Here is a 72,089-nt window from a genome sequence, read left to right as displayed (position 1 = left end):
TTGCTCATCAATTTCTCTTGCCTTTGCCTAAGTATGGTGTAAGGGATGGAAATGATGAAACCATTCTAGTTGCTGTTTGGTTTTTGAGCTGCAATTTTGTTCTGTCTACAGTTACCAAGCCACACAAACTCTCATCCAGCCTGCTGCAAATATCAAAAATAGCCTAAATAGCCCCGGTGCTCCCTTTTGCACCACTGAAAATAGCGGGAGGGAACAAAGAAATAGCATCAAGGAAGGCCATACTTGCAGCACTTGCTCCCTGTTTGTGCTGTCTCCATGGGTGCACACAGGGGTGTGAGGGACCACTTCACAGCTGAGCCATATGCTGGAGGCAAGTGGTGGGAAATGCAAGATGAATGACTTTTCTGACACCTCCTGCACTCAGACAGGCTCTGTGAATCTCACCTTGCTCATCACTGCTGTTGCTCTCTCATTAGGAGCAATCACCAGACTGTTAATACCCCAGGGGAGTGCGATGGCCTCTGCTCTGCATGGCCAGGTTGTCCTCTAGCTGGGCTGCTCTCCTCCTGCTCACCTCCCTTTAAATCTACAGAGTTACATATATTTATAATTTTTTTCCCCACACACATCAAAGGGGTAAAGGAAGAGAAATGTCAACAATTAGTCTCAAGATTGGTGCTGAAGATCTGCTTTTCCATGCTAAATGTCAGGATCCGTGTCCACCCCTTCAAGAGATGAAGTAAAACTAATGAGCCTGCGGTGCAGGAGACGTGGTTCTGCACTTGACCCTAGAGGGACAGAGAAACAGGCACTAGAGGAAATATTATAACTAAACACTTATTTGCTGAGTGTCTCTGTTCTCTGCCCACTCTTTGATGACGGTGTGTCTCGTTATTCTGCGCTGAGCAAGCACAGAGCCAGTTCAGGACGGTGCTAAAGTGTGTGTTTAATTTTAAACTTGTGCCTCTGTTTCTGCAGGAGTTCAAATGCACACAGAAACGCCGTCCTGAATAATGACGTGCTGCAGGGTGGGTAGGAGAAAGACAAAAGCAGTTATGTTATGTGACTCAGAACCTCATTAAAGAGTATCTCCGTCCAGGTTTTTACTTCTTTGTTGACTTTGATTACCCCATTTGGTATCCAAATGCCACCCATCTAAACTACCAGGTACTGCAGGTGATGAACGCCTGCAGGCTTTCACAGAGAGGGGCTTTCCAAGTGAGCAGGAGGGACACATGGTGTCAGGCAGTGATCCCAACCCAGGACACAGGGACGTGCTCCCAGTGAGACCCTCCAGCCTTGGTTGTGAGCAGAGGATATTTCTTTTCTGCATGGGATCCGGAGGCACCTTCCCTCCCATTACTCACACCTGGCTACACGCACAGAGCACCCGTGTTTCCCCCTCAGACAGCAAGTCACCATAAAGCCCTGTATGTATAAATGCTACACAACATAGCATTTTGCTGTATGTGCGAGGGACTTACTCTGCTGCACACTGCGCATCAGGCTGCGGGAGTGACCCCAAGCAAAAGCTCGAGGTACCACTCCATGGAGGCGACAGCGAGATCGGGACCGTCACGGGCCTGAGTATGGGAAATGGGAGTCAATATTTGTACAGTATTTTGAAGAGGTGAGGTAGGACTGCCTGAATTATTCATTCCAATTATATTCTTTGCAAATGTTTCCCTTTCTCTCTCATCTTAATTCATTTGTGAATGAGTTTGAATTTCATTTGATGCATTTCTTATAATTGACCAGATGCTGTTTGGGCACACAGTTTCCAAACAGCCCGGGCTGTCTCTCAGGCAGCGCTGTCTGACTCTTTTTTTTCTCCCCCCTGCTGTTCTTGATTATTATTTCAGCTATATGGCTGGCCATATGTATTCTTTCTCCTTCCTAATTACTCTGAAATTTTTCCGGGGGAAAACTGAAGAAGCATACTCCTGTTTGATTGTTTTTTTTGGTAGAAGATCTGAGAATTATTCTGAATAGGAAAAAAAAAATAAATCCATTCACTCAAGGAGCTGTGAGTAATGAACAGCAAGGGGCCAAAAAATAGACTGGGCTGCTTTATTGGGCAGAGCAATTCATCTCTCCCCCTCTCTCATGTCTCCTCTCCTCGTCCTCTACTCTTGATTTTCACATGTTCAGCCTTGTAAAAGTGAGATCATCACCAAGCTCTGGAAAGCGGAAGATCCCGGGTTTTCCACATAGTTTTGGATTCGCACTGAAGTTTGTTGGTGTTGCTGGTGAGAAACTCATGGCACCAGCCGCAAAGCAAGGTCAGGGAAGGCGAGTCATCGCTTGCATAAGCTGCGGTGTCCTTGTTGCAAAGTTTAACCTTCTTAATAAGCACCGGCGGTTTGATTTAACTAATACTAAGTGATGCCGGCTGGATCTCACCCGGGGTCCCTGCTGTAGGTATTCTGAAGCTTTGATGGGAATATTGCTATTAATCTACAATGAGGGCAGGTTTTTGCTTGATGCTAATGATGCCAACGTTGCAAAGATTTGCTTGGGACTAGAGAACTTTTAACTGCTGACTGCGTCTGTTCTTATTTTCCTCTCCAGCAGTACGAAATAATGATCCATCAACTCCAATGGAGCACTGCTGATTTACACCTGCTGAGCATCCAGCCTAAGGTGTTTCATTGATGCCCTTGTTGAAAAACAAAAACAAAACAAACAAAAAAAAAGTGGATTATTCCGGTTTAGATTATGAAAATGTATTACTTCTGATGGAGCATCTGGGCAGCGCATTTAGAAGAGTCTCTCCTCTCCTGCACAGTACCAAGTACTGGCATTATTTTGTATCATGTGATGATTTTTTAAAAATATATTCAGCTTTCGCCTTCTATTATCTTGGATCATTAGCCAGCATTCTGTTATGCAATGTGATCAGCGAAGCTTGGTGCAGTATCTCACAATGTGATATCATTTCTCAAACAGAGCATGCAGTGGGGAAGAAATTAATTTCTCAAAGCTGCGGCATCATTACTGACACAGTAAAATCAGATGGCTTCCCTAGTTGTTTTAAAAGCTTTAAATGCTTGGGCTGAACACTGAACTGAGAGCATTGGAGAGTTATTTAATGTATCCATTTCCAGGACAAGAGGGTTATTTTCTTTTAGAACGTGATTACATCGGTGAATGAAACCTTCCTGTGCTCTCCTAGGTTTCCCTTTTATTTGGAGCTGTCAGAGCAAACTCTAGTTTGCGGGCATAGCCCACATACAAGGGGGACGAAGGCACGGGGAAGAGCGGATCTCCATCCACAGGCTCTCCCCTATCCTCCTGCAGAGCAATCATTTAATCCATGCCTTCAAGGCAGCTCCACTGTCCCTGGGTAGGGGGCAAGATGGCAATCTGACTAGCCATAGATTCATCAGACAGGACAACGTGCTGCGTGTGCGCTACGCAGTCTCAGAGCATCCCTCCCCGCAGCAGAGATGAGAGGTGCAGCCCCCCAGCCTGCCCCTCCTGCAGGGCACAGCAGTGGGCAGGCTGAGATGATTCACGAGGTCTTTGCCCCAGGGGAGGATGAAAGCTGTTGTGTGATTTTCTCCTGAACAAATGACACACTGACCTTCCCTGGATAAGCCACTAGAAACAGAAGAAAAATGCTATACTTTCTTGTTCAAATGCCTGGATCCCTTTCGTACATCCAAAGTTTGGAAGTATGAATCACTCACGCAGAGGCATTCATGCGGATAAAGTGCTGTGCACCACTTTGAAAAATTACCTCTAGAAATATGGTTCAAATGATGCAAATCCAAGGGATGCGATATGGTGTTGAGAACTCATTAAAACCTTTGCTTCAAGAAGTTTCTTTAAAAATTGTTGTCTGTGCTGGAAACAGGGGGGAAAAAAACCAACAGTCTCAGCCTGAAAGCAAAATTATTTTGTTACTTCCGTGGGAAATAAATAGCCAAAGTTCATTTCAGGTACTTCCTTGCGCTTTTTCATCCCTAAACCCTTATCCACAAATAAATAAAGTAAATAAGATGTTTGTCCTTCTTGCCCACCAAGTCCAAAAGGTGTGAGAGGACATCAGCTTTCCTGCTCAAGCTGTGACCTGCTGTGCATGTCAGTGGCTGGTCTCTCCGAGGCAAGGAGGACACGTCCCCATCTGCTTTGTGTTTATTATTCTCTACTTAAAAAAAAAAAAAAAACAACAAAACAAACATATATTTCAAACACATATTTTGAAGCAGTGCAGCTGGAAAACTTTTTTTTTTTGCCAAGAAGGATGTCAAGCAGACTACAGGAATCCAGATAAGTGCCCCAATGTCACAACAGCCTCAGAATCTGAGCACAGAACGAATGCACTGAACCAGCCCAGTGGAGATGTTCCTCAGCCCTTACCGACTAAAGCAGAGACAAGCAGCTCCCCCCGAGACAATCACAGCAAAATACCTAATTCTTCTTCATCCAGCCAGGATCACAACAATCTCCTCTCCCTGCTCTGGGGACAGCAGAGTCATAGGATTTCCGAGGAGCACTCATGGGCAGAAGGTGATGATGACACCTAAGGCTCCCCGTGTCACTGCTGGGCTAAGCCTGGGTGACCTGGTCCTGGTGGGTTTGTTTCCTCAGGCAGCTTGGGCTCCAGATCACACAGCAACCAGCAAAGATACCCAGCAGGTAGCAAAGCCCCACTGCTGACCACAGCTCCATCCTCCAGTGGCCCAAAGAGGCTGCCCTACAACCATCCCACCCTCAAACTCTGTTAGCTTTGCAACATCCTTGAAACTTTCCCCCAAAGGCTCTGGAAACTATTTTCTCCCCTTATTTGTTCTCTTCTCCTTTAGGAATTTGTGAGAGCGCGCGCTTGCATCGGGCAGCCCTGCGCGCTCTGAACGCCAGCTTCCGCAAAGAATTCTGCCTTTCTAATGCACTTCTTAGGAATGCAAATTTTTGCAAATGAGAAATGTTCTCAAACATTATGGATACAGTTTATGTTTTTGCAAAGATCAGAGAATCTGGCAATGTTACACTGTGATGACATTATTCCAACTCTGAAAATTAAAAAAAAAAAAGAAAAACCTCATTGAAATGCTGTCAGTGATGTATATAGCTTTTCTTTGTGGACTGCTGCTCCTTTCAGCTGCCTGTGACTACCAGTTGGTGAGAGGAAGGGCACAGATTACAGGCACATTCCAAATGTTTGCCTTTTCCATGCATTTTTTAGGGGGAAGCAGCATGGTTCAAAGGGAAGCAGGAGATTTCTCTCTTTTTCCCCCAATATGCAAGGCCAGCTAGACCTTCAGCTGCTTCAAATGCAAAGAAAGCAGCAAAGCACGAATTACAGATATACCAACTTTTTGCCTTTCTTCCTCTCTCTTTCTGTTAATATTGGGCAAACAAATGGTACAGTTATCAGGTATCTAAGCAATATGACACTGCTACTTTATTCACCTTGTTGCCCAAAGCTACGCTTGATGGGACACATAACTCAGTGCTAAAAGGAGAGCGATACTGCCTGGGTCTTTAACTCATTTTTCTAAAAAATTGAACTCATTTCTATTATTCTGTAGAAAAACCCTGGCAGCACAGAGTGGCAGGGAAAGCAGGTATTCATCCTGCAGCTTTACAAAAGAAGAAACCAGGATGGGAAGGTTAAATGACATGCCCAAGGCTACACAGCACAGGAGTATCAAAATGTAGGTGGAAACCCACTGCCAGTGGTCCCCTCTCTTCACTTGAGCAATAAGGAAGCTGTCGCCCAGTTGAAAGAAGCATTTCTTCCCCCAGCCAGGAAGGCTGGCATTCCATCGTGTGCAGCCGCTGTCAGAAATACTAATTTAAGTTTCAGTTATTCTGTTTACAAAGAGAAACACTAAAGAGAATGTTTGCAAGTGATTTCCTGAAGCAAGCACGTACAGCAGCACAGATTTTACACTGGCATATTTCAAGTCTGCACGAAGGACCTGGGGAGTGGCCTAATGAAGGATGGCAATTCATTTCCATTCATTTTGCTTATTTTTGCCTGCTTACCCATAAATCTATTCTTTGACATAAAAAAATAGAAAGACTTTGGATGGCAGCCTTAGATAGATGGGATTGATGAGCTGATTGGGAGGTATCTGAACATGCACTCCTGCATCACCAGGGAGTAACTCACTAAGGAACTCGCATCTCTTCTGCTTCTAATTCAGAAGGGTTTGCAGTTTGTGTTAAGGACTTTGGAGCACGATGTTGTGCGTGCATCAAGCCTACAAATACCCTATTATATGTAGTTCAGTCTGGTTTTGCAGTAGTCGGGAGGCTTCTGGTAGGAACAGGGACGCTGGCTTAGAGGGGAGATGCACGAGTATGAAGATACACAGTTGCCACCACAATAAAAAGGAGGCTTTTCATATTCACCCTGCAGGGAAGTCTCCAGTGGCTCAATTTACCCAGAAGCATCAACATTTCCTCTGCAGGTATTGCAGTGCATGCGATGAGTGTTTAATGGTCAGAGATCCGAATGATGAAACCTGCCTTGGAAACACATGGGAGCATTCCGAGAATTTCTTTGTCCCTGAGTAGCCCTTAGTCATGCCTGTTGTCCCTCTGAAGGAAAAGGGATAACTCGGTGACTATAACCGGCTTGGCTGATAGAAAGTTTGCAGAACCTGTTTCAGAGCCAGGTAGAGGTTAGTAGATGAAGTCCTACTGATACCATCAGCAAAAATCCCATTGATCTCAGGGGTGTTTTGTTCAAGGCCTGGACAAGAAACCTAAGTCCCACAAAATCCATTGAAAATCTGACACTGTTTTTGATGCTGTTGCACTTTGTTTACATGCAGGCTTCACAAATGAAATGCCTGTCCGGTTCCTGGCATTCATAACGGAATTCCTACGACCCGATCGGGACATTTGCATCAACCATACCCAGTGCTACTCTTTTTCTCTTTAATGACTTGCTTGTCCTCCTAGGGAGCTTGTGAACAACGTTGCTTTAGGAAAGAAACAGTGAAAGGAAAGTTTGCCAAGAGCCTTATTTCTGTGCCCGACGCTCACAGATGGTCAAAGAAATAACCTCTGCCAGAAGGATGCACTAGAACAGCTTTAAAAACCACAGCCTGTGTATCCAGTCTTCTGAGTTCATGAGCTTATTAAGTTTTTAAAACCAATTCTGTAATTCCCTTTAATTCCAATAACCTTTGCATGGGTTGTTGACACTTCTATTGAAACTGCCAGCTGCTGTTAACTGGAATTGCCAGTCAGTTTTACACATGCAGGTGCTGCTGGTTTGAGCAGCTTTGTGCAATTAATTCAGCTGTCACAGAGACCTTGGAAGCCTGTTGTGGGTCAGATTGCATCAGTCAGTTTTAGGGCTGATCAAGAATCCTTCCCATCCTAAAGGTAATCCCTAGATGGACCGCATAGGCACTAAATCCCAGCCCAATTCCAAGCACGGGGACTGCTCCTTGTCTTCCCCAAGCACCATGGCCCAAACAACCAGTTTGAGGGAAAGAAAGCAGCTGAACCAAGGCCTGTAGTCAATAATTTCCTTTCCTAATTAGAGGTTGAAATAATACTGCCCCAGGGCAGTAAAACTCTGCCTGACTTGCGAGGTTACTCAAAGCGTACAACACATCGCCATTAAGCATTTTGGTTGAGATTCATCTCACCTAATGTGAAACCACTGCAGAGCCCCACTCTAAGAAAGGCAACCAGGTGTCCAAGGTGCTGCTGGATACGCATTCCTGGGGAGCCACACCACAAAAGCTCAGCATCTACCCCGTGCCAACTACCCAAAACCTTTCTGCAGGAAATCTTCAGAGCTGATTTAACCCTCCTGAAGATTTTACCTCTTTGTGCCGCTCTGCCTTAGAAAGAGATTGCCATCCCAGATGCTCTGTTTAGCTCTGCCAAACCCTCCTGCTCCAACTGCCTGCATCCAATTAATGTGCTGCTCCACGGTAGTTTTAAATGGAGTTTATTGACCGAATGCTTTTTCACCCTGATAAGCTCCCAGATTGGTACGTGAGGGAAACCAATATCAATAAGCACTAAAGATCAGCACAGCGCTTCCCACCACGGGACATTACTGGATAAATGCTAAGTTATTATTATCATCACTATCTCTGGAGTTAAGCCTTGCTCCACATTTTAGAGACTTAGATAATTAGGTGGGAAGATAAAAATATGTAATAGAAAAGGGAGACCTTGGGTCTTAAGCGAACGCCTAGCTGAAACGGGCAAGGTGGCTCCCGAGACTCGGTTGCTGACCTTGAATTACTCTTTGTTGCTCAGAGTGGCAGTGACTCACCCTCCCCATGGGCAGATGCTCAGCGCCTTGGAAAGGTCTTCTGCTCCTTGCAGCTCCCTGCAGTCCCTCAGGGGTCAAGTTTCCACTGAGAGCCCGGGATGCGATAGAACTAGCAGCCACCAGAGATGAAAGCCATGGACCACCTGCCACCTTAAGCTCCTTGTCTGAGACAACTTCATTAATCTCCTGTCATTAATTGCAAGGGAGTTTCTTCTGCTGTAATAGGCTGTTATCCAATACTATCAGCACTCCAGACCTGAACTGTTTCCAGACCCAAGAAGAAACGGGGGTCCTATGGTCATCATCAGAGTGCTCTTCTAAAGTGGATTAATGTGTTATCCTTTCCACAGCCCATATCATACTGCTGCTCCATCTTTTAAACACATGGCACCTGGGACATAGCTCTCAGGGCGCAGCCGTTTTCCACCTCCAATACAACATGAACAAGAAATACAACAGTCTGGGGGAACAAGTCATCTGGAGCAGGGCAGACAAGAAGGGGCCCCTGTAAGATTATGGGCTCCTTATGTATTTGAGGAGTTAGGGAGCATCCTTGCTTTGTCTTAGCAAGCCGTGCTCAGGCCCGGGCTCCAAGTTTGGTCTTGGTACCAGCCTACCCCGTGACCTTGGATTAAACACTTTCCTGCGTCTCCACTTCTTCCATTAGATGATGGTGGGGATGATACACATCTCCCTCATTAAATTCCCCCTAAGCGTCAAGTATTTTTATGTTATTTTCTGAAACTAACTGCCTCTTGGATTTTGACCTGGCTGTGAACCAGATTTCGGTGGTCCCAGACCAGTTCCCACCAGACAAGGGTCCAGCCCTGCTGCTGCCTCCAGCAGGGAGCTTCCCCCAGTCCCACCTCCGGGGTGATGCTGAGCAGAACTGACAGGCAATTGGGTGCTGGCACCACGTGCTGCAGCCAGGGGTGTTCTGTGTACCTCTCTCCTCCTCTGAAAAATTACAAAATATTGTGAAACAAAGTAAGATTTCTCATCAAATGTCTGCACTTCGATAGAAGCATGTTTAGACAGGCAGTTGATAGAAGATAGGTGAGTCGTCGTACCCTGCAACTTGAGACGTAACAGCATAACTTAACTACTGACACTTATTCCTCAGTGAAGCGTCGGAAAACCATGAGCAATGGAGCTCTGACATAACATTTAGTCAGGCACAGCACGAGTTAGGCAGCAAAGCAGCAGAATCAGCATATTTTCTTTTGTTTCTCTTACAAATTCTCATGTCAACAGCCTCAGCAGTTGTTCTTTGGAGGGCATTTATACTGTCGCACATTGCATTACACTGCTATTTATTCTTTCCTGGCTTTGTGAGAGGAAAGCAGAACAGCAGACAAAGGCATGTGGAATTAACATATCCAAGAGAGCAATTCAGGGAGTGAATATTAAAGCGGGAGAGCTCTGCAACACATCATCACCCTGAAGCTGTAGGTTTTTCCACTGAAGTAACAGTGCTGCTGCTTGCGTGGAATTCATCCACTGGCAATAACGTGGTGCCGGTGGCACGTTAATACAACGAATGCTCAAGCAAAACCAGCAGTCTCCCTGGCTGTCTACGCTGTGAAATTAAGAACAGATTCAAGACTGGCTTTATGAACACTGATCGCTGGCTGCATTGCCATGGACATACCATCCACATCCACAGTGAAAAGTTTCAGCTTGCATTCCCGTCACATATTCTATCATACCCCGTGGCACCTAGTTAATGAAGTTGTTATGTTTGTACACATTTGGCCGCCAGCACTGGCTTTCACATGAGCACAGCAAAGTGCTCTCCCCTCCTGGAGATTTACTTTCTGGGGGTTTTTTTCCACATCCATACAGTACAAAACATACTGGTTTTGTCGGCCGCTGGCCCAGAATTCCCAGCTGGGCCAGTACTGGACAGCATGGGATGTTCCTGCTTCGCTGATGGAGTAGACTATTTCTTTCCTGCTCCCAGCAAAGCTTTAGTGGTTGATGCCACGCACTGCACTATTAATCTTGCTCACAAAAGCATGAGAAACACCTCCCTGGAACCCAACTCCCATACCAGCTCCTCCCTCATGCTGCGGGATGTGGCGAATAACAATTTTGAGTTTACTTTAGCCTCTGGATCCGTGATTTCATAAAACTCAGTCACATTCCCCCATGCCCTCTCCTCTCCAAATGGGGAGACTCAGTCTCTTCCAATGAAGCAGCAGTTCATTCCCCTCAATTATTTTGGACTACCTATTTTTCCCTACTGATGGACACAGGTACACAATCAAGCCCAACTGCCAGAAAACTACTGTTATTTCAGTCCCAAATCAGTATCACTGGCAGGCTAACACCTAACCAGACATGCGATACATTCATAACCTACAGCAATGACAAGATCTGCATGAGTGGTTTGTCAATTTAAAGGAAAATTTGCGGAACGCTACAGGTTTCCAGCACTCTGCTGACCTCAGAGTGCTCCTCTCCTCCTCAGAGCGGTGAGTAACACAGATTTACCCGGAAAGTGCCATTCTCCAAGTGAAATAAGATCCGGATGAGAAGCACTTGGCTCCAAATCAACTGAGACAAAAGAGACAGCCATTGGTGCGCAGCTGGGACCATGGCAAAGTAATGGAAAAAACCCAGTTACCTCACCCTGTGCTCACAGCATCTCCTCTGTTGGAGAAGATGGATGGTTCTTGGGGTCATATGAGCCTCATCTGCTACAGTACATCCATGGCCAAAACCAAGTGCTGACTGCTAAGTGAATTTCCATAGGCTCCTTTTGTGCCAACTCCCTGCAAATAAACCATGTCGTACCTTCATGGGTAGGAGTGCTCAGTGAGAACGGAATTGGGGCCATCTGTACTGCGGGGTGCGTCGTTATCCTGCCACCCACACCTCAGATACCAGGTTGTGGAGGGAAATAACCATCTGCCCCCTACGTGGGTAATTGCTGTCCCTGCAAGAAGCAGAGGTTTAACTCCTTCCCCCATGGGCAGCAGATGGTCCAGCTGCCCCAGAGAGCTAGAGGACGTGTGCTGGGCCAGCTGCAGGCAGATGCAGGCTCTGCCCTCCCAGAACAGGAAGGCAGACTGAGATGTCAAGTGTACATCTCCGGTTGCTCTTGAGAGAGCCCAACGGGTTTCCCTCTCTTGTTGTCCAGCCATTTCTCCATAGGAATGACAGAAAGTTGTTTTACAGCATCAGTGCCGCCATCAGTCACAGAGCTCTTGGCCAGGCAAAGCACATGAACTGCCCATGCAAAATACAACACGGGGCAGCTGCAGCAAGCGAGGTGCAAGCAGACCAAGGGGATGCACGTAGGACTTCTAATAACCAAAGCAGGAGTTTTCAAATGCTAAGAGAAGCAAAAGGTAAATTCAGCAAACAACCAAATCACTGCCAACAGTGTTTCCCTATGGATGGCTTTAACCATCCCAGAAAGTTAAGGCAATATCAGAAAAAGATATGCATGGACACAAAGATCTGAATTTCTGTTGCCCTCGAGTGCCCTATTGCTGGTTTTAGGACTGACAGTAAATACACTCAGAAGCTGCAGCTGATCCAGCATGTAACACCACAGCTGCTGACTTGTACAGGCTGGCAAGGCATATTCTGTCCTGTTCTGTTCAGCTCGCGTTTCCTGGCATAGGTAATTCATATCCTGACTCCGCGCCCTGGAGCAGCAGCATGAGTAGCAGCAGTGGAGGATTTTATTTTTTTATTTTAGAATGAAAATTTTCTTGCCTACTTTATGGAATCCAAAGGCTGGAAAGAACCTCATCGATTTACTTTCTCTACTCCCTTCCTCTGTAAAAGCTCAACCATGGCTATGTCACTCTTAATAAATATTTATCCAGCCTCTGCTTGAAGATCTCCAGCTGTGGAATCCCTACGATCTCCCCAGGAAACTCTCATCCTTGCCATTAGAAGGTTTTCCCTGCTATTTAGTCTGAATCTTCCTTGCTGAAATTTAAGCCATTACTTTATCCTGGAGAGAGGAAAAGATTCTTTTCTTCCTCTTCACAGCAACCTTTAGAAGTCTCTCATGTTAAGTAGAAGATCAGGGAGACACAGCAAAGGACGAAGCCCTTGAAGCTGTCTCTGCCCATTTTGGCAGTTCTCCTCATTGAAGGTAATTAAGTGAAAGAGGTATTTTTTTCCCAGTGCAACAGGCACGTTGCTAACATGCAAATAGGCTTTATGCCACCCGAACAAACACACAGGCAAGAAAAGGCCGTGTTCAAGCATGAGGCATAAAAATGGAGTTGAAATTCAGACAGAAATAGTCAGGCTATTTCTAATATTATAGTTTTGCCAGAGATGAGCAGGAATTACATGAGTACAGCATCTTATCAATGCATTTTCTTTTGCATTACTCATCCCTTTGAAATCAGAGGTCAGTGAGTTGTTACCAGCCTCCAGAAACCAGAGCCGGAGACGTGGCATGGAGTGACACCAATATTCCTGCAGCAGGTGGGAAATGCCCATCTCCAGGCAGTGAAAAAAAATACCCCAAAACTGAGTCACCAGCTGACAAGAGCTGCTTCCAGCGCACCAGAGCGCACGTGCCTAGAGCTATTTACCCCATTTGCTGTAAGCTCACAAGCCACAGCCAGCCTGTAACCCACACCGGTGCAACGTTGAGCTCGTCTACTGACACGCATCAATGCGCCTGCATCTCTGGCTGCCGTCCTCAGGAAGGTGGCAACGGTTTCCAACTATAATCAGGTCCCTCCATCCTTTCTTGCTCCCAGAAGGAACTGTCCAGTCTAATGCCAAGGGCTGCGTGGAGCTAACAAGAACCAAAGAGGCAGCAGGTGGTTCCAGCTGAGTTCATCACATCTTTGCCCAAAATAATCTGCTGGCCAGCTGCGAGGAGGAGGATCTCAACTGGCTGTGAATCAGTGTAAGCAGGGGAGATCGGATGTGGAGTCAGGCAGAGAGGCTGTCGTGGATTATTTATGGATCTTAGTGGATGGACAACTATCCTAAGTTAATAACCCTGTAGTCAGTGCTTTTTTTCATACTTCAAGAGCAACAAAGCACATCTGGTCTCACTTCTCAGGCTGGCAAGTATTGGATTGCTAGGGAGATGGTGTCCTTGATGCTAAGAGGACTTTTTATCTTATTTTGCAGTATATACCAGCATAATCAAGAGGCAGCACTGGGGAAAGAGAGTCCCGCGTAGTTCGTCTCTGCCAGAGGCTGCTATATAATGAAGCTTTGAGGATGCTCCTCTCGGCAGGGCTTTGCGAGAAGGAAATTGCTGTCTGTCTGAGGCCGAGAGAGCTGCAGGTTTGTGTCAGACCAGGACTACAGAGGGCAGAGAGCGATTCTGATGAAAATGGTTTTACGTGCTGTCACGCACACAGCTTTTCTTTGTGTCATCTCAGCTTTCTGAGGTGGTTGCCCACCTTTGGTGTATTCCTTGCGAGTCTCTTCACAGAGCGGATCTTTCGCCTGATTCACCCCTGAAAATAATTCTTATTCCTAAACTGCAGGAGGAGGTAAAGGAGATTGCAAGTTTTAAAATCACTCCCAAGGGTCACAGACAAAGTATTAAGGCTTCTCATTGCATGGTTTGTTGGTTGGATGGAGTGCCCAGCAATTATCTACTGTGTCGGGTAAGCTGTTTGTAACACGTATCATTTCTGAGCATTAAGCTGATCTATGCTGACATAAGTGGGATATTGGGGAGTACATACTGGGACTCCTGATACTTTACACAATGCAGACATGGATAATTGAAAAAGATGTTCCCTTCCACAGAGCACTGCAGGCCACCTCATCATCCTTCTCTTTCTGTTCCTCCTTTGTGGGTAAATTGAAAGCGAGCGCACTGCTTGCCTCCTGCTGCTCTTCCCACTGTCTCTCTTTCATGCTACTGGCAGCAGAGCTGAATGTTGATGGATAATCAAATGGGAGATGCACATTACATTTCTGCTGTCAGGCCACGTCACGGTGGCGGGGAGGCAGGTGGTCAAAAAGGGTGAACCTGTCCTCAGATAAAACCCAGACGAAGACAACCAGGAGTCACATCTTGTTCCTAAAGGCAATATCTCGGCCCAGCTTCCCTTCAGTGTTTGCATTTAGATCAAACAATTCTCATTGCACACAACCATTAAGAAAGCAATCCCCCAAAATCCCGGGCCAATGGTCCGGGATGCAGGATGAGAAGAAGGATCCCCATGGGTTGGTCACTCCAGGCCACTGGATCACCCCCCAGCACACACACTCCAGCCTTCTGCTCAGTGACCAGAGTAACCATGCTAAAACAGAGGGGGAGGAAAGCAGAAATGCACCGCTCAGCACCAAGCTGCTCCCCCCCAGGCACAGGGATAACCAGGGGAGCGGCTGTGTTGCTTGCCACCGGGATTTCCCAGGGATACCGTGGAGCTGGTACCATTTCTGTGCCATTATCTACAACATCAGCTTAGCCTTGGCTCTGCCTGGCCCCTATCGATCTGCGGACTGGGCTCCAGGGAGCTGCAGCTTTCTTCCAAGACGGTTCTGTGCTGTGTGTTTTGACTGGAAGGTATGATTAAGTCTGAATGTCAAAATGTACTGAGGGGTTGAGGAATAAACTCGAGGGAGATGAATGTAGTGAGACATGCTATTATTTAAAAATACCCTGGATGATTTATGCACCCTCTGCAGCCCTCATGCACCCCCTCGCTAATGCTTATGCATTTATGGACTTCAGTTTTCAGCTTGCAGTGAGGTGTTTCTGCCTTGAGGAGGAAAAGATTCCTGACACCGAATTGAGGCCTGTAACCCACTATAAACCCAGCACTGCGAGTTCCTGGCCTTTCTCACCCTTCAAGAACTAGGAGGTACCCACAGAAATGATCAGGCCAGAGGTTTACAACAAACAGGAGGAAATATTTTTTCCTCCATGCATAATTGAGTGGCTCTCTGCCATGGGACTACAGAGACTGAACGCGTAGATAAACTCACAGGTGGGTTCGACAAACTTATGGAAGACAGGACAAAGTAGTGGCTATTAAATGGGATGACCAAGATGCAATTTCTGCTTAGGAATTCACCAAGTTCTGATCGCTGTAAACCAAGGCAAGAAGGGGAAGAGGAGCTGGATGTTTAAGGAAATGCTCTGGATGCTCCCCCAGTTCATGCTCTTATTTAAGCGTCTGTTAATTGTCATTGAGAAAGGCAGGAGCTGGGAACGGAGGGATGACTGGTCTGATTCGGAATGGTTATATTTACATTCCTACCCCAGCCTGGTCATGTGCCCGCAGGCACCCGCATCACCATCCAGTCCTGACTCTGACTCAGCCAAAACTTGTGGCTTCAGCCGCGGTGAAGTCGCCCGGCATCGGTCTCAGGGTGTGCACCGCTATCAGCGAGAGGCCGCTCAGCAGCAGCGAGCATTAACTTCACGAGGATAATAAATTATAGAATTCAGCTGGGGGCGTGATAAAACCAGTTCATTCTGCAGATATAAACATTATAAAATAAAACATAAAATAAATCATTAAAAATGGGAACACAGCAGGAGAAGAAAGGAAGCAAGGAGAAAGGAAAGGAGAGGTAATGAATCTGGAAGGACAGATAAGCAGCTGGAAGATGAAAGAGGAAAATGAAATTAGAAAACAGACCTGCAGTGGAAGGAGAGTGTCACAGAAATACACATTTGAGGGGCAAGTTCATTTGGTGACTAAAGTCAGGGGATTTAACGTTGCCTGCAGGTTTTCAGCTTAAACTTTTAAGGAAGTAAACTTCTGAGTGATTACGATGTCATCTAACCTTCCAGAAATACCACCAAGTGGCTAACATTTATACACACATACACGTAAGTGTGTATGTATATATATACACACATACACGTAAGTGTGTATGTATATATATACACACATACACGTAAGTGTGTATGTATATATATACACACATACACGTAAGTGTGTATGTATATATATACACACATACACGTAAGTGTGTATGTATATATATACACACATACACGTAAGTGTGTATGTATATATATACACACACACATACTTTTTTCTAATATATACACATATAATTTTTTATGATAGAAGAAAAAAAAATGCTTATTATGAAAGTATCAAGGTTTGCTGTTGTCAAAAGGGGAACGCTACATACATTTCCCCCACTGTTATTCCCTACCCGTGCCAGAGGTATATTGCCAAGATGTTACCCAACAAGGCTGGGGAACATGACAACTCTGAGTGAAAGCTGTGTGAAAACAGAGACTGAAACATTTGTAAATGAATCTGAAGTGAGATGAATCTGTCCAAAAAAAAAAAAACAAACAAAAAACACACCACAAACAAAACACCCAACCCCATCCAACAGCACAACCAATTTTAATATTCAATGCTCTGTCACCAGTGATGGCAGTTCCTTGAAAGGCGGGATCGCATTGGGGACGTGCCACAGCCCCAGTTCCCTGCCCGCAGCTTCTGCCTGCGGCTGGGCTGGCGAGAGGAAATTCTTGTACATATACACACACACACTCTCTCTGCAAGTGCATAAACCATTACTTTATAGCAGCAAGGCTTTCTCTGACCTTTAGGTATTGCATATCAGAAAATGGCACCTCATTATGCAGCTGCAAGAAGTTGGAGTAAATGGGTTTTTTCCACCGTAAAAAAAAAAAAGAACAAAAATGAAACACCCAAAACAAACAAACAGGTCCAAACCTGTCTGACAGCCAAGATGCATTTGAGTTCTCTCCTTGGTTCAAATCCTTCTCTGTGGAGTAATACAGCTCAGTGAATAAAAACATGCCCCTCCTTCCTAATTCACTCCAAAGTAGAGATGATTAAAACTAACCATTTATCACGGTCCCCTCTGCACAGGGCCAACCGCTCTGAGCTGCGAGGAGAAGGTGTAGTATCGCTTAGCAAGGAAATTCCAACAAGGACATGGCACACTTTCTTCGGACCAAATCCAATTAAAACATTTCCATTTTCATCTCCTGACCACCCAAAGTAAAGCACAGTACATCTAGCTCCAGAGCACTTCAAAGCGCTGTTTAATTGTATGAATATTTTAAACGTAACACAAGAGAGACGGATCCTCTGCTGCTCTCAATTAGCACAGCTTCACAAAGTCGGAGCGATGCACGCCAGTGAGGAGCCCGGCCCCAAATGGGGTTTAAGGAAAAAACAAGAAACAAAATCCCACAATAGCACAACATTGAAATTCAGCCTTTGCAGAACATTTAAATATTTCTAGTGTTGCGCCTCCAAATGATGCTCTATATTTACAAACTTATCAAAATTTATATTTATTTATTTACAAATTTATCAAAATTTACCAAAAAAAATTCTCATTTTAGCTATCATCCCTGGTCTGGCAGTCCTAACCTTGCTTGCACCTGATGGGGATGCAGAGCCCAGAGCTCCTGTTGCTGAGTATCCACGTGTCCTGCCTTAAACTCCCTGGCTGAAGGGGAATCTGGCTCCCCAACAACATGAGATTAACCGTTTCTGAAGGTCTTAATTCTCCAGGCTTTAGCGAAAAAGATAATTTAAATACCACTCGAAATGTGATACTGAGTAGTGGGTGGTGGAAGGCACCCTCATCTCCCGCACGCCGTGTGTCGCTCTGGGGCTCTGTGAAGCTTTTCTGGTGCAGCGGCTCTTGGAGTTGCTTCATTTAAGGAAATAAAACACACTCTGAAAAGAGCCACCTGCTACCGAGTCCGGCGTTCAGGGCATTCTGAATCTGAAAGGGCCAAGGAGATTATGAAACTCCTGTTGCCTTTTTTGTGAGAAGAGCAGAATTTCAGGATCTCAACAGAAAAAGGTACCCTTTACAGGAAAATATTCGATAGAGTTTAACAGATTCACATTACCACAAAAGACCTATTTTGGATGGCTGAAACTCCCACAGACAGACTCCAGTTCCCTGGGGTTCTTGGGGTTTTTTTTTCAAACCATTTCTGCGGAAGCCCATTAAATTTTTATAGAATCCTGGAAATTCCCTCTCTGGTGGATCCTCTGAGGTTTTGTCATTAAGGCAATTCCTGGAAGAGCGTTCTGCCGTTAGAGGCAGGAGGAAATAAAGCAAGCGTTGCATCCCCGAAGAGCCAAGACAGACACAGAGCATATTCACGGGGGCTACAACCAGCAACCTGAAACTGCAACAGCCGATGGCACCGTATCACTAAGTTACTCTTCAGAGAACTTTGCGGTCTTATGCTTGTACCGGTGATAATGAAAGCGATTAGCACAGTATGATTAAACTCCCCGTAGGACTTTTTTTTTTTTTAAATAAAAGGTTGGAAGTTGGAATTAACTTCTTCTGTAATGACTTTTGGATTATACTGTCTGAACTGCACGGTTTTACTTGGTATAAAAATATTAACCCATGAGAGAAGCAGCAGAGGTTGGTGGTGTTATCAAGTCTTCAGAATCCAATCTGATAATTTCCCTTCACCACCTTTTTTTTCTCCTTATAGGTCTTTAAAGCAATAAATAAATCCTAGTTTCACATGTTTCTTAATGTCAGGATGTTCAAAGCACTATCAAGTGCAGCTGGCCTCATCTCAGCAAGCTCCAGCTCCCTTGGCCTCAGAAAAAGGTTGTTGAGTTAATCAGAGAATGGAAGGAAGAGAAGCTCATATTTTAAACAAACAAAGAAAAAACCCAACTAATGAAAAACCCCACACAACCACCTCAGCCTTCAATAACAGCTTTCTCAAGGTGGAAATGAAAATCACCACCCTGGGACTGGCCACTTCACCGCACATGAAAGAGCCGGAGCTGGACAAGGGGGCTCTGAAGCCCCCACGCCACGCGGTGGAAGAGGGCTCTTGGGTCAGGCTTGGCAGCTCCCAGCCCTTCCAGCAGGTAAGGTGTTCTGCCCAAAACCTTCACAGCTAAAGAAGGGGAAGGGTTTCCAGGACAAACCCTTCTCCAGCATTAGGCTGGCAGCCCCTGAAGATCTGCAGGACCCCACAGGGCACTTTGTTCCCACATAAGAAGGTTTCCACCCACAGAGTCTTGCTGCCTTCTGAAAGAGCTACTTGATAGCCATGGCTGCAGTGTCTTGCTGCTTTAGGGCTTTACACATTCATCTTTCTAATAGTTTCACATGTCACTGACGGAGTAGCCTATTTAGCTTCAAGGCCTTTGAAGAATTAGCGTTCACCAGACCCACGGCATTAAACGACTCTCTGAAAGTTAATGGGTACGAAACGGCATATATTAAGTACTGGGAAAATTGATGTGATGTCAGGTGGAGGAAATTTTTCCATAGACCCTCTTTTTGGGCAAACAGCTAGAAGGAAGGGCCTCAGGCATCTCCCATTTCAGGTGTGGTGGATCTTCTTGATCCTCTTAATAGCCAAGTTCCCCCTGCAATAGTGTCTCAAGGACTCCTGCTAACATGCCAAAAGTAAAGCCCACCCTTCCAGGCTCTGTTCACATTTTGTCCCAAGATAGGAAAGACCATAAACTCAGTATGGAGCTCTCCTGACTCACCAGCCTTACTATCCAGATCAAAATCGGGGCTTCGACTGCAGACCCAGGTTGCACCAAGGAATTTGCTCACAGTCTGGTCTGTCGCAGGGCAGGATCCTATGCAGAAGACCTCCCTTCAAAGTATTATCTTACATCCTAAAATTGCTTTTCTCTGGAGAAGAGGAACAAGTAACTAGATATATAGTCCACAGTTGCACTTCACCAGATGTAATTCCGTGGCCAGGAGTACCTTACAGATGCAATACCGGTCTTTTGCAAAACTTTCCCATGGGCTGAGGTAGCAGATGTTTTGCAACAGCCACCTGCGACTTCCTTGCCACCTCCTGCCAGCCTTAGCCCCACCGCTGAATCCCTGGGCATGTCTCCAAAATTAAAGAGATAGGGAAGGGAGGCTTGTTCTTCTCTGTGGCCGTTCTTCACACGTGCTAGTACAGCATGCAAAATAACAGTAACCCAAACCTCCCTAATGAATTCTCCTGTCTGGTACGGGATGGGACCCTCTGACAAAGCTCACTGTGCTGGTGTGTGGGAAGCTGCCTGATCCCCCAGCCCTGACACAGCCCGGGGAGGGAGGGAGCCTGGGTGCTGGAACATCCCTGCTGTGATTTAGAAAGAAGGGGAAAAAAAAAAAAAAAAGAAAGGATTAAAAGATAGAATAGCAGTACAAGAGGTAACGGGCACAAACTTGACCATAGGAAGTTCCACCTAAACATGAGGAGGAACTTCTTTCCTTTGAGGGTGTCAGAGCCCTGGCACAGGCTGCCCAGAGAGGTGATGGAGTCTCCGTCTCTGGAGACATTCAGAACCCCCCTGGACGCGTTCCTGTGTGACCTGCTCTGGGTGACCCTGCTCTGGCAGGGGGCTGGACTAGATGATCTCCAGAGGTCCCTTCCAACCCCTGCCATTCTGTGATTCTGTGAGTGTGAGAGTTTGGGCCAAAAGTACTTGACTTCAACAGCTTCATGACTCGCAGGGTTTGGCTGTGCTGGGACAGACTGTGCAGGATTCCTAAACCCTCACCTCCCCAGCACCACTGGTGCCCCAGAACAAGACTGCAGCAGAGCACAGCGACTGCATCCCACTGACACACGAACACCAAACCTGTGTTTCTTTCCATCCCAGACAAATTTCCTATGTATTACCCTTCCAATATATACACATTTACTTTTTTTAGCATCCTGATGACAACATTATTTAATCTCAAATTTATGTCACATTTCAGCGCCACGTAGACTTTAAAAACAAAAACATTAAAAAAGCTTCCAGTGTCCAGCCTCTCTCCCCTTATTTCTTTAATATTATGATCTGATCTACTTACCTGTCCACTGAATTCTAAGACGCCAAACCTGGGGGACAGGGTCCAATATTAGCTACTCAAGAAAGGGAGAAGTCTGCATATCTTGCTGGATAAATGCTGTCTTTGAGTTTGAAAATAAGCAGTTCGCTCCCTAAATATTTGTGTAAAGTTTTGCCAGCTTTAAAATATTCTTTAGACATCACACTGTTGCAATATTGTTTCTAAGAGTTCAGCTTTTCTTTACTGTTATTCATCAAATCTGCCACTTTCTACTGTCTTGACTTGCACTGCACAAATGCCTCTCCTAGGAGGCAATTATATGCACTTTTTAAATATTCTTAAATGTTATCAGATGCCTCTGCAAAACGGTTGTCAGATCTCTTACAAAAATCTGAGGCGTTGCTGTTTTGCTTGGAGTGCCTTTGCTTATAATAAATCAGATTAACAAGACTAACTAAGTGCAGTTTAACTCTTCCCACTGTGACTTGAGACTTTCCTGAACTACACTCGCTGCACTTTTCAAGCTGTGCCAGCTCTTTTTACCCATTAACTGAAAATGAATTAGGGGAGAAATTCTCCATAACATACTTTATTTTTCAAATCAGCGTGAGGGATGAGCGCAGTGTCTGGCAGTCATCTCCTGACACGCGTCTCTTCCCTTGTTATACAAAATGGGTCAAGAGCCCAAAGTGGACGGTGGGAAGTTTGGGTGCTTGAGTTCAGAGTGAGTATCTTCAAAACTACCCTCAATAAATACACTTTTGCTGGCAAATTCCTTGCATACCCTATGTTTTGCTCCTGCATCAGCTGCAGGCTGCTAGCATCCTGGCAGGGCAGCGCAGGACCTTCCTCCCATCCGAGGTGTTCTGACTGGAGAGTCTCCCTCGCAATCCTGGCACATGGAGGTCAACACCAGCAATCCCAACCCACCTTCACCAGAGCACACCACAACTATTAACAGCCACGCAGGGACTTGTTCCCTGGTCTTTGCCATAGAATCATTCAATGGTCTGGGCTGGAAGGGACCTTTAAAGGTCATCTAGTCTAACCTCCCCTGCAATGAGCAGGGATATCTTCACCTGGATCAGGTGTCTCAGAGCCCCATCCAACCTGACCTTGGATGTTACCAGGGATGGGGCATCTACCACCTCTCTGGGCAACCTGCGCCAGTGTTTCACCACTCTCAGCATAAAAAATTTCTTCCTTATATCTAGTCTGAATCTTCCTTCTTTTAGTTTAAAGCCATTACCCCTTTGTCCTAATGCAACAGTTTGGACAGCTAAAAAGTTTGTCCCTGTCTTTCTTATAAGCCCCCTTTAAGTACTGAAAGGCCACAATAAGGTGTCCCCAGATCCTTCTCTTCTCCAGGCTGAACAGCCCCAAGTCTCTCAGCCTTTCCTCATAGGAGAGGTGTTTCATTCCTCTGATCATCTTCATGGCCCTCCTTTGGATCTACTGTAACAGGTCCATGTCTTTCCTGTGCTGAGGGCTCCAGAGTTGGACGCAGGACTCCAGGTGGAGTCTCACCAGAATGGAGCAGAGGGGCAGAATCACCTCCCTCAACCTGCCGGCTGCGCTTCTTTTGATGCAGCCCAGGAAATGGTTGTCTTTCTGGGCTGTGAGCGCACGTTGCTGGCTCATGTCCAGCTTTTCATCTACCAGTACCCCCAAGCCCGTCTTGGCAGAGCTGCTCTCAATCCCTTCATCCCCCAGCCACTACTGACACCAGGGGTTGCCCTGACCCAGATGCAGGACCCTGTGCTTGGCCTTGTTGAACCTCATGAAGTTCACATGGGCCCACTTCTTGAGCTTGTCCGGGTCCCTCTGGATGGCATCCCATCCCGCAGGCAAGTCAACCACACCACTCAGCTTGGTGACCCCCTCAAACTTGCTGAGGGTGCACTTGATCCCACTTTGCCATCCCTGGTTGCAGTTCAGACCACAGCAGTAAGTACAACCAAGAGTTGTACACCTCTACCTCCTCCTTTGGTGCCAGCCAGGCTGCAGCAGAGTAGTGGCCCATCACTCCGGGGACTGGAAGGAGCACCCAAACAGAGCAAGGTAAGCACCCCAGATTAGGGGCTTGAGGCACCAGAAAACAAGGAGGCTGCAGAAACCTCCCTCTCCAGCATTTCCTATTGGCTCATCTTGGCAGGTCTCTGGCAGGATGGGGACCCCTCTTGAGGGAATCTCTCCTCAATCATCCTCAGCCATGGGTAACAGGAGCTGCCCAGGGCACCGAGGATCCCAGGTTGTACACAGCAACCTTATTAGCCCAGCAATTAAGGCTAAATTTGGCCAGCCCTTTGCCAAGAAAGCGTTATTTACCACTTGCACACAGCACCTGGAGTATTTAACATTCCTTGACCACTGCATAGCTCAATTAACTTGTACCACTCATTTCCCGAGTTTATAAAAAATAATAAATGAATCAATGTACAGCTATCACTTATCATCTGTGAAAATGAGCAGCAGCATTGCTGCATTTAATGAGATAGAAAAGAGCAGCGAAACAGATCTTAGAGAAGGTGCCATAAGCACATTAACATCACATTGGCCTGGAGAGAGGCCAGCGGAAATAAAGTAGAAATAAAGAGTTAACAGCAAGACTCTGACTTGAAAGTGGTTAAGGTTTCATCCTGCCTGTTTCAGGCCGTGGATCTCAGACTGGGAAGCAAGATACCCACAAGAACACCTCTCCAGAGACGCACTGCTTTTTTATACAGACAAAAATGTGCATTTTTAAGGAGGCAGACATAAAAAACTTAGAGTTACTATTTTCCGAGTAAGCTACTCTCATTGAAATTCCTGATGGATTTCTGTTCCCAGGTATTCTCTCAAAAAACACATCACTGTCATCAGGGGAATGACTGGGAGGAGGATGCACGTCCGTATCCTAAATCAGAAGGCTCTCAGAAAATGAGCTGGCCAAAGAACAGCACAAGAGAAACGGGGCATCTGATGAAAACACATAAATCTGTCCTCCAGCAACCTTGATGTCATGATTTTCAGACACCCTTTAAGAGGGCCGGACCTCTGATTTCCACTTCTTTTTCAAATTGGTGAAGGGGATTGAAAACTTCAGCCAAACTCGTATCACCACACACGGCCTCAAATATTCATAGGGCTTTTGCACTATGAATCGCCGTGCTAACCCATGTGTCCACTGGCAGCTCAGCCATCTCTGGGTGCTCTGGCTGTGAAGCTCAGCTCGTAGAGATGCTCAGGTGCTTCAGAAGTCAAAAAGTTCCTGTTCAGAAAATCTCTCCAAGTCTATTAACCCCTCTGACCAATGACATGCAGAATAGCCATTTTAAGACAGGGCAATCCAAATGGTGGACACAGTTATAACGGATCCAGACCGCAACCGAATCTTCCCAAGGTCACAGCCCTGCGACATCTCCTGTGCTCGGGTGGGAGATGCTGCAGCCCCCCAGGGCGCTGCACCGAGCTGCTGCCACCCCTGCCCCTGGCCCACTCCCAAGGTGGCACACGCTTCCATCGTCTTCATGTGAAGTGCCAGAGCCCCGGTACGGATGCGAACCCATCACTCACCTACTAAACTGCCTGGCCACAAGCACGAAAAACAAGGACGAGAACAGAGCGACAGCATCTTTCTAATGCGCTTTTCCAAAATAAAACTCAGCGGCTCATCTAAAGCTTTCAGAGAAACTTGCACGAGCTGCCAAGGCTATTCCTCCAGGCACAGAATGCAGAGAAACGGTTAACTTGGAAAAACCTCACTGTAGTAAATAAACTTCCAAGGCCTTTCCTATGCTGCCTGTCTCTCACCTAGGCTGTTTCCTACTAATTGTTTAATAACAGTTCAGCCATGCTTCCATAAATGCTCTGAGCCGAGCCTGGCCATGAGGAAGTGCGCCGAGAACAGGAGTTAGACCAGCTGTTCATTTGACCTATGCATATTTTTTTAAAAAAAAAAATATGCAATTGCAAATCTTATCTTCTCCACACATATGGCTCCTGTACAGAAAACGTTCTTTCCACTGAGAAAACCTCCAGGAGCATAGCATTAGCTGCAAGCAAGTAATGCAAATACTGAAATGCTTTATCACCATTACAGAGTCCAAATGCAAAAGCAATATTTGACCCAGAGATATTTTTCAACTTATTTAAAAAAAAACCAAACAAACAGATGACTAAAGCCTTCTGTATGAACATCCAAACAACAAACAGTACAATTTAAATAGCAACTGCTTACTGACAAGCGACAGCCCATGAGGCATGGTCCTCAAGAACTCAATCACAAGTTGTGGCCATTTACCGTATTTTCACATAAATAGGCCAGGCAGAAATCAAAGCCAGGAGAGAACTGAGGCAGGTTTGCCCGAGACAGAGAAAGGATGCTACAGAAAAGTGGAGGCAGGAGACTTTTGTGGGTTAAAAACCCTGCTGTGTTACTTACATCACTGCAGAAAAACAAGCGTTCAAGGAAAGGTAAGTTTTATACATGAACCTCACGTAGCCTTTCCTCAGGAGAGTAAATTATTGCACTGCTGGGGAAAAATAATGGATCAAGCTTAGTGCAAGCTAAGGAACTTTACAGAGGAGTCTGGAGCAGGAGCAACTACTGCAGCAACGCAGACAGCTGGAACCAGACACAGGGAGAGGGGATGCAATAGCTGGATCGAGTCAAAAGCGCCATAAGATATTTAACAGTTTCCTCTGGGCAGCCGAACAAGATGCCACTTCAACACTTCTCCTGAGAATTGTTTTATTGGGTTTTGGGCTGCAATGTGAATTCCCAGTAGGAATTCATGCTTAGTTTCTGAGTTCATAGATATGATGATTTGATTAAACCCAGAAACTCAGCTGAAACTGCTGAGCTCCATCCAGTTATGAGGTAAGCCAACGTAAAACCCAAACAGCGTCTGGGCAGCTGAGTCAAAGGTCAGAATTTATAAAAGAGAGCAAACCCGAGGGAGTTTCCTACAGTTCCAGGTTTCACAGTATTTCTGGCACTGCAGAGATAAGTTTTGATCTGTTCTTATGAATCCACGAGGTTTTTGGTGTTTTGGGGATTTGGTGGCTTTTTTGGTGGGTTTTTGGGTTTTGTTTTTTTTTTTTGGGGTGGGGAGGGGTTAAATGTCCTTAACATCCTTGAGTACTTCAGCATCTTTTCAGTAGCTCCTATTACCACCGGGTCTTTTTGGAGTCTGTGTCCAGTTGGGTTTATGGGAACTTGGCCTCGCAGCGGGTGAAATCTGCCAGCTCAGTGGTTACCACCAGCACTGCTGCCTTGTCATTCTTGGCTGCTTTTGACCCAGCTGGAACACAGGACTTTCCCTGTGTGTGGTTATCGAGAATTAACCATGTATTGATCGTGCCATTTAGACACCCAGGATTAATCAAAGTGCCGCGAGTTATCCGTTCACAGGTTAGCAAGCATAACACAAGCCTACACCCTTACAGTGTGAAACTTTCTTCTTCTACTGCAATTACTCATTATTTTCCCTCTCAATTGTTTATTCCCCCCCCCCCCCCATCTGAAACATAACACTGGGGTCTTGCCCAGTCTCACCTTCTAGGACTACCCTTGCTTATTGGGCCTCCTTTCCCAGGCACTGGGATTATCACTGCTTGTTTTCCAGGTGCTCTCCTTTCATTGCAGACGCTGTTGCGCACACAGAAGCCCACAAACCTCAGAAAGAATCATCTTATGTTGAAGGCTCCACAGGGCTTAGGATGCTGCCTAAGCAAACCTGTTCTCTTCAGCACATCTATATTTATTTTTCTGAACTGCTGAGGGGACTCCGACAAAACGCAAAACCCTCAGAAGTGATTTTCTAAGACAAGCGAGTTGTCAGCTTTGCTGTTAACATCAGTTTTGACGATCTCGGGTACAGGCTGAGCTTTTCCTCTGCTTTTAGATTATTTCTGAAATCCATGAGCAGCCTGCCAGCGAGCTTGACTTTGATAGGTAGCGAGCCTGGGTCATCTTACTGGCAAGTTTTCACTTGGGCATCCTTTCTAGGGTGCAACATCATTATTTATCATGTGAGAAATGACACTTCTTTGGTTATTACTGTAGTTGGCTGACCTGGTACGATCAGAGGAAGACTGAGAGTACAAGGTACCTCTCCTTTTAACTATAGGGGAGAGCAACAGAAAGATTCATGCCCTCGCTGGCCTTTTTCTGATCTGCAGAAACAACACTGAGGCACTCACAAAGATAGGCATTGCAGAAATCCCGTTCCTCACGGTAAAGATTGCACCATTACTGATGATCACTAAGGCTATGGTTTTTATAATCAGCCATAACAGGTTATAGTAACCCTATGAAAGTTACAGAAAGCAGGCTGAGAGGTGTTCATGCAAATCAGTTTAGTCAATTTTTTTCCATTTTTGTATCCTGGTGCTATGGTGAAAGTTCTGGGAGGGCACAGAGCTGAAACCAGAGCCCGCTGAAAACCGTAAAGAAGGGACGAGGTTAGAGTTAGGGTAGATCCATAGGCAGGAGGGGAAAGGGTCTGCATACGGACACACTGAACATCCAGAACTGCTCCACGGCGTCGAGCAAATTCAAAGTGATATGTTCCTGCTCTTTCAAAATTAACAGGGTTAAAGTATTATCACTTTAAAAGACAGCAAATCTCTCAGTTCAGAGCAGTTAAGAAAATCAGGGTACAGAGCTGCGTTGTTTGCGTCTAAGCTGTCAGGCTTCATCAAAACTGATGCTGAAGGTGAACTTCAACCAAACACGACAGAGAAAAGCCAAACGGGTACAAACCGTGGGGGAGCTGGGGCTGCGTCACACTGGGAGCCCAGAGCACCTTACCATGTATGCAGCCGGAAAAAAAAAAAAAAAAAAAAAAAAAAAAAGATGTGTTCCTGCGAGAACGTGGCTGTTCATGTGAGTGTTGTTGTATTTGATTTTTTGAGTGGCTATTTGTGCATCTTCAAAGGCACCCAAGTCACAATTTTACGTGCTGCGTAGCTGAATTTTGAGCAAACACATACAAGTGTGAAAACTATTCAACTTCAAATTTTCTGTCAACATTCCCAGAGAGCTTGCTCTCCCTTCTACCCCCGTGCTCCAGCCAGGAGACATATCTATAAATGATACATGAGATATAAACACTTTGTGGAGTGTTTATGATTCAGGTTACTCTGGTACTTCTGAAAACATTGCTCATCAGGAATTCAGGGTCTGCATACGATCCTTTAAGACAATCCTTGATTATTTTGTTCCTCACCTACTCTTTCTGTTCTGTGGTGGTTTTCACTATGTCCTACATTTTGACTGTGATCATCCAGGTATGCTGATAAATCCTTTAAACGCTTCGATGGATTTCAGAAATCCACAGTCTTTCTTTTTACAGCCCACTATTTAACCCAGCTGCAGGAGGTAACTCTAAAATCTTCAAAAATATGGACAATTATTGCTCCATTCTTTGAAAGCACACTAACCCAAGCTGCCTGTAGTAGTTACCAGAGGACAGCAAAGTCCTCAGGATCTATAAAGAGCACTTGGAGGCTGCACCAGAGAGGTTACATTAGGAGAAAACCAAGAGCCACATGGCAGCTAGAGAATTATCATTATTTCACCAATTTCACTCAATAATACTGATTTACACAAAAGGCAAAAAAATGTAGCTTTACAATCTAAGGGTACTTAATTTAGCTGGAAGAAAACCCTCCAGTCCTTCCATCCTGACATTACAGCTCAGGGAAAACATCTGCGCTGTATTTTGGCATCTTCTCTTGATCCTTCCTGCTGAGAAGGACACCAAAAGCAAGAACCTCAGTGGAAAGACCGCATCTTCCCTTGGACAAAAATCCACAGAACAAAGCCACCGATGGTTCTGACCTGATCTTGTGGCTTGGCTGGCCACCAACCAAAGGCTGTGCTGCAGTGAGCATTCCTGCAAACCCCCAAACGCTTCTTTCTTTCCCCTGTACTTACGAATTCAACTGCACTTCTGTGGTACTGCAAGAAAGGTGAAAATAAGCAAAACAACTCATTTCTACCAAGTTTGGTCCTAATGGGAAAAGCTCCTACTCAGCTCCTTAACCACACAACTGTCTCATACCTGAGGAGGGGACAGCAAGAGAGCTCCCACCCCCAAATAAGTCTACATAAGCAGGAATAAGAGGTCTGCTCACATTTTTATCTTTCTGAACAAGAAGAAAAAAACCTAAATCCCTGGCCAGAGCAGGGCCTTACCTTGCAGCCACAGCATCAAGGATTCCCAGGAACTCCTGTTCCCAGGAACATGCTGCCATCCGCCTCCCCCCTTGCAGGGCCGAGCAGGCTCAGCTGCTGCACATCAAGGAGGGCATAGCTGGGGGCTGCCTGCTGGGAGAAGTGGCCTGCATGTGTTTTCACTTACGAAACAGCATCTTGATGGGGCTGTCCTGCCTAAGCCATTGCTCTGCTCCAGCCCAGAGCAGCTTACAGATCCCTATCCTTAAATCTCTTCCAACCTCAACCATCCCAATGCCTCATCCATGCCTTCCTTGTTACACACCTTCCAGCTGGACCCTCCCCTTTTAATCCATGTGATCTCCCTTCTTGATCCTCCTATTCCACCACCCTCTCTCCCTCATCCTGGACCAATCAAGAGAAATGCACAGCTGACCCCATTAAGGTAGTAGAAAGCAATTTTAGTTTGTATCTTAAATAAAACTTCAATTAAACGAGCAAATTCTTGCTTAAGCTCCTCGTGGGATCAGGGGGTGAGAATATTGTTGATGCTGCCTTGCTCACAAGAGAAAAAAATCCTGGCCCATACACGTGTGTCTGCTCAGACGTGTGTGCATCAGGGAGAAAACATCAACCAAAGAAATAATGATGCTCATCCTTTTATCAGCATTTTAGAAATTGCAAAAGCTGTGTATACCTTCAGGGAATACTTAAAGCAATATCTTACAGTACAGTATAACAGGAGTCCAGCTGTAATAAATATACCGTAATGGTGCGAGGTGCCAAATGAAAAAAGCAACAGCTCCGAGCCGGGAGTCCTGAGTGTAGCACCGGCTCTGCAGGGAAGAGATCTAAGCAAGGGCCTGCAGTCTGGATGTTATTCATATTTTGCAGACTGAAGGTTCTTCCCTCGGTGCCTCCTGCTCCCCAGGTCCCGGTACCGGCAGGGAGAGGTGTGGAGGTGTCCTCCATGGCAGTGATGCTCTCCCACTCCCATGAGAAAACTGCGGCTGTCCCTTTTCTGGGTTACAAATCACATAGGCACTATCTGCTTGTCTAAGGTTTTCCAGGAAATCTCGAGGAAGGACTAAAACTCTATCTAAAGCCACATGATTGATTTCAACCCTGAACGGAAGGTGCTGAGCAAAGCACAAGGCCAGCAGGACCCCGTCTTGCACGGCTGGAGAGGGTGGGGGGTGATATCCTAAGTCTACTGAAGTTATTGGTTAAGTCTCTGGTAGCTCCAGGATTTCGCTTCCCAAGCTTTGCTGGCAGTTTCATGCTAACAAGCCGGGCTGTTCCTCCTGGCGCTGCACCACGCAGCAACTTCTGGTTGAGGGAAAAGTCCATACCCTGCAACTGAACTGCTCTGCAAGGGGGGCACGCAGGGGGGATCCCAGCTTCTTTCTGGCTTTCTGCAGGACTTCAGATAATGAGGTACCCCTTCAAAGAGCAAAGGGTAATGCATTTAGCAAGAAACAACAGCAAACACATTTTGGCAAGCAACGTTTCTTAAAGTACCTAGGTGATAACAGAAGGCAGAAAATCAGATCTAACCAATGGCAATGTGAGAAACTACGGCATTTTTAACCAAACAAACAGGTCCTGTCCCACCTGAAGAGTGCAGATTCAGCAGCTCCTCTCCTGGGAGATGCAGATACAAACCCTCTGGGAATACGGAGATAATCCAGAAGAGACTCATCAGGAAAGCAGCAAGAGAAATCAGCAACTCCCCTGGCTGAGGGAAAGATTGCTCTACAGTAAGGAAAATAAAGTTGAATACACCCACAAATTGCAGAACACTGAAGGAAATGCTGTGTATCCCCTTCTCCACCTTTTCTCTTCTGGTTGTTGATGGCATTGGCTGAAAACCAAAACTGTAGGCTTTGGGCAAAGTTCTTTGTGTCTTAGAAGCTCAATGCAATGAGAACTTTGACCTGTTGCCTTTGGTGAAAACTGGTGTTTTATTGAAAAGGAGCCCTATGGGATTCAGTAAGCTTTTCATCACAAACAGTGAGGGACTGGACTCGTGTTCTTCCTAGGTGGGAGAGGAGGACCCTGAGGAAGCTGTGGCCCGCAGGATGACAGATGATGCCCATCACACAGGGAGATGTCCCTCCCCGGGGCAGAGATCCAGGTGGTTATGAACAGCCACATAGAAATGAAATACCGGGCTGAGGGATGGAGAAGAAAGTGCAGACAAACAGACCTAGCATGGTGAAGAGTGACAAAAAACGCCCCCAAACCAGTGCCCCTGCAGCCCTGCACGGCCATGCGGCAGTTCGCAGTGTTCGCATAGGGCTGCCACCGCCCATAACCACCTCATCCCTTGCGTTTATAATCCCTTCCAGGTTGAGTGGGACTCACCTGCCGTGGGCAGCGTTGAAGCTGTTGAGAGCAGTTTCCAGCAGCCACGGGCAGCACCGGGCGCTCGTTAGCGCACTACGAGCAGAACTGGTCTGCACGGCGCCCTTTGATGAAGGCGGCTGTAAGCAGCAAGCAAAGCAAAGATAAAAATTATCAACGGAGAGGAATTAGTGGAAGTTTCCCCATCTTCTGGCATGACAAAAGCAAGCACCTTCCATGTTTAATCCTGATTGCAATCACACGAGTCAGAAGTTCATAAGCTTTTATTAACAGCTCAGACAAGAAATGTGAAGTATGTGATTAGTGAATGCTACAAAGTCAAATAGGAAACCTCCTGTCTTTCCAACAATGCATAAGCACCTAAAGATAAATCAACTGGTTTGAGATTTTGGAAGTACAGTGGGTTGAAACGTATTTGAAGGGAAATAGCATGGCCAAACTAATGCATCCTAATGCGTTACGGCAATGAATCGTATGGCGAGAGAGCAAAGAGCGAGGGTTTAGCTCAAAGGGAACCAATGCCTCAGTTTTTCCTGCTGTGTCCCAGAAATCCTCTTATTTATACACAGGGGTAGTTAAGATTAGTATTTCTATTTTCTGCTCCTAGCTATTTGGGTTGGGGCACTTTTCCCTCCACAGTGCAGCATGTGAGTCACACTGCATTTTAAAACACCGCTGTAAAGAGCAAAAAGTAGTTATTCAGTGATTTAGTCATGACCATCGGAGAAAAACGTTCACCCTCTTCTCTCTCCTCCCTTTTAACCTCCTGATGTGGGCAGAAGGAAGATTCACTTGAAAAATGCAGCAGCCCGTTGTGTTTTGAACTGTTTGAAATAAACCTTACCTGCCTTTGCATATATTTGCAGTTTAAAATGGATCTGTATTTACACTGAATGAAATATTTACCAAAATTATTATGAACATTTTTCATCTGCATAAGTCAATGAATTAGATCTTTAATGCTGTTTAAAGGATTAGTGCATTTTTGCAATGAAAAATAACGCCTTGGCAATACCAATTTTTCACATAGTTAAAAAATTGGCTATTTTTGGCAGAACAATTAGTATCAGACAAATATTCAAAGTGGTTCTGACTTTCTCATTATCGATAAATACTAGAGTCTCAGATTTTAAGACCTTTCCCAATTATTAAGAAACTCCAGTGTTCAGCTCTGCATTGTTAAAGCTCAGGCTCCCCTTCTGATGCAGCGGGAAAAATAAATCCCTGAGAGCAACTCATTGCTGTCAAGAGAGACACGAGAGGAGAGGAAAAAGGGGAGGAGGACAAAGAAATTTAGAAACGGGAATATCCGCCACAAATCCAAACTCTCAACTGGCATAGTTTGCTCTACATCTCCAAAGCCAGTGGAGCACCATCGCGTCCCATCAGCCGAGGGTTTGCCCGCACTGCTGTGCTTATGGACACACAGCAAAACATTGGATTCCCCACTCCACACATAGTATTTCTTCTCTGGCAGCTACTCCATCTGTTGCGATGCTACAGCATCTGAATTTGCTGGTGTACTGCCAGAAAGGATGTTTTCTCTTCTATTTGGAGGAGCAGTCACCTTCCAGTTAATCCTTGATCTATTGAGGGTTAGGAAGCCACGCTGAGGTGTCCTCCAAAGACAGAAAACCCCTGGGAAAAAGTTTTGCCAGTCTTTTTCTGAAAAGGTGGTTCAAACTCTCCCATCCAGCTTTGAGCAGCAGCTTTTAGCCCCCAACCTTCTGTTCTTGTGTTCATTCGAATGTCAGCCTCACAGGGAGACCTTATATGTTTACACCGTCCAAGTGTTTTCCCTTTGCTGTAGGAATTTTTGCTGGTGATAGCACCATAAATGCTTTTTTTTCCAGCACTGTTTATTATACTTTCTTGTCAGACTCCCTGTCTCAGCCTTCTAAAGGGAAGAGGTGCTTTACAGTGCAACAGCAGCGTGGCAGCATTAGGGATGCTGGAATAATCTTTCTAATTGATCTTGGAAGGGGTGGGCAGCGATTTTCCTTTGAGTGATTTTCATTAACTGAGCTCTTTGTTATTGCTGGGGTGTGGGTTATGAATATAACAGTTTTCACATGACCGTACCTTCAGTTCAAACGCAGTTGAAACACAATATAATCCACCTCAATAAAGAGGTGGAAGAATGCAGTTTTCAGTAGCATTTTTATTAAGTACTGGCACACCCTTATGCATGTTAATGCTTGATAAAAATACGGCTGACCCAGATGCAAAACACTGTGGTGAGTTAAGGCATATGACAGGTGAAGCAAAATATATCCAGCACCACGTGACACCCACCCCCCCCTGCACACTCAGTTCACGAGCGCAGGGAAGTGGAAGGGGAGCCTGTGCTCCTCAACACGTTAAATTTTGACCACCCGCTTTTCCAAAATGGTTATTTTACCCCAGGAAGGCTATCTAAAAAACCCCCCAGAATAACTGGATTAGGCCTTTGCAAGTGGATTGCGTCTTGTACTGTTGTTGAAGTTATTCTGTGGGAACACATTGATAATGTCTCATTTATTTCATATTCACATTTACAAACTCAGCCAGGAGAACGGAAAATTAGATGCTCTTATAGCTTACATGTGCTCGGAACCACAATTGTGAGTTGGCAGTTACAAGTTCTTGCTATCCGACACACCAGTTTTCTGTATTTGCTTTTGTTTATATATGTTACCTATACAAAAATGAGCTTAGGAAACCACTTGGTTAAGCGACCAAACAGTTGTAGGTGCGCCCTTGACCATAAGCAGTGCAGAACATTAGCAGTCGCTTATCTCTTATGACAGTTCTGTGTTCACTTTCAATCGACGTAAACCGGTCCTGCCACCAAAACAGACATTCGTGTCCTGCCCTGCTCCCTCCTGTCCCATCACTTCGCTTCGACCCAAGCATCTCTACAGCTGCATAGCAAAGCGGAGCCAGGGATTTGATCCGGATTCAAACTAACCTGACGAAAACCACCAATTGTGGCTTATGGTGATGGTGGCCCTAAGGCACTGAGACAGGCATTATTCCATCTTGAAACAAAATCTTACAGGATCTTCCCAAATTTACGGTAGTGCAGCATTTTCCATGCCTGTAAGAATAAGATATTTCTATTGAAGCAGTAAATAATACTCCTTCTGCAAAACTACCTCCAGTTCCCAATTGTCATTGTTAGAAATTTCATATCGCTGCGCTCATCTCGGAGCGCTGGGGCAAATCTGATTTGGTGTGAAGTAGCGCAGCGCCCCCGGGCTCGCTCTGCTGGTGCTGATTTCGTTGGGGATGCGCAGTCGCGCAGCAGCTGGCACGAGAAGGTGAGACTGCGCCCACCATCCACGGCACTCGCTTGGGACTGCAGCCACCCTGTGATAAAATCCATGGACTTCACAGAGTTACACCAATAAATGCCCTTCGGCCCTGGAGTCGGGTGACAATACACATAGCCCGAGTTGCAAGAGCGAACAGAATTGTTGAGCGGTTCAAAGATGCTCTTTCATACAGTTGGTTTTGCTACGTTACATCATTGCCGTTTTTCTTCTCCATTGGACTGTGCTGTTGTGAACCTCTCATACAGGGTCATCTCAGGTCTGCAAGGTATAGCCTTGGAAGTGGAAGGAGGGAGATATTTCCAGGTGTACTGTAGGAAGACATGAGTAAGCAAGGATGTTTAAAGTAAGGCTAAAGAATGGTACAAGGAGGAAATACGAAAATAAAAAGGTGTTCCCACACATCTGCGCTTACCTCCAGTAACAGCAAATCCAGATCACTCAGGTGGGAAGGGCTGAGCGCTAGGATGGAGTTGAGTCTAACTCCACCACGTGTGACCTGCGCTGACGGACATGGCTGCTTTTGGCTGCTGCAGACAGCGATGCTGCCACTGGGGCTCCCAGAAGGGGTACCTCAAATGAGGACCTTCTGCAGAAGATGGTGGGGCACCATGTTATTCATCCCGTGGTACTGAAATGAAGCCAATATTTGCCATTTGACTTCAGCCTTGTGGAAGAGAGCCATTGCGTAAGACAATCACCGGAGCACAAACCACAGCCTGCCCCGCATCCCTAAGAGTCACTAGCAATTAGTTACACAGGTTGGGAAGTTGTTCTGCCTCAAATTCATACCTTTGTGAACGCAACTAGTTTTTATGCCCCCGGTGGTAGATCTATTGAAGTCACTGCTCCCTACATCCGCTTTCTCGTCCATTTTTTCCTTCTGTCTCCACCCATGACCGATTACTCATGCAGCGCTGACCACATTGCCGAGAGCTTCTGTATGCTATGCTAGATGGATGGGTCAAACAACCAAGGTCAGCAAAAACTCTTTGGCTTTTTTTTTGTGTGCGTGTGTTAGTCTTATTATATTCTAATCTGCAGAAATCTGGTTTTGAAGGCAGCCATAGAAACCCACCAGCATCGCTGAGAAAGTGGGGACGTCTGGTAGGGCAGGATTGAGTTAAATCAGCTCTCTAGTTGAGGCCAGTGTGGATCTGAACCCTGATTTAATCCAAACTCCCTTCCCTGCACAGTGAGGCCATAGAAAAATCACTGCAGGGTCAGCACCTATCGTAACGCTACTACAAATAACACGCTTGCCCATGATACAGCAGTGTCGGCAGAGCACAGCGTTTTCTTGGGGGCAGTGGTTGAACCAGCATCCGTTGTTTCTTGCTTCTATCTCAAGTTTTCACTATCCTTCTTAATCAGTACTGCTTTATATCACTGCAAGCAGGGAATGCGGCTTGTGCTAGTGCTTTTGCTGCATTCCTGCTGCAGGCATATTGCACTGGTTAAACGCAAAACTCTCTTCCCCACAATGACAGCAAGAAACAGGGATTTTAATGCTTGACGGTATTTCCACAATGCCACTGAGAGAATGTGCAAGAGCAAAAGCAGCTCAGTTCAATTTGTGTTATTTAGGAACTACTTGAAACACTGCTAAAGGACTACGCGATGTAATTAGGCATGAGGTCAGAAGAGCTCCCGATACAACAAATAACTTAGTTTTGAAAACATCTTTTCCTGTTCATTAGGAAAAGCAAGTGTTAAGCAAGTAATCTGTCTCTTCAGTGCAATTTCAACACAACATATGTCATGACTCGTCTTACGAAATGAATTACGGGGCTTTCTGATAAGGCTCCATTTTACTAATAGTAAAGTGGCTCCATGCACCCAATAGGGCTTTGTTAAGATGGAAGCATATTGTAGCACTAATGAAGCATGATTTCAGCCTAATTAACAGGATGGCAACAGCAATCATACAGCCCTTTCATTCACTTTTATACATTCTGTCAGAGTAACAAAGTTGTGTTCGACACTGCTGGAACCCTCTGGCTTTGCTCCCTATTTGCACGCCTGCTAATCCCGCTTCTTTGTTCAAACGGGCCCGGATCCAGCCGAACGCTAAGCCCGTATAATCATAGATAATAAGGCAGGGCCCCTGGGCAATCGCACCGCTCATCCGCCCACTTGCCAGCTCCCACTCCTCATATTTAACTTTAAGCACGAGAGCTGATCCCTTGCAATCAGCAGGGCTGCTCACAAATTTCCAGCTAAGCACATACTAAAGTGCTTTACTGGATTAGGGCCACGGCTTCTATTGTAAAAGGAAGAGTCATGGGCAGAATTTATTTGCCTGAATAACCTATTTTGCCCGTGTTGGAAAACAATAGCATTTTCATTACCCACTTCACAACTCACCTGAATGAATGGGAAAGGCTCCTTGCCTCCAGCTGCTCTTTCATTTGGGCTCGTTAGCTGAGCCTTTTTGAAGGGCAGCCCAGGGTAACCCATGCTGGTGAGTTATTTGTGTCTGGTGTGGGTGTGATGGAGGAGACGTCCAGATAGAAACTAAGTTTGTCTCATTAATTTCGATGTGTTCCGTGCAATCTCTCATTTGATGTGCTGAAAATAAGCCTGCAGATGGGGAGCCACAGATCTTCTCCCTTGGCCTGGCTCCAGCTAGGGTAATTACATGCTGTCTGGATGAATCCCCTCGTATGGCTTCAAATCGAAAAGTCATTCTCCACTTTTCCTCCTGAAATACTGCAATGTGGTGCAGCAGTCGCAGAACGGCAACTGAGCAGTACCTGCAGTTCAGCAGTGGTGGGAACCGTCTCTTCTGGGCTAAACAAAGGCTGAATTCCTTCAGTAACCACCACAGCTCCCCTGGAGAAGACTGTCCTGTTTCAGGGTACGGCTCCTGGCCCGTAAGAGCTTCCAGATGGCTCTGAACGTAGGTGTACAGACAGAGCCGGTGGGAGGGTTAGCGCAGAGATATCCATTATATCATATAATTTTGGGGAAAGTTCATCTCTGATTCTGCAATAATGGAACCTGACTGCAGAAGGTCACCTTTCCACTTCATTACAGTCGGTAGCTAGCACAACGACATTCTCTGGTGTGGCCCGGCTGTCAGTCACTTGGCACACCCTCTCCACACCAACTGCTCCACTCCAAAAGCGTTCAGGATCTACACACAACTCAAGCCCAGAGTTTGGCCATCTCCCACCTTCAGAATGAATTTGTCTTTCCTTAGTTAAAGGAAATCACACGCTACATTTTTACATGGAGTAACTTTGTAAGCAGCATGGAAAGAGATGAAGAAAGCTGGGATCAAAGTCTCCAGTAAGACTACGGTCATTGAGGGTATCTAACAAGTTCCCAGATTTTGCTCTTGTTCTAAAGTGCTCTTCAGAAGCTGCATTTTCATTTGAACACATATTTAAGTAAAATGGATCGTTGCAGCAGAACTTACTCTTGAAGAATTTAACTCACTTCTACCCCTTACAACCTATGGCAAACTGATAGGAGTAGGTGATATTGGGAAAACATGATATTGGGGAAAACGTGAATAAAACAAAATTCAGACAGGAAGGCTGGACGGCTTCATAGGCTGACAATGTATAGGGAAATATCTCTCTTGATTAATGCATTTCCAGTCTGACAGTGTATATTATTTTTGACTACAAGGAGGCTGGGTCAGGACAAGACTTGAGAGATGGGACACTGGCAATGAAGCGACATCCATGAAGTCCTGTCCTTTACTGGGCTGGTTCATGATTCTACATTGCCATGTTGCTCCACAACACAAAAAATGGCAGCACATTCCTTCTTTGCGGTGTTTCTGAATGGTTATATTTTATCTGCATCATTTTTGAAATATAAAGTGTTGATTCCTGTAGACTTGGCGCTTTATATGTTCGATGAGTCTTGGCGATATCACCTTAGCTTCCTAAAAATATCAACATAATAAACTCATCTCTTCATAAAAGCAGGCATTAGCTCGCCCTCTTATTCCTAAGGGTTTGTAGAGGAATTCTTCCAGATTAGAGATACACGATGATAAAATAATACATGCAGTGCTGTCCTTTACTCACCCTAAACATAGCTCTTCGGTTCCCAGGATGATCTTTCCCTTCCATGAGATTACAGTTCACCTAAAAAAGATACAGTTCATATGTACATAGTGAAAAATAATTCTCGTGTACTACTTTATCACAGAATAAGAAGCAAATCTTGTTCTCTGGTTATTTTTTTCTTTACTTTTATGGTAGAACAGAAAAGCCTGCAGTGATAGTACAACGACCACCTCCAAAAATATTAGTCACTTAAAGGGTCAAAAACACATGAAGAACGATTGCTCTGCAAGCGTTTCAGTTCATACTAATCTTCCAGGAAAGGAGCATGACAAGCTTTTGCCAAGTATGGCATGAAAACAGAGCTCAGGAATACTCCGGAATTTTCAGTAGCGGGCCTTAATACGACGTACATCTTTATTTGCAGATATGTTCTGTCACATCTGGCTGATAAAGGAGTACAGGGAGAGATCCTTAGAAAAGAAAAAACTGATGTGGGAACAGAACGCACTAATACATTACAATGAAGCCTTTTACGAAATGGATGTCAAACCATTTTTGTCGATCTGAGAAAAATATTCAGGACGGGAAGCCTCATTAGAAATGAAAAACTTTGAGACAAAATGTGTGCGCAAGCTCAAGATGCAGACAAACAGTTACGAAATGGCTTTATCATCCCAGGGAACATAGCACCATAGCACCAGCAACAAATATGCTGCTTGTCTGTATTTATATTCCAAACAGCGTTGTTTCCCGTAAATCATTGGTTCTACATTTGCCTGGGGTTTTTTCCTCTTTTTTTTTTTTTTTTTTTCTGAAATAAATCATATCCATTAACATCTAATGGTATGGGATGTGTTCCCATGCATAGGCAAAAGTGTTCCTTTCAAATCCATCTAGATACCCCGCTCCCCCGGACATTTTGACTTACGCTGCAGTGACATTCTCACCGCGTCATTATCAACTCCGATGCAAAATAACTGTTTCTCTCAACGAGTACCGCCTGCACAGACGGAGCTCCCTTCCAGGACTGCGGGAAGAAGAAGAATGGGAGCTATTGGGGGTGCCCTGAGAGCACGCAGTGTTAGCAGAGAGGGCTGAAGCCGTGATGAAACAGCCCGATGACTGGCAGCTGGGTCTCTGCCAGCTGAACGCCAGTCCCCACGACACGGAGTGCAGGGCCTTTGGGGTAAAATACGGCCTCTTCAGAAGTTCTGGTGAAGTCGGACTTCGACGACACCAGGATTTCACCCTTGCCACTGAAAAGGCCTTGATTTTCCAGTTTTACCTATTTCTTCCAGAAAGTAAAAGCAGTTGCGCGCTCTCTCTGTATATACCTCTTTGCAGAGATACAGGGGAAAAAATAATAAGTAACACTGAAAATACTATTACAAAAATATTGGTAATAGAAGTGGGATAGGTTAATGTTATGGTTTGAGAAAACCCATAACAATTTATTGTCGTTTAGACCTCTCCCCACCTGGAAAGGGGAATCGGGGAAAGCAAGGTAACACAAGGGTTGAAATATAAATAGATTTCATAGGCTAAGACTAAATAAATAACAATAATACTAAAGAACCAGTAATAATCCCGATACTAATATAAAATATACAAGAATTATACTCAGCCAGTTATATCAGCAGGGAGTTGTGCGCTCCCAGCAGTGGACAGCCAATGTGGGACACTGCGAGCGCAATGGCTTCGGGAGGAAGGGAAGGGCTCAGGGATCCAGCACCGGGGCAAGGAGTTTCTCTGGACTGCCGCCATCAAGGGAGAGAGAAACTACGCAGCAAACTTTCTAATTTATGTCGAACGTGACATTCATGGTATGAAATAATCCTGTTGGCCAGCCTGGGTCAAATGCCCAGGCCTCCCTCCTCCTCATCCCTGCAACTGGCAAGGCTTGAAAACACTGAGACCTTGAATCCCACGTAGCCTAGCTGGCTATAAAGTAAATATTTTCACAAATTCAGACACTAGAGTCTCCCAAAAGTGGAGTTTTCCCCAGCATTAGAAGTGAAATTAGTCTTGTGTTGCTCAACCCAGGACAGTGAATTAATCAATGTTTTAATAAGAAGAGCTCCTGCTCTAGACACGCATATACAGCTCGGCACATGTTTAAACACTCCGCGATTCACCAACCCTTCTTTAGTCCAAAGTAACAACCACGCTGGGACCGGTAACCCCAGGCCCCCCTGCTCGGGCGCTGTGAGCTGAGGTTCCCCCATCCCTCCACCCAAGCAAGTCCCCTGCTGAGCTCCTCTCCTGCCTTACACTGACGTGGCTCCACCGCAGTAGGTGGAACCCCAAGAGCAGCGGATGGACAGCCTTCTTCAGAGCTGTTGGTCGTTATCTCAGCTATTTCACTCTGAAACCAGATTTCAAGAGGGAAGCAGCCAGGCCAGGTAGAAATGGGGGACAGTTACTGCAAGAACAAAACCCTGCTGCAGTGGGTGGGATGGAGCAAGCTGACCCATCACATCTCTCGCCAGCAGCATGAACATGAGCTCCTGCAAGGAAAGTCACAGGGGAAAAAGGCATTCAAGATCTTGTGAAAAAAAAACAAAACCAAACCATAGTCCCTTTTTCTGAATTTCACAGCCATCTCTCTCTGCTTTTTGTCCTCCCTCTATTTGGGGCAGCTAATCAAGGGGTTTTCCCCCTCATCCACAGCTGGAAATGAGGAGCCAACAGGAAAACCCTTGTTGCCAGCAAATGGCTCAAAGACTTCCCTGGATGGGGACCAGCCAGGGCAGGGGGATTACAGTAACCAGCATCAACAGATTTGCATATTCAAAGATTGTAATTGAGGAATAAGCAGTAATTATGCAAATCCCCAGGCCCTGAGTGGCCGAAGCCAGCGCTCAGCATAAGGCATCCTTACCGACATAAGGCATCCTTACCGACATAAGGCATCCTTACCGAAATAAACCCACGCCAACGATGAGGCAGCGCAGGGGCCAGCACAACCGGGGAGCAGGGAATCGCTGAGCGGGAGGAAAAGGCACCGTAATTCATCAGTAACTAACTGTGCTCAGCCCTGAACTCTGTTGGCTGGGACACCTCCTTCCCGCCTCAATATTAGATATATTTGAGCTCACAGTGCTCTTCTGGGTCCATGGTGAGTTAGATGGCAAAATTATTGCCTGCAACTGAAGAAAGGCCATAGAAGTATATCAATAAAACAACCTCCTTCCGTGTGCTACCAGTGAGCTAAGCAGCCATTATCATGGATCCTTTCTTGTTTTTTCCTTAACCCTTTTCAAGCTCCTCATCAGCAGAATTGAATTCGCGGAGGCGTGCTTCGTCTGGTGGATAATTCTTCGTCAAGTCCATTTGTGAACTCGTGCTTCAAGGTCAACAAAGGTTAGGGAGAAATGAGGAGTTCAATTGGCACATTTAAAAGCGATCAGTAATTACAGCAACAGTTTTCACGTAAAATACCTGAAATACAGCCATGCTTTCAGAGGGATTCTGCTCAAGTCTGTCATACATTATTTTCCACAATATGTGGCTGACTGCACCGGCAACTCAGTTCACCTTGATTCATGAATAACTATCCCTCACTTCCTACTGTAAATACAATTCTAAACATATGGGAGAGAATTTATAGTGAATTAGGGTTGTACATTATTGCCATGATTAGCTGCATTTGTTACCCAGCAGATGTCTGGGTAGTAAAAATCCCCCATGAGTACAGTATCCTGGAGTTTCCCAATTCCTTGATAACTGGTCCAAGAATTTCTCATTCCCGCTGTGCTCTGATCCTGGTGGCCCAGAGCAGATGCTCGCTGTCTGCCCATCTCCTGCAGCACTAATCCCGCTCTCCTCGCGCTGCGATCCCAGCAGAGCGTCACGCTGCTTCTGCTTTTCTCTCTCCTCTTATCCTTCCCCAAAAGCCTTCCTGGTGACATTCATCATTCTCACAACACCAAAACACTTTGACAAGCTGAGCCAAATACCTCCCAGGTGTTGTATCGTTGATTACCACCAGAGTTACAAATTTGATGACTGATCTGGCTGTAACTATTTATGATACCAGTAATGCCATTACAAGCATCAAGATGACGCTCGTAAGATGTCTCAGCCCGTGTCTGGCCCCTTTTTTCCTGGGCACCTCACAACCACACGGCTCTGTTCCAAAGAAGAGCCTGAAGAGAGACGCGGCGAGTAACTGGCACAAAACTAAAGCCCACAGAGATCAAGGGACTGGTCCCAAAACATGGAAGACAGACGGTACTGCCTTGAGAGCCTTCACATGAGGTTATCTTTCCCCCACATGCGTTTCTCCATCCCAGGGATGCTTTACTGTTGTCAGCTCATGTCTACCAGCAGAGGGAAAAAAATGTCACCGTCCCCCCCATCAGAAGCTCTTGTTCCTAGAGGCTAAGATAGAAAAGATGCACCCTTACACAAATGGATATTCTTTTCTGCCATGAGATCTTTGCAGGCTGCCATCGCTGCCACTTTGCCAAGCAATCGCTTGATGGGATCCCAGGGTCCGTTGTGGCTGGAGCCCACGTTGTGGGACCAGCGGGCTCATGCACAGCAGAACGTGGACTTCACCACCAGAAGTTCACCTGCTCCTGAGCTCCAGTACATCTCAGTTGCCCAACACTTCATACTTTCTTTTGGAGTCCCAAATGACCAGGTTTTTACCTCTGACAGCAATGATCTTGCACGCACCATATCCTAAACACTGGGCTACCGTACAAGGCCACGAGCGCCGAGTTTTCCTCTCACTGTCAGACAAAGCCTTGAAGAAAACAAATACTGTCGAATACCATCTGAATTCCTGTCTCAACACCTTGAAAATCCAGCCCTCCAACCTCTTCTCTTCCATCAGCATGCAAGCGAGCCCTCGTCATCAGTTATTTGCCTTAAGTTGTTTTATCTGTCGTCAACCTGGAATACCAGATTAACCACTCTTTTTCAATTGGTAAAAAGGCTACAAAGACTAATCCACCCTTCAAGCAGAAAGTGATTTTTTTTTTTGCTTAGTAAGAAAATGTCAGTCTAAGCATAGATAATTTCAAATAATTTGATCATTTTCTGAGCTGTTATTTTTCTACTCACTCGCAATCAGCACGGGGTATAACTCGCAGGGTAACGCTAACACCCAGTTCAGCCTCTCCAGACCAGAGTCATGGTTAAGAGGCACATTTTTAATCCATCGCATTCAGAGGCATCTGCTTTTGAACCTTTGAACTAAATACCACACAAAGGAGCTGAAACCCAACTGAACCGGCTCACAAGGCCAAGATTGTCAAGGCTGTAATTTCATAAACAAATATGTATAAAAATACGTATCCATGTGTTGTGCGTGTACCCATTTTTAACGGTCACCTGCCAAATTCGTCACGGCAAGGCTGTTTCAAGGAATTAAGTGCCATAAGGTGAGCAAAGTGTGAGCCCTGCTTTATTGAACCCTCATTAGCCGTACTGGAAACGGCAGCGTAACATTAATTTTGCAGCTGCAAGACGTTGGCCTTGAACAGAATTAATGCATGTGCACACATTCGCTACACAGTCATAAATTTTAGTAATGCAATTTTACGAGCCTCTTAAAAGGTAACCGTTGCAAAAAAAAAAAAAAAAGAAAAGAAAAAAGAAAAAAAATAGCATCAGGAAAGGCAGGGTAAAGTTCAACAGCAATATTTCATTACCAAGACAAGGAAAGAAGACAAATGACTCAGCCTCCTTGGTTCTCTCCTCTCCCCCCACCATTACTTGGGGAGAAATGCACAGCACAACACAGATTTGTTTTATTGCAGTAAGTGTGTCAGCCCGGCAGGACGGCAGATCAGGAGGATTTTTCAATACGAGCAGAGATTCGCCTGTCACTACAGCAGAGTTTACAGCAAGGCTTTTCAACAGGGACCAGACTTCCCATCGTTTCCAGGGCCAGGCAGAATAATTAGCATTTCTCTAGTCCCTTTCTCAGGTAGGGCTGTTTTACCGTATGTAATTCCCTCTTTTTTACCCTTTCCACGGGGGACACCCGCTGTTGAGGACATGGGCTGGAGCCCCACCACGTGCTGGGGGACACCATGCAGACAGCACACCGCGTACAGGCTGAAAATAAGCACGGAAAACAGAGCAATTTTCTTGTGAATAGCAGGATTTGACATTTTTCTTAAAGCACCAGCAATCAGAACTGCGTGTTCTTACCTGAGGAGGTCACCCATCTATTTTCATCCTTAAGAAATGAAATCAGTTTTCAACCCTCTGGTTGCAGAGACCAGCCTGGAGATGCGACTTCCACAAAGCCCAACGTGAAAGCAAATGGGAATCATCTTCATAACCCTGCCATTTCCAGGGTGGCCCCATGATGTTTTGGGGATGGGTGAGAGGAAGGGCCAGGTCACATCTCCTTAAGTGCTGTCAGCCCCACCTGTGGGACAAGGAGATCTCAGACCTCAGGGGAATTTTTTAGCTGAGGCCAAAGCATCAACTTCTGGCAGGAAATTCCCTGTTTACTGAAGAAATCTGGTTAACTTTGAGAAAAGGCAAGATCTAGGCCTGCACTGTATGTCCAGAGACCTGCTTAGTGCCTCAGAGGAATATCCAAATATCCACCGATCTATGGTGTGGGAGGGCAGGGAGAAGCAGGATTGGGGACGGGTAATTGCTGCCACAAAGCTCTTCATTTCTAAAAGCCTCCAGCCTCAGCAGCAACCGTGTCTCCAGACACCCAGCACTTCCTCATCCCTATACTGTACTAGGCCTTGTAGACATTTTCCCTGGTCCATCAGAGAGCTTTGCACTTCTCCCCACATCCACTGCTGGTCCACCATGACCGGTGATGCCCAGTGGTACCACGCACAGGCCAAGCACTGTTGCATCCTTGTGCTGGGCTCATCCAGGACCATTAACTAGTCTTCCTTGAAAATCTCAATCTATTGCTCTTGGGAAGGCTTAGATGTACAGTTGCTTTTGGAAGAGCTTCATGGCTATCCTACACATAGTTTGTTATATATTGTGGAAAATAAATAAAACCAAATGGAACTTACTTTTGGGAGGAGTTTGGGTGACGATGGCCCGCTTCTTCCTTTTCTAAAGATCTTTCTTCAGACTGGAGAAAAAGGGGACTGAGAAGATTGATTTAACAGCCTGTGAGAAATCGAGTGGTCCGTGGTCTCAGAAGTCATTTGAAGTGACCAAACTTGCTGGAGACCTAATAGCAGGGCAGCGCTTTACAAGATATAGTGCTCCTTCCTGAAAAGATAACAAAGGAAAAATAAGATGAAAGAAAGTATCTCATCTTTATAATTACTCCCACAGGTGCTTGCCTTTTCCCAGAGTGCACACCAACACAACTGACCTTTCCTTTCAACAGGACCACGCTGCTACGGGCAGGCTACGGGCTACTTCTTCCATGTACAGATTCAATGGGATGGAGTCACAGGGCAGAATATGGCCCCGAAATCCAGTATTTTGCTTGTGACTCTCTTGGGCATCAGGCAGAGCCGTTCATCAAAGCAATATCTGAAATAAAGAATTTAATCAAGCAGTACAATTGATTGCTGTGAGCGATACGTTCAAAGTAGCAGAGAGAGCGTGGGGCCGAGTCCTGGTCGCTGATACAGCATGGCACGTAGGAGCTTTCTTCTACCTTGGGACTCAGCGACTCCATCCAGCAGCTACCGTAGAAACCTGGCAGCTGCCCCATCTTCCAGCACAGCGGTGACCCAGATGAGGTCTATATATCTTACGTATCCAGCTCCTTGGCTGAGGAATGCTGTGCCAGAGTGCTTTGGGGTTTTTTTGGCACAAGCCTGGTCACACTTAGCTTTTTTACCAAAGTTCTTGCTCCCGGATTCGTGCTGTAACGTAAAAATCCAGAGGGCACTTCCACTTGTAAGCTTCTGACGGGTACAAGAGAAAAACCTGAAACTGATGCAAATCCATGCTACCATCTCCAAAAACGAAACCGATGTGAAATGGCGAATGACAGTCCCTCCCAAGGGCACCTGTGATGGTTTGCAGCCTGACTCACGACACGTGAGCACCCGAGGGCCGAGATGGTGGCCTGACCCTGCAGAGAGCACTCGGCAGTGCCCATCCTGACCAGGACTGCTAAAGCAATGCATTAAAGGTGTTTATGCAGTAGCGATGAGGAAATCAATATCTTACACTACTCCATTTTCATGTCATTGTTCATTATTTATACATGTCCCCTCTTCGGTGGCTGCCCTTTGCAGCCTCTGATGCTGGATTACCTTCAGTGGTAGGCTCAGCTCAACGCCCGGAATTTTAGGAAAACCCACTTTTGCAATTAACAAGTCAGAAGCAGCACGTTAAATTCATATAGAGATCCTAAGCAAACCGATCGCCTGATGTATAGGTGACTCTAAATAGTTATCTATAGTACTGACTCAAAAGGGACAGCGGTTGCATAAACATGTAAGTGAAATAGATAACCAAAATATTAGTCATGACCTTGTTAAAACAGTTGATATGGCAAAACTCAGTCATGAAATAACCTATAAAATGAAATATTATGATTAGTGTCAAGAGCTAATCTCCCGGAAGCCCAGACAATGTGATGCAAAGGAGCTTTTAAAAGAAACCCAACAAACTCATTTTTCATTATCTTCTGCGATCTTATTATTTCACAAGTGAGAAATCCATTAGCAATTCTGCCAAGAACTAGATAGGCTGCTTAGTTATCTAACACAGAGACACTTGCATCCCATGGCTATCTTGATGTCCCTGGAAAAAAAAAAGAAAAAAAAAAAAGAGGAAAAGCAAATAAATTATTATAACTGTTTCATTAAAACTTAGGAGGCTGTAATTTTCAAGTTTATTTGGTATTATATTTAAATGAACCAAAAGGCAACATTGTACAGTAACTTTATAAAATAAAATTATTACATAGTACATTAACCAAAGCCCCATTAAAAAAAAAAAAAAATCCTAAAAAGTCATTTGGGGACAGATCCTGCTCTTGCTGTTCTGCACACATGATTTATCGAGCTGATTTCTCACTCTTGTTTTAGGAAAAGCAAATGGGATTTGCCCCCAAAATGGAGTATTTCTTTCATAATTCTTGCAGTTTCATTTTATCATGTGTAATATATCAAGTTTATAAGGCATAAATACGAAAAACAGTTCAATATGCTCATCATTATTTTAATTAAGTAATACAATCTAGGACACTTTTTTCAATCACACCAAGGATTACAATGTACCTATAGCTTTAATTTGTTTATTTTTCTTTTTTATACAAAAGTCTATCATATAGTATACAGCATATACTAGCTGATAACTGGTTCACAAGGTTGATCACGACATTCTTGCAGGTTAATATTGTCAGGATTCCACCTAACTTGTACGCTCTGCGCGGAACCCCAGGGACCTTCCTTCCCAGGCTGCTCTCCTCCGGCGGCAGCATCCCACCGCTCCACCTCCTTACCTATTTTAAGCGAGGAGCTCTGTGCCAGATGTAAAACCCGCTGGGAACGGCTAGGGATGCCCATCCTGGCGGTGCTGAGGAGCTGCCGGAGGCAGCCGGGGAGGCAGCAAGGCAGCAGCTCCCAGAGGTATTTGCGGAGCGGGGAGGTTTGGGAGCCGGGCTCTGCTTTCCCCACTCCCCTCGGGCTCCTGGCACCCTGGAGATGCTCCCAGAGGTCGCAGGGGCCAAATCAAGCCCCGAGAGGGAGATCCGTGACGAGTCACGGTCTGGCATGTCGGGAAACCACTGCCCCGACGGAGGCGGGTGCCACGGGCTGCTCATGCAAGGCAAGGATGGGCCAAAGCACCTTGATAAATTAGGAATGGCGTGGATGTTTGGGATGCTGAGTGCTTGGGTTAAGCCAGCTCCATGTCACCCACGGCTCCATCACCTTCCAAATCCTCTCCAGGATTTTGGGCATCTCTAATGCAAAGACTCATCCGGTGCCAGCGGGATGAGTCTTGCACAGACAAAACCCAAAAATCCCTGCAGAGACAAAACAGGGGCCCTTACACCTCCTCTAACGCAGCCCCAGCCTGCCCCTGCGATCAACAGCATCTCCTGCGCCCTTCTCCCGTTTCCACTGAGATATTCCGGCATTTTCTAAAAGCAGATTACTGAGATGCAACGGAGGAAGCATTGCGGATGCCGGGTTGGGGGGCGGCAGGGCCAGACAGCTCGCTGGGGGAGGGGGTTGGTGAAGGCGGGGGGGGTCTGCCCCACGTCCATCCCACAGCCATCCCACCCCTCCAAGGGACGTGTCACCGCCGGCATGGGCAGATGGGGACTGACACTGTGCCACCACAGGGCCACGCTGCTCTTTCCAAGAGCGTCTCGTGCTTGCTATTGCCAGGCCAAGGAGGGGCGTGAAAGGGCTTTATGACATTACCTGGAACCAGGAATAGATTTTTTTTTTTTTTTAAATATACAATCAACCTAAATTGTGCATAAGGTAAACTGCAGAGCAATGCCCTCCGGAGCGTGTTCACATGTCTAATATTAGACATCTCGCTGGCGGCTCCGAATCATCCCCGGAGGTTTCTCTACCTGTCTATATTTACTATGTACAGATCCTGAGCTCCTGAACTCAGGTGCTCTGAATCATACCATAACCGAAGGCAGCCTAAAATAGACAGTGTGAATTGCTCCCTCCCTGCTGTGACTCCATCCTGCAGCATCTGGGAGGAAAGAGAAATAATCTTGGTATTAGGAATGGGCCAAAGCTACAGAATTTGGGTCAGGATTCAGGCCAGGCAGGCGCAGATTTCGGTCTAGGGGCTTATCCTTGTTCAGTATTTGCTGATGGGACACCCGACCCTGTGCTTACACTTGTTTTTCCCATAGATCAATGATCCCAGGGATCACCTATCCCTAAATACAATGCAGCACACGAGCAGCGCACAAACAGCGCTCCAGCTGCAGGAGAGAACTGACACACATCTAAAGTCACAACAAAGCCTTCGCCTCCCACACACCCTTTCCTCCCTACTTTTTTTTAAACCAGCCAGAAACAAACAGCGAGTGCGGCACATCCCAGCGAGCCGGAGGAACGAGCAGCCGATGCTTTCCTAGCTGCTGTGTCATCCTGTAGGGAGGCTGCTTCTGAAGAAACCAAATTACCCTACATAAAGAGTAGTCACTAAAAGAATCTCCTTTCCCTTAGAGGACCAGCAAGATCACGTTATTTTCTGAAAATATTTATTGGGTTTTTTTATTATTATTTTTTTTTTCCATCTATACTTGACAGAAGAGTAATGCTGTCGGGGTATTTGCCTTCACTAACCACGGCAGATAATTTCTGTCATGGCTTGAGAGTTCCTTTGAATTGCATTTGGGATAAAGCATCAAATGGACGTTTCCCATGGGATGCAGAATGCTTGCTGTCCCGGAGAGTCAACCACCATTCTTAAGTCTGTTAGCAAGCGGGAAGCAAAAGATCTCCCCGTGCCGAATGCATTGCGTTAACAGCAAGTTTCCACTAGTGCTGAGAAACTGTGCCCTTAATGTAAGTGCTCAGTAACCACCAGCCCTGCTGTTGGAGGAGCGCTCCGAGCTGTATAGAAGGCTTGCGGGAAAAGAACCTCCATTAGTACCCATTATGTTGTGATTTATGTTATGGGCCTAAAATAGCAAAATTAAACAGTTCTATTTAATCTACAGTCTAAAAAAAAAAAAAAAAAGGCACAACGACTTTGTGAAAAAAATTATAACTGTTCAGATTACATTTCCAAGAACTTTAACGGAGCGTTGCTTTGATTTGCCAGCTTTGCTTGCTGGCAGGAGTGAAATTGAGACAATTTCACTGTCTGCGGAGGTAAAGAATACCCTTCTGGCAAGGCAAGTTTGCCAGCTCTATGCAAATGTTATTCAACAGAAGCAACTAAAACCTCTCGTGATTGCTTTAAAACATAATCTTTTTGGTCTGCAGCACATTGCACTTAGCTAAGTACTCAGTGATGATAGAGCGGGTCTTAGGGCAAGACCAAATACAAAGAGCCCTTTTTAATCTGAACATAGGAATGAACTCTGTTCATGGCTACACAGTCTGCTTTCAATCAAATGATCACGAAATACATAAGTACTATAAAATAAATACAATACATTCAGAGTTTTCTACATTGTAGAGAGCTTTCAGACTTTCCTAGCTCCCCGATGTAATGCATATAGAACGTTCCCTTCTATACAGTGCTACCTCCATGGACCCACGCCTCCGTTAAATGCAACATAGCTCAGACAACCTTCCTCTTTTGCCTGGATGCTCACCAGTCTCTTGGTTCTGTAAAACTTTATATTGTTTCTTTAGGAAAAAAAAAATATTGCACTTTTAAAAATGCATAAAAATTGAACTGAGTTCCCATTAACTCCGCCACACGGTCTGTTATTTAAAATAATGCTTCCCCCCCCCCCAGAAAAAAAAAAAAAAAAAAGTTTCTCTAGTTGTTTTGCCTGCGGTTACAGCACATTCTCCATCGGGATATCCTCAAGAACATTCTTCCTTAGCGAATTCCTAACAGTTTTGCCATCAGACGTTTGAAACACAGCATGAGCTGAGATGCGCACAGCTGGGAGCCACCGGTCTGTCCGCAGGTTCAGGATTTCATTGTACAAATGGGAACTACAATGACCAGAATAACCGTACAAGCTGCCGCCGTTATCAGGGCAGCGATCTTGCAAACCTTTGCTCTTCTGAACTCGGCTTCCTTGCGTTTTAATAAGGAATCATAGCCAGGAGTATAAATGTCTTCCATCCAGTATTCTAAGTTGTTTGGGTTTAAAGATTCTTGAGTCTAAAAATTAAAAGGAAACAGTTTGTTAATTGTCTGGGTTCTGTCATTAATAAAATAAATAAACAGAGCAGATGTGCCTGAAGGCCTCCCAACTGCATCTGGGTCTGCTGTCAGGATAAAGTGGGTTATTGCCGCCTCTCCCATCCCTTCAAACTCCTGGTCCCAGTTCCATAAGGCTGACGAAAGTGGCAACAAAATACCGCAAAAAATAAACTCCTGCAACAGTATAATTCTGCTGCAAAATCCCTCACGTACCTCTGATTTGCCGTAAACTTCGTCATCTTGGATGGCATTTAAATAAAATCTCTTTAATCTGCCAGACAGCAGGGATGTCAGCAACTACCGGTCTGTTACTGCTTTTTTAAATTATTAAAGCCCAGCTGATGGGAAGGGTTCTTAACATATACTCCTCATGCACTACATTTTAAGCAGCTAACCCTAATTTTGCTACCATGACTTGCTTGCAGGGCGCGATTGCCCAGCCCCATCCGGCACCCAGTCCCTCTGGATGGGCAATTTGCAGTCACCCTCCGGAATGGCAACGCCCTGGGGACACCAGCCCTTCGTTTCAGCGTGGGAATACACAACCGCGGGCAGGGGTTTCCCATGAAATCATCCAGGAGGAGGTGACCCTCAGCTTCGAGCTCTCCTTCCAGCTCCATCTTCTAAAAATCGCCCAGCTGCCTAACGCTGTCTCAGTTTTAGGGGCAGGAGGGAGAAGGGGAACCGGACGCCTGGCACACGATTCGGTACCACACATTCCCCTGGACCATCTCCACCGGTGAGATCATTTAACCCCCACGGCACAATCTATATTTCCACAGGAGGCAATACTCTGCTCGTTGCCAAAGTCTGAGTCTCGCTGGGTTGGAGGTGATTTTAAGAGTACGCTTAAGAAATTAAAGACTTTGCCCTCCCATTCCACACAGGTAACTAAAAATAAATAAAAAAGAACGTGAAGGAAATCTGAATTGGTCAGAAAATTCAAGGCTACCTGGGAAACTTTATCAGTGTTTCCATTTGAATGTTTTTTGGGTTTTTTTTTATCTTTTAGTTTTTTCTTCCTTAGAATTTGAGCTCTTCAAGCTTTGCATTTCCACCTTGCTTTTTTTTTTCCCTTCATCCTTTCTGTTAGGGAAAACAGGGGGAAAATGGGGGAATCCCAAACACTAGGCATTATATTGCACTCACCAACAGAAAGGAATAAAGCAAAAAGAGCATTTTGAAAAATGACAGCTTTTCCTCCAAGCTGTCTCCTGTGCCTGAGGCTCCAAAGGGCCATTTCTTTAAAAAATGAAAAAGATTCCACATAAAAATGTTCCAGCAAGAATATCCTAACACACACCATTTCTGGGATCGTAACGGAGCTGATCCGAAGCTCGTTGGACTCCGCAGAAAGAAACTCCAGCTGACTCGAGAGGGATTTGGGTAAGCCTTTAATTGGCTAATTCAGATTTTGCGGCCACGAGCTACTGGCTGAAACCTTGCTTTGCCTGAAAGCAGCGTTCGCTTTATGTACAGAACAACTAAAAGAAGTGATTTTACAGCTACCCCAGAAATAAACAATTAAAATTGATCAACAGCTTTATGATCATCTGATGGAGATCTCTATGACAGCGCTAGTACGCTGAAACAGAGACCATCAGCTGAGCCTGAGATGGTTCCATTCGGGCTCTGAACGACCTGTTCCAGCCTTCTGAAAAAAAATCAGCAACTCCATCTCTAAAGACATCAGAAAGTGGCCTGACAGTGTTTTGTCCCAGTGGATCATCACACACCGAGCAAAGTGATGCGATCTCACACAGACCCCACACCTGGGACAAACTTTGGCCTGACTCTAGTTTTGCAGGTTCGTTTTTTTTGAAGGAAAAACCCAGCAGAGTTGTCAAGTGCCAGGAGAAAATTTAAGTAAACAAAGGTAGAAAAACCCTAAAGACAGCCATGCTATGCTTCACGGAAATTACAGTTTTGGACCTCTCTGCCTTGGTATTGACCTTTTAACTACTTCAGAAGGAAGATGCATTATTAAAAAGGCCCATTACTGTTAATCAGCTTCCTTTCCCATTTCATTGCCAGACGTAGGAATGTTCATTAAAGCATAATGTATTTACCTTCAGTTCTAATAAACTTAATCACTGGGAAAAAAAGCCCCACTCATCAGTCTGTGTCTATTTTTCAAGTTTGTCAGTAAGCTCTATTATAAAGTCTAGACATGGGCTTTGCGGAGTAGGTGCGATTCTGACAGTCCCTTTGGAGGGAGAGAATCAAACCAGGAAAGTTTTATCACCTTTATCCTAAAGACAAATGATGGCAATAAGCCGATTTCTCTGGTTTTGCTCACAGTCACGCAGAGCCGCTTACAGGGAACGGAACGGCCCTACGAGGAGCAGATGGAGAACGCTTCTCCCAGGGGAGCTTTGCCTCCAAATATCACCTCCCTTGTTGCCTCCGCGCAGCAGGTGAGGGATGCTTTGTGACTGCCTGCTGCAGAGGAACCCCTTTCAGCCTATCCCTACTCTAGCATACAGTCTGCAATGCCAGGGTTAGGAATTTGGTAAGCCCTTCTAAAGCTTTTAAGACCCAAAAAGCAGCAGGCACCTGAGGCAAGGTGCAGCCTGGTCACTGTGCTACCTGGCTTCTCTCCAACTGCACTTTAGCCACAGCAAGGAGCAGGGGCCGGCGAGGACAGGGGAGTTTGCAGGAGCCGAGCCGGGAGGTGAACTTGTTGGGCACAAATTCCTGCACAAACGCTCCTGGGAGTTGCGCTACAGCACTGTGGGGGTGATGGGTTTAATTCCAAACCGGCTGACGCGTGGTCCTGAGGCATGGCAGTTCTCCTTGGGCTAACCAAGTCTTCCTCGTAGTATCCTGATGCTCTCCTAGGGCTTCGCCTGACGGGTTTGGAGCTGGGTTGGGCACCTCAGCACTGAGCCATGGAGAACCAATGCAGAGCTGCAAGCCTCAGGCTCTTGCCTGCCACTTTCCCTAGCAGAGAAGCTCTGGAGACAAGCAGGCTCCCTGCTTGAGCGTGGCTGCATTGCCCAGGTCACTGTAGGTGATTGTACCCCAACTGCTGCCAAGCCTGGAGCTAGACAAGGCAGCTGGCTCTGCACTGGGGCATGCACATGCATGCAAGGAGACCAAAATCCCACAGGTCAGCACCAGCACCCCTCCGCTGGCTCCACGTGCTGCTGTATAAATGCATATAAATGATATAAACGACACACAGTGATCTGTGTGGATTTCATTATGTGATGCATTTTGTGTTTCATGACTAAAGACGGCAACATTTGTTTGGTCTTTGCACATTTTGGATGGCATTCTTCATGTTTCCTCTTTAAATCACACAGAATCACAGAATGGTTCGAGTTGGAAGGGACCTTAAAGATCATCCAGTTCCAACCCCCCTGCCCTGGGCAGGGACACCTCCCACTAGACCAGGCTGCTCCAAGCCCCATCCAGCCTGGCCTTGAACACCTCCAGGGATGGGGCAGCCACAACCTCCCTGGACAACCTGTTAAAGCACCTCACCACCCTCACAGGAAAGAATTTCTTCCTGATACCCAATCTAAATCTACCCTCCTTCAGTTTGAGGCCATTACCTCATGCCCTATCTGTGCTCAGATATCTTCCTTCCTACAAGACGCCTTTTGTTTATCGGGCCAGACCAGGGTATCCAACGTGGGCACTCAGTCCTGGGTTTGGGCAGCCCATTATATATCAGGATTGTGATTTCAAATACACCACTGTTTGGGAAAATTTCAAACCAAAATTCGGATTTGTCTCCCAGTACCTTGCTCTGCTCTGCTCCTTGCAGAAGAGCCTGCACAGTTCCAAGCCAAACTAAAAAGCCAAAAAGACAGGCCATTAGCTTATCTGTTCTTCACATGACCCTGGTTTCCAACAGCCACTTCAAAGCTGCAACGGTGATGTGTTTCAAAAAACAGACATGTTATTGAACATCTTCTACAAGTAGTTTATGTCTCATATTCCTCGCAAAATGGGAAAAAGCCCTAACACACAGATTCTCTGTGAACAATTCGGATAGAACAAGGACAGAAGACAAAGCAGGAATGCCAGCTTCTGCACCACTCTGCCCTGCTGCAGTTGGGGACCAGCTCTTCTCTGCACTCCTAAACTCTTCTTTAGAGCTACTAACACCACAATGGCTTAGCAGACATCTCTCCATTGCAGAATAAACTTGAAGCAAAAACCTGTCAAGGATCACCATTCAGTAATCAAACATCCACATTTTCCTTTGTCCCCAGCCAGGATGGATAGGGATCAGCAAGATTAGAGGCTCAACGCTGCACAGCTCCTTCCTGAGCTACCCAAATCCCTTCTTAAATGCATATTCTGGCAACATCCATTCGCAATCAAGCCATTCAAATTAAATAATTGGGACTCACTTGTAAATCCAAAGCCGCAATCTTGCCTTTATCCCCCGAATTCCTCGTGTATTCCTCTATGGTCCACGATGGCTGGGCACGTTTCACTTCAGCCAGCTCTGTCAACCTCATGTCTGTGTAGAGCGGGTTGCTTTTCATGTGTGACTTGAGTGATGCAGGGTAGGGATGAGGACTAAAGACTTGTTCAATCAAGAAAGCATCTTTTGGTTGTTTAGACAGTCTATGTGGCTGTGGGATTTCGTATTGCCTGTCTGCCTGCAATGGGGTTCAAAAGAATTTGAGAGAAGAAACAGGACTATGAGGGGGTTAAACACAAAGGACAGAAATATTCCTTTCAGAACCACCATATGGTATTGCTTCAGCCATGATAAAAAATTACCAGCTAAGACAAAGTTTTGGATGGCTTTAATCCATTTGCCCACCCTCTTCTCACAACCAGACCAAGGAGGTGTTTTACAGACACAACTCCACGTTCAGCATTACATGAAGACAATGCTGATGCAGCAGAGGAAATTTAGGTTTTGTGCTATTTACAGTTATAAAACTATTCTGAAAATGGCCCTGATGTCCAGAAAAGCCTAGCTAATCTGGAAAAGTTGAGGGCCCCATGCAGGCTTCCAGACTTCTGTTTTCAGACCAATTCTTAACCTGAAGAAGTCTTGTGGGAAGCCCCCAGGTAGCACCGCCTTGACACTGCACCATGCACGGTACCAATCCCGTGTCAGCCACAGTCTACTGCAGGAGTGAGGAAGGGAATTTCAAAGTCACCCTTTCATCCTGGGCAGATCAAAGTACAGAAAAGCCAAGGTCTGGGCAACCTTCTTCCCTTTCTGCAACCTACGGTGCAGAATAAGCCATGTTTTATGGTTTCTTGTTCATCCAACTGCACTTACTTCCAACAAACCTCTTCCTTCTCTGCCCTCATTCCTCCCTGTAAGGAGGCACGGCACAGCATGCCCATCATGGTCCTGATCGACAAGGGAGCTGAAGGAGCTGAAGGACCCCCAACCCTCTCCACTCTCCGTGAAACAGAAACAACCATCCACATCATAGAATCGCCTAGGTTGGAAGGGACCTTTCAGATCATCTAGTCCAACCATCAACCTAACTCTGACAGTTTCAACTGAGAGGCAACCAGAGCCCAGCGCAAGGACGGCCATGATAGCCCTGTGGCAGCGGGCATCTGTTGGGAGGGACAGGCAGAGGTTTTCCGACCAACCAAAACAAGACCACAGCTATGCTGCATTTCCTCAACGGGAGGTTTAAGATTCATGTAAATGACCGCGAAAGTCAGAGATAGAGAACATAACTACAGTTTGCGTCTCACGGTACATGTATAAGGATGCTTTTCTTGAGGGATTTGAATCCATGAATCTATTTTGTTGGCTTTTAAATATGCACATACTTCTCTGATAAAAGCCGCCACAACGCAATTTAAAAATATCCCTTTTAAAACAACCACTAGAGAATTTCAATTTTCCTCACACCCTTTTCACCAAGTTAATTACCCGGCCTCATTATATCGCCACTGATGATGAATGCCACCATCATCTTCCAAAGATCTCACCCACATTACCCCCCACCACCACCTTTTTCAAAAGAGCAAAGTGCTTTTAAGGAGCAACTTGACCATATTGCAGCTGCCAACCAAGAAGATATAGGTACAAAATCACTCAATTATGATAACAATAAAGACAGGCATAATATGGCAGGGCAAAGTATTGTCATACCCTGAGGCTTGTGATGACTGTGGAGGACATTCATAACTAGATTATTTTTAAGTGCTTATTATGCGAGTTAAAGTTGAAATTACCTCTTTAGATTTCCTGTGCCAGTCCTTATTTTCTCCTCCATCTCTCTCTTTCATCTCCTCTTCCGTAATGCCAACTTGGTTGGTGTAAGTAATAGCTCTCCAGTCTCGGGGAGAGTTTGAAATACTTGCTATTTTGGATTCAGTTGCACTGTTTTCCTCTGTTAATGATCTTGATGACCTCCTAGTAAACAAACTTTTTTTTAAGGCTTTTACTCGAAGACTCTCGCTGTTACTTCCACTGGCGTCTGAACAGCACCATTCTGGATTATTCTCCAGTTTGCCTCCATGAGGAGTATTGTGGCACTGAAATATCTGCGGGGAGTTACTCTCATCTGACGCGGCCTCGCTTGTCAAAGAATTGAGATCTATTTGTACACTGACTTTCTCTGGCTGCTGAATTTTTTGATCCAACTTGCTTAATTTTCCCAGGACTTGGGAGATTTCTTCTCGGACACCTGAGAGAGATTCCAGTTTCTTCTCTATTTCGCCAATCCTCAGAACTAATTTGCAGACACTCGTTTTTAGTTCATCATCTGTGTTACTGATATCTGCCCGGACCAGTTTATCCAATTTGTTGCACGCACTCCCGTTGGAGATTTTAGTCAAATTGTGCTCAGGTGAGCTCTCACAGTCCGATTTATGCACCTGAGACAAGGAACCGGTGCTGTTGTAGCACGAAGACTGCATCACTCCCGTCGACCCGCTGATACTCATGTCATCCAAAAACCGGAAAATGTCACTGATGTCATCGCTCACGATTTCAGAGTCATCATCCGACTGCTTAAGAGAGTGCCGCTCTCCGTACTTGGCTTGGCCCGCCGCACACAAATCCTTGCATTTCTTGTGCTCCAGAACTTGCTGCTCCGTTTGTGTCCCAACACTCGTGGTCCTGTCAATGCTTAAGATCTGCACAGAAGTACAATTAATGCTTTTATCCTTAAACTTTTTGACTGGCTCGTGCTTTTCCACTTCTAAAATGGAAGGAATTTCCTTGGGTTTATGCCCATTTGGTTTCACAGCGTAGTTCGCCTGCATAATTGGCTGCTGATCCTTCACGTTTAGGTAGGACTGATGCCTGTCAGCTGAAGGAAAGTTTGGGGAAGGGTTGTTCGAACTCTGGTATCGCGGCTTCTCTTCAGACTGCTTCCTGTTAAAAAATGATCGTTCAAAGTCAGGTACCTCCTCGGTATTTAAACTCCAGCTTTTAGCTGGCCAGGCAGTTTGCTTGGTTGGCTTTCCAGTCCACTTTTTGGTGTCCTGGGGCCCGAGAATAGTAGTTGGGCCAAAATACGTCGAAGCCTGAAGATCATCTAAACTTTCGTGCTTCACTCGTCTTTTGTCTGGTATAGGAGAATAAACTGGATTCAAGTACTGGCTGCTGTACGGCATTTCAAAGCTGTGGTTGAAGAAAGCCTGCTTAGAGCTTTCTTTCCTGTTCTGAGGCTCTCTGTGTCCATCTTCTGGCTTTTTGTTGGATGGTATTAAGTTGGGAGATATTGTAATCAGATTATGAAAATCTTCTTTGAATATATTTCTTTTCTGGACACACGACTGCATCACAAACGGCTCGTCGTTTGAAATGAAAGTTTCTTTTATGCCTGCAGTTATAGGCAAGGAGTCCTGGTCTGAAATAGATTCATTTTCAATGTTCATGGGGAAGTATGTACTCTGCATCTCGCATGGTGGAGACGTGGCGATGGAGTAGGACGCCAGCGCCTGCAGCCTGTCCAGAGAGGCAGCCCGGCCCTTCATCTCCTTATTAACGCCGAGTAAAAAGTTGGGTTCTGACGAGGGGACAAACTGTTGACAGTCTTTGCAGTCCATCTTTCTGCATTTTGAAGACCTTCTGACTGGAAAGCCCCGGTTGAACTCCTGGTCGTTCAGCTCACAGTTGGGCACGCAGTCTGCCACATTGCAGATTTCCGTGTCAGATCTACAGGACTCGAAGGACTCTTTCTTCTTCACTTTCTGCCTTGCAACTGGAAGTTTCTCCTTGGCCACTCCCCCGTTCATTTGTATGAGGTTGAATATTGTTACTATATCTGCTGCAACCATGATTTTCTTTGATTGCTGATTGTTTACAGTGCATCTCATTTTGTCTTTGAACAAAGTCGCTGGGAAATTAGGATCCAGGCAAGCGGTGTAAAACAGCACGCTTCGGAGCTTGGCCAACTGGGATAAATCAAACCTCGCACACAGGGACTTGCAGAGGTCCTGGTAAGAAACAGTATTCTGCTTCGTGTCCAGCTCCTCCAAGATCTTCACCAGGAAGAGCGAGGATTCCTGGTTGGACTCCATGGCTTACACGTATTTTGTTGTTTAGCCTGGAAACTGCGCTCCACTTCTACAGCAACACACAACAGCAAACAAAAAAGATTATAAGTCACCCGCAGATAATATTCAGGACTTTGTAATTCAGCCACAGATGGGACCTGACTCCCCAGCCACGCAGTCGAGGGCTTGCTTGTTTAACCCATCCTCCGGTTTCCGAACTCCAGGCTGTAATCCTAGCATCGATTAAATCAATACTTAAATGGAATCAGGATTTCATCCAAGGAGGCTCATTTATGTCAAGTGTCTACTAAAGCGAGCAAGTGAATAAACAGCAGAAGCTTTGGAGGGGCTGAGCTAATGGCAGATAGGCAATCCCAGCCTGCTTGTCATGGGGCTTTCTTACAGAATTTCTTACCAACTTGTGAGAGGTTGAAAGTACAGACGCATCAAATTGTTTGGCAATAATTCTAGCCCCAGCCTAACCAGAGATGATCTACCACACCATGACAACCCCAGCTGTTTTCATATCTGACTGCAAACAGCTCTCAGGAAGATTTTCTGAGAACAAACTTCTGACGTTTTTAGAAGTTATCTGAGCACATAATTACCACCTTGCTTATTTAAAAACATTATTTTCTCCTCTACTCTGAATTACCTCCTCTGGATACCATGACACTTTTTCCAGAAATAACTTTTCCTAAGTTTGTGATTCAGGAATGGAAAAGCTGCCTGGTCCCATTTCAGCTGTAAAGTGCAAAATGTAGAAAAGAGCAGAAAGAGTTAAGGAAAAAAAAAAAAAAAAAAATCCCACTGAATCTTGAAACCAATCCAGCAGATGCTAGAGGGCTGGTTGCCAATCAGGGTGGATTTGACGACTGAGAAATATCAAGGACAGAGGACATCCTCTTCAGCGATGTGCTCCCAGAGACGCCTGGGGAGGGCGGCTCCATTCACCAGCCTGAAACGATAGGGCAGAGGTGGAGAGCAAAGGCTACACATTTCTGTGGATAACAAGAAGAGCTCGAGCGAGCACAGCTACCACTAGCAAACATCTTGGGAAGGATATAAACCCCTCTGCTTTCAGAGTTGAAACCAACCTCTAGCTATTATGGATTAGGAACGGATGCTGATGGGGGGGCAGATTATTGTTCATCTGCCCACTGTGAATATCCTTGTCGGTGTCTCTGCTGTTGGCTACTAGGAGAGACAGAGCACGGGATGATGCAGTCTGCTGATTCCTATGTTTGGTCACTTTGTCTTTGTTATTTGTACTGATAGGAATGGCAAAAATATTTTCCCTTCCCCAGAAAGGTATGGTACCTTCCCCCATTCACTCCCACCCTTAGATGACCCCTGGAACTAGTCTCTCCATCCACATCAAGTGCGGAACAGCCACCCGAATGGCAAAGCACAAAAGTCAGGCTTGCAAGGTTTCTTATTACTCGTTTAAAAAGTCACCTCCCAGCCAAGAACCTCAGGACTCCTGAGCACTGCTCCAGCAATACAGGGCTCTTGTTCCCTCTCTTGTAGCCTTTCATCTCGCCCTGACATTACACACCGGCGACCGCTATCAGTGTCAGAAGCCAACGTACATCAGCTTTCATAGCAAACGCCACAGTAGCATCTTCCAGAGGGAAACAAGAAAACCAACGGGTTGCCCATAAGAACATGAAACCAGTCTCCAAAGGACGACTTGGCTGATCATTTAAGCAGCGCCTTTCTGCTGCGTGTGATCAGGAGTTGAGCAGCAGCAACGTGAATGTATTTCTGTGGTTGTGAACACTACTCTCAGAAAGCAATGGCCACAGGGATTTTCCAACACCTCCGCTGTATGTGTGTTTGCTTTCAAAGCCCATGTATTACGCAGAGCAGCACAACCCTTCTGCTAACTGACAAAAGGGCCCAAAACATCATATTGCTCAGTGCACGGTGGCACAAAGTAAGGCTAAAACCTGGAGGAGGATGCTTGTATCCCCTTTCTCTTTATCGACAGCGTGTGCTCGGAGGCACAGCCTTTTTAACAGCCCGCCTTTGTATTTCTCTGACGTGTCACAATTAGAAAGTGAAGCTCCCAAGCTAGGTCCAAACTCCCCTGTCTGCCACCAAAGCCACCCAGCACTCCCCGAGTAAACTTCACACGTGGGGCTCAGAGACTTTCCCGGCTGCGAGGGGACTGGCATCGCAAGTCAATTTTCTGCATGTTATAAATCTGCCATTTGGGGCAAGAGTGGAAATCTGTCTTTGTGTCACCTCCGGGCTGAATACCAGCAAAAGCAACTGTCTCCTCCCATTTGTAACTTCACAGCTTCTCGCAAAACCCTCACCTGGATATGCGTTTTCACAGCCTCATACACGCTCTACCCGCTGCCGGCACTGGCCTGCCAGCGCCCTGCTTTCTCCCCACTCACACTCCTGCTAAAATACACAAGTAGCCAGTTTGCAAGAATATATTCCTTAAAACCGTCAACCCCTTTATTCCCTACCTTCCTGTCTTGACTCTCATCCCAGTGAGGATATCCTAGGTGCAGTTCCTTGAAATTTTTTGTTTTGTACCAAGCCATTCTTAGGCTACCCCTCCCATCAGAGGTTTTAACTTCAATTACGGTTTCTAAACCCTAGGAATCTAGCAAAACTTGGGTGCAGCCTGATTTTCAAAGGTGCTGAGGGCTGACAAGTTCGGTAAGTTCAGTGGGAAGCCCTGCATACCCCCAAATCTCACGTTGCCTTTATGTAGCACCAACAAGGAGCCCTGGTTTGGGGACCCCAATCCATACCCAAGCAGTAAGGCAGCAGCACTGAAACCCAGACCCCAAGCAGAAGAGCTCTGGTAGACCTGGTTTAGCTCAGGCTGGGACCCTCTGCTCCCAGACCCAAGCCTGGGAGATGGCAGTCAGCTGCAAAGCAGTGAGGGGACAGGGAGGTGGCAGAGGCTTTAAGACAAGGGTAGGAATTTGGCCAATTTGCTCAGCTCTGGGAGGTGGGAATTCAAAAGGCAGGTTGCAAAATCAGTTGTAGGCCTTGTGGAAAAGCAAGCTAGCTAGGAGATGGAATAATTTCCTCTTCACCCCTTGGCTGTTCACAAACAGCTCTCTGGTGTGAGCACACAGGTGCGAAAGGTACCTTTGGGCTTCAGCCTGGGCATGGGAATGGGTGCTCCCTTGTGCCAGAGCATCCGAAACGTTGCCAGCGGAGCACGCAACAGATTCACGCTGCGAAGAATAGGATGTATTACCCTATGAGGAGAATATAAAAGGGCCTTGAAATCTTGTTTCCTGGGTGAGGGATGTAAAAACCCGGTGCCAAGGTTTTTAGTGGCACATTAAGCTCCCCTGTCTCTTGTCAAGCCTCCTAACAGCCTGTGACAAAGACAGGTGCCTCTTGGCACGTCACCCTGGGAGCTGCCACGTCTCAGGTGCCAAGCACTTGGCCACGCACCGTCTCAGCTGTTAATGTCCACGTTCATTCATTAGCTCTCGAAGCAGGACCAGAATAGACCTGGACGCGGCACACATAAACGCAAAGCTCCGAAATAAGCGCAGGAACACCTTTCAGAGAGGGTACAGGGTCATGAATCCGTCAAAAGCAGCAAAGTGAATGAAAGCACCCACAGCAAGGGCAGCAGCACGGGGCTTCCTCGGATGGCCTCAATTCCACCAGTGTCCTCATACCTTACCCTCACTACCAGCAGCCACACGCACCCTCCACACCACCCCCAAACTGACTTTTGTCTCCAGGGACATGGAGCTGACCACACACAGGGTCAGGATCTAGCTTATTTACCTTCAGCAAGACGGTCTCTGACCAAAGGAGCCGCTTAACATTTCATCTTTAATGATTTTTGTTCTATTAACACTAGGAGCGTCGCTTTGACTCGGCTTCCTAAGATTCGACATTCCCCGCTCTAATAGCACAATTCTATCCCAGCATGGACTTGTACAGCCTCATATTGCACAGCGAGTCGATGGGCTCTGACTCTCCTTGCACGCAGATGAGCTCCAGGCTCACCACAAATCGATGCCTTCTTGCCCTGCACCAAGAGCAATGAACTGAGCTCTCATCTTACCATTAACCCGCCATCTCAGCCTCTGGAGGAGAAGACCAAGAGCATTACACAGTTGCAGCCTCCATCCCTAGTGGTGCTTTCTGCTGCACAAAGGGAATATAGTGTTCTAGTTTCTGGCGACTTTAGGAATCAAGCCTCCATAAGATGTCTCCCTTGTGGTCCTCCAGACCAGGGGAACCTGTGGACTCTTTCATGCGTGTTGCTTCCTCACAAGAAATCCAGAATGCACTTCCTCACCACCGCCCAAATCAGTGCTGGGGCGGGGGGTTCCCCTCACCTGCTGGCCACCCTATAAATTCACCATCCGCAGGAATTCATTAAATTAGTACTGCTCCCCACTTGCCCTGGCCACTTTCCCCTGTTGCACCTTCAGCCCAAACCCTGCCCCACTGCATCCGGGCAGATAAATCCCAGCACGGGATTCAAGAGAAAGTCCCACCGCTAGGCTTCCCCGAGCAGCTGCGGGGTGGCAAGGTGCCTTCCGCGAGCCTGGATCGTGGCCACTGGCAGACAGACCACGTTATCTTCCTCTGTTATCTCCTCCTTCATTTCCTTCCCTGTTCTTTCTGCCTCTGACATTTGCTCTCCCCGCTTCCCCGTATCCACGGCATGTGCAGCTCACACACAGATGCGGGCGCTGGAGTCATCGTTTCCCTCTCCCTTTGATTTGCCTGCCGAGAGGGAAGCAGCATCCTTGTTTTGCTTGCCCCCACCCCCGGTGACTAACGGGCCACCCTATAATACCATTACGGCGACGACAGAGAGAGCGAGCGATCCTCGCACAAATCCCCCCAGAAAGAGCCAGCTACTCCAGCGCAGGAGAACATTAATATAGAGCCTGTAATATGCTGGTTTACTATTAACTTGAGCTCATAAATCTTTCAACCTGTCTTCCCAGCGCCAGATACTATAAAACAAGGCAGGCGACGCGTGCCTCGCATGAAACATGTAACGCAGCGAGATGGAATTCGGTTTTTGTTTTCTCCCACACTCACAAATCCAGTTCCCTGTCAAAACATGAAGAAATTTCTGACGAATGAATGGGCATCTTGAGCCCCGGCTGGCTTCTACCCCGCACACGCACGCGGGAGAAGGCACTCGGGGAAAACAATGCCCGTTTCCACACACCTTATTCCTCCTCCTCCCCCTGCCTTCTGCTGCTCATTAAAAAGAAAACTATAAAGCGCACCCGGGAGCCCTGCCCGCACGATGGTAATCGCTTCTCTCCACCTTTCATTGAAGAGGAAAGTCCTCCCGAACAGCCCGACACGGGCAGCCTCCCCCGGCCCCCTCGCTCGGCTGTGAGGGCGCGGGGTGGGCTCCGGCCCCCGGGGCAGGTAGGAGATGCGCGCTGGCTGCCCGCCTCGCCAGCGTGATTTTTATTCACTCCTCCAGAGCCGAAGGGGACAAGCGCCCGCAGCCTGGGAGCTCTCAGGGCTTGTGCACCCGCTCTCGCCGGCGGCTCGCTGCCGTTCTGCACAGGAACGACGCGCTTTGCACCCTCCCGGCCATCCCACCGCGAACCGCATCCACGGTTCACCAGGAGCTTCGGTGAGGACCAGCAGCGGAAGAAGTTGCTATTTTCTGGCTCTTATCTTGGGTGAACGAGCCTTGGAAAACCACGCTTTACAAACCCAGCTCCTTGACAGAAGCAGGCTCTGCTGTAGAAGGACTCTGCACAACACTTCAGCCCCCCCGCCCCCCAGAATTCAGCAGTTTTTAAAGGCTCCCAGTGCATAAATTAGTGGGGAACTTGTGGATAAAGGCAGCGTACCCTCACGGCCGTGTCAGGGATCAAGTCAAGCAAGGTTTGCCATTGCTCTTTCTTGCAGAATAACATTAGTCTGATTATTTGCATTGTTCAGTTATGCAATCCAGGTTAAGGTATCTATATGATCTGGAAAAGTGCAATCAATCATTCTAAAACTGTGCAATAAATTACTTGAATTATTACTGCATCATATGCTCCTGGTTATTCTTTGCCAACTATTGGCCCATACAAACACACACAAATCCTGTCCTCTCAATACGTTATTAGAGCGCATTCGAGTCATGTTTTTCCCCGAAAATTTTGGCATAAGGAGACACCATTGCAAACACTGACAGATAGACGCAAAAAGGTCTAATTGAGTTAAATGGGAGAAACGTATTCCATCTGTGGGGAACCTGGATTTTTAGCATGGCAAACCTATAGCAACCACACTGACAGCCCGGACCTGACTCTGCTTCTTCACCGGGCTGGGTTCAGCTTCCCCGGCCCGCATCCCCGGCACTCCCCATCCCTCCAGGCTCCCCGCTTGGCGTTTGGGGGCCCCCGGGGTCCAGGCCGGGGGTCACTCACTTGTTCCCCTCCAGCTGCCCAGGGGCAGATCCAGCTGTGCAGGACTGAAGTGGAGCCTCCAAAGTCACAGATGGAGTTTCAAGATTTTTGAGTGTACCCCCCCACCCCCGCCCCCACCACCACCTTTCCCGGGGAGCCTGACAAAGAGGTGGGACCCCAAGGCACCAAGCGGGGGCTGTGGGGGGGTGGTCTCTTACCTGCACTCACCCCACCTGCCCCCAACCCGTCGGGGGGGGGAGCTGGTGCTGAAGCCCCTTCCCCGCCACCCCCGGTCCCCAGAGCATCCCTGGGGAGCGGAGGGCGCTTGTCCCCGGTGTCCCCTTTTCTGCCAGCCCCCTCTTTCCACATCCTTGCCCCCCCCCTCCCCGCACCTGGGGCTCACCTGGGGGCTCCGCCTGGCTCTTGCCCGGGGAGCGCGGCCGTCAGGGCTGGCTCTGCCGCTGCAGCAGCCGCTTCCCAGCCAGCAGGAGGAGGAGGAGGAGGAGGAGGAAGAGCCCGAGCCTGAAGCCCCAGCAGGATGCCATAGCGCCGGGCTGCGCTGACAAAGGCGGCAGCAGGTTGGCATGGGAGGAGGGAAGGGAGGAGAGGAGGGAGGGGGCTGCACAAGCCGAGCCTCCCTGCACCGCCCCCCCCCTCCCCGCCCCGCAGCTGCGGAGGGGCTGCCCCGGCCGCCCCGGGCGCTGCGGCAGCCGCCGGTTCCGGGGCTCGGCAGCCCGCAGGGACGGTGCGGGGCGGGTGGGCGGGGGACCAGCGCTTCGGCTTCTTATAAATTATTATTGTTGTTATTAGTAGTAGTATTGTTATCATTAGTGCGAGTCCCGGCCGCTCACGCAGCCTCGCAAGCTGCGGGGGGGGGGGGGCGTTGGGGCCGGCGTCCCGAGTCCCGCAGCGCCCCCCCCGCAGCTCCAGGTGCTGCTTGGGGTGTGGAGCAGCACCCGGCCCCCACCGCGCTGTCAACCCCGCTATTTCCCCCCTTCCTCCCCCCCTGCACCCCCAATCCGGGCAGAGGGTGACAGCTCACCCCCAGCAAAGGCGTGCAGGGGAGGGGGATGCCCAGCACGAAAGGGAGCCTTTTCCCACCTGAGGACACGGCACCCCAGTGCCCACCCCTGTGTGCCCACCGCCCTCGGGGAGCAAAGGCCACTGATGCCCAGGCTGGATGGCTGCCCGCCATGCCTGACCTCCCGTTAGGCCAGTGGTACCCACCTCCCCGTAGCCAGGTGGGTCACGGCCCTTGCGGGGATGGCGTCTGGTGGCGTGGGACGCCAACACGAGGTGGGTGTCCCCACTTCTGGTGTGCTGCAAGGCACGTGCAGCACCCAGGCACGCTCGCCGCCAGTCCGGGCAGGCAAGAACTTACCTTAGACCAGAGCGTTGCTTCTGTCCTCACTGATGGTCAGCTTGCCACGCCACCCAGAAAATATCGCAGAGAGTTTTTAATAGAGGCGTTGCTGGGTGAATAAAGCAGTAAGCGTCAAAGGCTTGACTTCTCATCTCATTAGCACTGTTTGGAAAGTGGACTATCGGCTTTACTCTCCTAGATGAACAAATTCAAACGGCTGTAGGCAGAAAAACATCACGGCCATCAGATTACTATGGACAAACTGGCATAAAACTGCGTGGTTAACTTACTCTTACAACCTTGGGAAGAGAACTGTCTGCTTTCCTGGGAGAAATAAGGAGGGGGTTTTGGTCTTAGACTCACTGACGTGCAAGTCCTTCCACTGACTTTGAAGAATATTGTATGTGATTCAGTGTATATATAATATCCGTAAAGACACTTAACGCACATAGCAGCTAATACAAGAGGAGAAGATAAACATACATCTTTGCAAATAGAAGAAAAATGTGTTTATACTACATTTATTCTTACCACTACTTAACAGCATTGAAAGAGGCAGTGTCCTTGGGCCCCATTTTCCACGCTTTTGTCAGACTGTTTTACACTATAAGCAACCATTTACTCACAAATTGTGTTGCGCGACGATTTCAGCCCTACACCACTTCCTATAGAGCATGCCTTCAGGTCATCAGAATGGGCAGAAAAGCCTTCAGAATTGCAAGAATAAGGAGGTAACTTTTCTCACTGCTAGTCCAGGTCTAGCTGGTCTTACTTGGTTTCATTCAGGTTCTGAGAGGTTTCCAGAGCCGGCTCCCATAGCAAAAGCTGGTGCTGCGAGAAACTAAGAAGCATAATAGAAATAAGATGAGATCAATAATGCATTCCCTGATTATGCAAGAGGATGTCTGATCAACGATCCCCTGATTGACAGGAAGTCCCCAACCGCATAATCCTGAACTCCTCCTGGGGGGAAGAGGGACCATGCAGCTAACACGGTCGTGTACCAGCCAGTCCTCCCTTGCCACACCATCCCAGCGTGTGCTCGCTGGCCCCAGTTGTAGCTGTGGTATGAAACCGCCTCCTGTAAAAGCCTGCTCAGAATTTGCAGCAACCGAAAAGCTCAAGGCTTTGTTAGAAGGGAGGCTTTTCAACACCCATCCTTTGCTCCCCCGTTGCATGCAGCATATTTCACGCCGAGCGTCGGTCCCTCAACCCCAAATCTCCCAAATGGAGGCGCACCGGGAGAAGCCATGCCCCAAAGCCGGGCTGCAGCCAGAGCAAAGTTTGGTGACTTTGACTTTTGCCTTCCTCGCTTCCTCCTCAGCACGCAGAAATTACATTTAATCGGTGGCAAGGGTTTCATTAGCTGTGACTAGTGGCATACAATTAGGAATCGCCTGCAAAAATCGGTTTGAAACAGTTAAACACGGTGCAGATTCATAAACACAAGACATTGATTTTTTACAAAAAGGCACTAGGAGGTGTGTCCCAGGCTGAAGGTGATGCTCAAGAGGTGTGTGTGTGGGGGGTGAAATAGTGCCTGTGGGCAGCAGGGCTGGCCCCACTTGGGGCCAGGGAAAACCTCTCTGAGCAGCTTGGGGTGGTGCAGGTCTGCAGTGACCCCCCCTCTTCCCTTGCTTTTCCATATGGACTCCAGTTCTCCTCCCCTCCCCGGGCCAGGTTTGATAGCAGCTCCAGAGGGAATTTTGTCTGAGGGGAGAGCACCAGATCAGCTCTCTCTGTCCCCGTTCACCATCTAATTTTAGCACCATCCTCTCTTGTTTCCCCTCCCCACCTTTCCTTGACGTCTCTGCTTTGTTCTCCACTTTTCCCTTTCATCTCCTCTTTCCTTCAGTCTCTGGCACATTTACCTTGTCTGGCTCCCCCGTAGCCTCCACCTTCCCCCCAGGACTCCCACCTTCCCTGCAGTCCTTCCAAATTAAGCGGGTGACCCACTGGATGCTGGATGCAGGAGACGTCTCCTCAAGCCAGGAATGTCCAGGACTCTGCACATCCACCTTTCCCAGCTTATCTGGCATCACAGCGCTGCAGAAACGGTGCCCAGCTCCTCAGAGGGGCTGCAGTCTAATATAAACATATTTCAGCCCAATTTGCTTGCCAGGGCCAGAGCACGTTCCTCATTCACACGTGATGCTAATCCCAGCTACACAAAAATGAACACGTTGCCACCGTCTTGCCCTCCCTCACAGCAGCAACGGTGCTTTCTGTTTGTGCACGGGAATAACTCCACAGGGCAGGAAACAGTGAAGCTGGTGGATGCTGAAGGATAAACTTGCTTTGAGGGCAAGGTCTTGGAAAGAAAATCTGACTTTCATCACTGCAATGCTCGCTAGCTATCTCTCTGGAACTTTCTGGCTCCCTCTCCACGTTGATAACTCCTCATGGGGAGGCAGGTTTTTTTCCACTCGTGTCTTGTCCACACTCTCTTGCAAAGTTTTCTTTCAGTTGCCACCCCTCTAGAGCAACGTGCATCCAACAAACGCATATCAACCGCAGCAAGCCTGGGCTCAGGGCTCCCGCTTTGCCTCGTCTCATGCGATGTGGCTGTAGCACCACACAGCTGTTATGTGCTCTACCTTGCAAAGACTTACTCAAGTGATTAACTTAACCCAAACTCCTTGTCCCACTGACAGCAAAGGGACTGGCCCAAGGGCTCATTTTAAAGCATTAAGAAGTCTTTAGGGGGCCTACAGGAAAGCTGGGGAGGGGCTGTTTGCAAGGGCATGTAGCGATAGGACAAGGGGCAATGGCTTTAAACTAGACAAGGGTAGGTTTAGATCAGACGTTAGGATGAAGTTCCTTACAATGAGGGTGGTGAGACACTGGCCCAGGTTGCCCAGAGAGGTGGAGGAGGCCCCATCCCTGGAGACATTCAAGGCCAGTCTTGGTGAGGCTCTGAGCAACCTGATCTAGTTGAAGATGTCCCTGCTCACTGCAGGCGGGTTGGACTAGGTGACCTTTAAAGGTCCCTTCCAACCCAACACATTCTATGATTCTTTATGCAGCAAGCCTTTTCTTCACCTTCCTCATTGCAACCTCTGGGCAAATTTGTGCCATTAGAAAAACAAGAGCTCAACATACCAAAACCCCTTCAACCAATTTGGTGTTTTAGCTGTTGTCAGGAACCCCCAAATCATTTCCTGATGCATCTCTTTTACTGAGAGGTAAAAGAAAACAAATTTCATGACCATACCTAGCACCTTCTTCAGCACAGGCATTTCTTAAACAGCTAGCAGCAGTCAAAGGGTATTAAAATGTAGAAAAACCAGTCCTTCACCAATATAGCTTATGGTACAGAGACTGGTTAACATTTGCCAGTATGCCAACAGCAAGTCCTTAGTCTCTTCTGGGTTTGCTTTTAAGAGAAAGAGAAAATCTAAAGCCCAAGGTATAGCCCTTTGCTGGGAATACAAGTGGTTACACTCCAGTTAGACGAGACTCTCTGAGCCAGTTGTGCTTCCTGAAGTGTTTAACTGGGATTTGGGAGAGCAAAGCAACCCCAGGGGGAATGGCCGGACAACCCAGGACTCTGCTTTCTTCCCCTCTCTGTCACAGTCCGGGTGAAACATTGGGTTCTCTCCTAGGCTAAAGACAAACACCGAAACTTTCTGCATCGTTAAATAGCACTTAGCAATATGTAGCCTGCAGATTGCTATTTTTATCAAGTACTCCGTATTTGCACTTCCTCTGAAATCTCAGTAGGGTATCAATATTGCTGAAGCCGGCTTCTGTGGCCAGCGTGCACGCAGGCTGCGCCGGGAAAGATGCATCTTTGAGTTGGCAGGGGTTATCAGCGAGTGATTGATAACGGGCAAACTTCTTGTTCAGCTAAACGGGTTTTGGCACAGGATCACTTGAAATATAACAACAACCAAAAAAAAAAAAAAAAATCAGTCTGTTGAACAGCATCCACCCGTGCCAGATGTGCTGACTGGAGAATATGCCAAATTCTTCTAAGCAGTACACTTGACAGCAGTCCTAGGCAGAAGGGATTTTTTTTTTTCCCCCCCAATATATTTACAAACAAAGAGAAAAGTAACTGTAGAGTGGGATGGATAAGATAAAATATTTTTGTGAATATTGGTCTAAATTTTTAAATGGGTTTCCCTCTACTGTGCTGAATTTCTTTCCAGTGGGCGTGGGAACAACTGGCTTTTGCTGGCACAAATGCCTATGAGGAATAAACTTCCCATATTGCATCTTCGAGCATTTGTAAAATAGTCTTTTAAGACCATGTA

At 46.6% G+C, this 72,089-nt stretch overlaps 1 protein-coding gene across 1 annotated transcript; it reads right to left on the bottom strand.

The window, feature by feature from the left end:
* Positions 1-47,061: 47,061 nt before the first annotated feature.
* MINAR1 (membrane integral NOTCH2 associated receptor 1) lies at positions 47,062-66,999 on the bottom strand. The gene is made up of 4 exons (XM_074601528.1): positions 66,871-66,999; positions 57,811-60,154; positions 55,998-56,252; positions 47,062-51,588 (listed from the first exon to the last, which is right to left on the bottom strand). The coding sequence occupies exons 2-4, from the start codon at positions 60,106-60,108 to the stop codon at positions 51,391-51,393; spliced, it is 2,751 nt and encodes a 916-aa protein (XP_074457629.1). The 5' UTR covers positions 60,109-60,154; positions 66,871-66,999; the 3' UTR covers positions 47,062-51,390.
* Between the last annotated feature and the right edge of the window lie 5,090 nt (positions 67,000-72,089).

Source organism: Larus michahellis, chromosome 9 (assembly GCF_964199755.1).
Source record: "Larus michahellis chromosome 9, bLarMic1.1, whole genome shotgun sequence".
Classification (NCBI taxonomy): Eukaryota; Metazoa; Chordata; class Aves; order Charadriiformes; family Laridae; genus Larus; species Larus michahellis.
This window is presented reverse-complemented; position numbering and strand designations above follow the sequence as displayed.

Coding starts and splice junctions, on each gene's coding strand:
- MINAR1 (XM_074601528.1), bottom strand. CDS start 60,108: ATGGAGTCCAACCAGGAATCCTCGCTCTTCCTGGTGAAGATCTTGGAG. Junction 56,253..57,810: donor GGCACAGGAAATCTAAAGAG/GTAATTTCAACT, acceptor ACCCCATTGCAG/GCAGACAGGCAATACGAAAT. Junction 51,589..55,997: donor TTGCGGCTTTGGATTTACAA/GTGAGTCCCAAT, acceptor TTTAATTTTTAG/ACTCAAGAATCTTTAAACCC.